The sequence below is a fragment of the Sinohyriopsis cumingii genome, chromosome 15 (assembly GCF_028554795.1).
Source record: "Sinohyriopsis cumingii isolate HCF-2022 chromosome 15, ASM2855479v2, whole genome shotgun sequence".
In the NCBI taxonomy this organism is placed as follows: domain Eukaryota; kingdom Metazoa; phylum Mollusca; class Bivalvia; order Unionida; family Unionidae; genus Sinohyriopsis; species Sinohyriopsis cumingii.
In genome coordinates this window covers 63,660,439-63,732,527 of record NC_142975.1, presented here as the reverse complement: position 1 = coordinate 63,732,527, position 72,089 = coordinate 63,660,439, and the positions used below count along the sequence as shown (strand labels likewise).

The 72,089-nt window shown below is 36.2% G+C and overlaps 2 protein-coding genes across 2 annotated transcripts; both read left to right on the top strand.

Moving 5' to 3' along the window:
- Positions 1-14,117: 14,117 nt before the first annotated feature.
- On the top strand, positions 14,118-43,356 carry LOC149781948 (cell surface hyaluronidase-like). The gene is made up of 15 exons (XM_089935042.1): positions 14,118-14,156; positions 26,589-26,805; positions 27,349-27,503; positions 29,793-29,955; positions 30,993-31,217; positions 32,201-32,388; positions 32,677-32,749; positions 33,346-33,476; positions 35,743-35,873; positions 36,279-36,348; positions 37,285-37,411; positions 38,413-38,476; positions 41,490-41,673; positions 42,247-42,462; positions 43,088-43,356. The coding sequence occupies exons 1-15, from the start codon at positions 14,118-14,120 to the stop codon at positions 43,289-43,291; spliced, it is 2,187 nt and encodes a 728-aa protein (XP_089791168.1). The 3' UTR covers positions 43,292-43,356.
- A 1,013-nt stretch (positions 43,357-44,369) lies between these two features.
- On the top strand, positions 44,370-50,287 carry LOC149781947 (semaphorin-5A-like). The gene is made up of 6 exons (XM_089934807.1): positions 44,370-44,603; positions 46,425-46,587; positions 48,587-48,643; positions 48,946-49,048; positions 49,562-49,669; positions 50,121-50,287. Exons 2-6 carry the CDS (start codon positions 46,504-46,506, stop codon positions 50,150-50,152), a joined length of 384 nt encoding a protein of 127 aa, XP_089790933.1. The 5' UTR covers positions 44,370-44,603; positions 46,425-46,503; the 3' UTR covers positions 50,153-50,287.
- The last annotated feature ends 21,802 nt before the right edge of the window (positions 50,288-72,089 follow it).

Genomic DNA, 72,089 nt, shown 5'->3' with positions numbered 1-72,089 from the left:
TTTGGAACATCTCGTGAGTGGATTAGGTCAGTTGAAACCTCACCCAGAGAAAATAGGAGCAATCAAAGATACACCTAGACCAGAAACTAAAAAACAAGTACGATCTTTCCTAGGTTTGATTGGGTTTTACAGGAAATTTGTCCCCAATTATGTGGCTATTGCCAGCCCATTAACAGCCTTGACTAGGAAAGAGCAACCGAATAAAGTTCCCTGAGTTATGTGCCAGGAAAAAAGCATTTAATGCTTTAAAACAGAAACTGGCAAGTACACCAATGTTAAAGTTGCCAGAATTGAACAAAACGTTTGTGCTGAGGACTGATGCGTCCGATACGGGTCTTGGGGCTGTTTGCTACAGGAGCAAGAGGGGATGAAATTGCCCATTGCTTATGCAAGTAGGAAATTGCTCCCTAGGGAGAAAAACTACTTCGTAATTGAGAAGGAGTGCCTAGCCTTAGTATAAGGGATAGGAAAATTCCATACGTACCTTTTCGGGAGGGAGTTTACTTTCCAAACGGACCATCAGCCGCTCTTATACTTGAACAAAGCAAAGGTCGCCAATGCAAGATTGGTGCGTTGGGCGTTGTCTTTGCAACCGCATAGTTTCCTGATCGAGGCGATTCTAGGATCGGAAAATGTGGGTGCTGATTTTTTAAGTAGGGTGTAGTTATCAGATCATTTTCGTTCACTATTCAAATTGGAAGTTTTAACAATTTTTTATGTTCACATTCCGTGATTTGTTCTAAAGGTGTTACCACTTTTTAGGATGGATGTTCTGTCACGGAATTAAATTCTTTTATTTATTGAATACATGTACTCCGGTTTCGTTTTTTGTTACAACGATACCCGAGGATGATTTATGTATATTGTGTCGTATTTCGAAATATTGAGTTCGGTTCATCCCATGCCGCATGTGCGAAGTGCTCTCGATGGGACGAACCAATGCATATAATGCACAGACTATGTTTGTGTATAAATACTTCACCGTACGTAATATTCTTTACAATACGGAATAGTCTTGTCAGCAGTCAGTCTGCTTCAAAAACGTGGCCAGAGTGTCTGTGTCTGGAGTGACCAGTGTGTCTCTGTCTGGAGAGACCGGAGTGTCTGTGTCTCTGTCTGTGACCAGAGTGTCTGTGTCTGGAGTGACCGGAGTGTTTGTGTCTGGAGTGACCGGAGTGCTTGTGTCTGGAGTGACCGGAGTGTTTGTGCCTGGAGTGACCGGAGTGTCTACTGTCCGGGGTGTCCGGAGTATCTAACGTCCGGGTGTCCGGAGGGTCTAATGTTCGGAGTGTTCCGAGTGTTTCGCAGTGTTCCGAGTGTCCAGAGTCTGCAGCAGCTGTGTAGCTGAACTGTAGCAGCCGTGGAGCTGAAACAAAGGGTGCTGATGACGGAGTGTGTCTCCGTACATGTAATTTGTTAGCCGTGGGCTAATTTTGGATTTCGTAAAACCAAGTGTATCTATCGGGACTGTAAAGATAAGTTGTATATCTGTCCCTCCTTTTTATCACCATAATTTCGCTACCTGAGTGAATGCATTTTACTACTTGAGTAAAATTTTACATCGTTTACTACCTAAGTAAACTATATCCATCGTTTCATTGCCAAATCGTTGTGAACCATTCACCCCTTGTCTTTGTATTTGCTAAATTATTTTTTTTGTTGTATTTCTCATCAAGTCTGTGCGTTCTTATGTTAATTAAATCCAATATTCGGATTATATATACACGCACATATTCATAATTAATTGCTCATGAAAGTCATTCATTATTAAACCTTGTAGTTATATCATCGTCAAAAGTGTTCTGTTGTGAATCCGAAAAGTCCACCCGATTATCTTGTTACACCATGATGCGCCCTTATTTCGCTGTTTTCTCTCGACGAAATGTCAGGACGTCCTTGGTTAGTGGACTTTATACCCTAGGATTAAAATATCAAAGATGGATCCATGTAAAAACCTAATAAAGAGGGGACGTAATGACTCAAATGGAAACGTAAGATATAATCTTACAGCATCTGTAGAGTTCTGATTGCTTTATCTAGTCGCGATGTTCTAGAAATAGGCTGGAAAATAGTTCTTTTTCTTCTAATTTTCTTACTGTTAGAACGGATCACTACTTTCGTACTGTTCAGCAGGCGTTGAAATCAAAATCCTCTAATCAGAAGTTCAGTTAGTACAAACTCTTTCATTCAGTCTATTAATCTGTGCCTGTTTTTCATACCTGGTACCCGTCGGGCGCACCTTATATTGCGGTTGCTATCGACGAAATTCGTCAGGACTTCGTTCGAGAGTTGACTATCCCCATGAGATAAAATATAAAAGAAGGTTCCATGTCAATACGGTATAAATATCTAATGTTTTCACGGCACGTGTCTTAATTGACTTTCATCCAGCAGTAGATTTCTCGAAATCGCCTCGACGAATTTTTTATATAAAAAAAGACTTTTAGAACGTGTACCTAGTTAGATAATATGAAGGAAACGTTGAAATCAAAATCCTCTTAGCAGGTGTTCAATTAGTACAAACTATCGGGGGTGGGGGTGGGGTAATACCAGATTCCCATAGGGCGTCCCTTATTATGCTGTTTCTTCTCGACGAAATTCGTCAGGACATTTTTCGTAGACGGATCTCTATCCCCTAGAGATAAAATGTCAAAGAAGGGTCTGTGTTATAATCTTACGGTATGTGTCGTACGACACCTCCGTCATCTAGCTGATTTCTCAAAATCGGCTCAACGAAATTTCTCAAGACTTCTTTCGTTACTACACTGATCTTCTAGAGATAACATCTCAAGAAGGGTCCTTGTCAAGTCTCTTTAAAGATGATACTTAACGACCAAACTGTATAAGTAAGATATCATCTTCTTGCGTCATGTGCTTTACCTGCCCTCCACTCCCCTTATAACCCCAATTTCTGGAAATCGGTTACAAGTATGCTAAGTTCCCCAGTTCCAAGGACTTCAAGAAAATATTCAAGTCAACTGAAGGCTTCTTAAACTCGTAAATACTCCACATAATTCTCCTCTAAGGACATGACGACCACACACGAGAAATCTCCAAGTTCAAACTTGTATGGTTTTTAGTGGTTTCCCTTTTACTTGAGTCATTAGTAAGCTTTTCGAACCCGAATACTAATACTTATCGCTATGCAACACAAGACACGACCCAAATGCCTAAAACAACTCATTAATCCTATATCAAATTACAAAACACATTACAAAACACGTATTCCTATCAATATCCTAAACGATTCCTACATATAGTCCGTGATCTGTCTATATTTAGCTTCATATAGCACTCTCCAATACGGTTAGAATTACACCACTGCATGCCCTAAAAAGCTTTCATCTGCATTAGCTAAGTGGTAACCAATTACACACTGAATTGGGAATAATGAATAAATAAATTTTAAAAAACCTGTGTAAATAAGGAATAAGTATTAAAATGTATGTGAAAATATTTGAATTGGGAATAAGTAACTGGTTACTTGTACCTTATTCAATCGGTAACTGGTTACTTATTCCTTATTGAATCGGGAATAAGGAATAAGGAATAAGTAACCAACCTGATTTCGCTTCATCAGCAAATACAAAGACAAGGGGTGAATGGTTCACAACGATTTGGCAATGAAACGATGGATAGAGTTTACTCAGGTAGTAAACGATGTAAAATTTTACTCAAGTAGTAAAATGCATTCACTCAGGTAGCGAGATTATGGTGATTAAAAAGAGGGACAGATATACAACTTTTCTTTACAGTCCCGAAAGATAAACTGGGTTTTACGAACCCGAAAATTAGCCCACGGCTAACAAATTACATATACGGAGACACACTCCGTCATCAGTACACTTTGTTTCAGCTCCACGGCTGCTACAGTTCAGCTTCACAGCTGCTACAGACTCTGGAAACTCGGAACACATCGAGACACTCGGAACACTCCGAAGATTAGACCCTCCAAACATTAGACACTCCGGAAAACTCGGACATTAGACACTCCGGAAACCCCGGACAGTAGATACTCCAGACACCCCTGACAGTAGACACTTAGGACACCCCGGACGGTAGACACTCTGGTCACTCCAGACACAAACACTTCGGTCACTCCAGACACAGACATTCTAGTCACTCCAGATACAGACACTCCGGTCACAGACAGACACAGACACTGCAGTCACTCCAGACACAGACACTCCGGTCACTCCAGACACAGACACTCTGGTCACTCCAGACACAGACACTCTGGTCACAGAGAGAGACACAGACACTCCGGTCACAGACACAGACAGCTGAAAACATATCCAATACCGTGTACTATACAGGACACGGACATAATAACGCAATGACGTTATACACGGTAAGTTATATAGATTACATTATTAGCACAATAATTACAAAATGACAGGTTCAAAAATAAACCAAATCTTGCTCAATAAGAATCCTACTATATTAAACAGTTTTTTGAAAAAAAAAATGTAGCTTGTCATTGCTAATATAAATCCCTTGCTAAGTAGAAAACGAGAATAGAAATATGTGCATTATACTGCGTAAACCAAAGCTTCATAGCAAAGATTGAAAGCTAAACGTGGTAATACAGTATTTATAGCTCATAAACTAGAAATTAATAAACTTACGTACCTCGACAGCTGAAGATGTGCACGTTTTTGAAGCAGAATGAATGATGACAAGATTATTTGGTTAATGTTAAGAAACTTACGTACGGTAAGGTATTTATACACAAACATAGTCTGTGCATTATATGCATTGGTTCGTCCCATCGAGAGCACTTCGCACGTGCGGTATGGGATGAACCGAACTTACTATTTTGATATACGACACAATATACATAAATCATCCTCTGGTATCGTTGTAACAAAAAACGAAACCGGAGTACATGTATTCAATAAATAAAAGAATTTAATTCCGTGACAGAACCTCCCCCGCTAAAAAAGTGGTAACACTTTTAGAAAAATCACGGAATGTGAACATAAACAATTGTTAAAACTTCCAATTTGAATAGTGAACGAAAATGATCTGATAACTACACCCTACTTTAAAACTCAGTACCCACATTTTCCGATCCTCGAATCGCCTCGATCCGAAAACTATGCGGTTGCAAAGACAACGCCCAACGCACCAATCTTGCATTGCGACCTTTGCTTTGTTCAAGTATAAGAGCGGCTGATGGTCCGTTTGTAAGGTAAGCTCCCCCCCCCCCGAAAAGGTACGTATGGAATTTTCCTATCCCCTATACTAAGGATAGGCACTCCTCAATTACGAAGTAGTTTCGCTCCCTAGGGAGCAATTTCCTACTTGCATAAGCAATGGGCATTTTCATTCCCTCTTGCTCCTGTATCAAAACAGCCCCAAAACCCGTATCGGACGCATCAGTGCTCAGCACAGAAGTTTTGTTTAGTTCTGGCAACTTTAAGATTGGTGCACTTACAGTTTCTGTTTTAAAGCATTAAATGATTTTTCATGACACACACCCCAGGGAACTTTATTTGGTTGCCCTTTCCTAGTCAAGTCTGTTAATGGGCTGGCAATAGCCGCAAAATTGGGGACACATTTCCTGTAAAACCCACTCAAACCTAGCAAAGATCGTACTTGTTTTTTTAGTTTCTATTCTTGGTGCATCTTTGATTGCTCCTATTTTCTCTGGGTGAGGTTTCAACTGACCTAATCCACTCACAAGATGTTCCAAACACTCTAGGCTAAAATACCCTATACTACATTTGGGTGGGCTTAGCTGTAATATTTGCAGTGTGAAGTCTATCGAACAGATCCCATAATACCTTAACATGTTCATCCCATGTATGTGTATAAACAAAGATATCATCTACAAAACTGTCGACGTTTTCCATACCAATTAATATCTTGCGCATGAGACGAACAAATGACGAAACGGCGTTGACTAAACCGAAAGGCAAACTTTAAATTGATAAAGACCTTTCGGATTCGCGAATGCCGTTAACTCCCGGGCATTACAGCGATTGGTATCTGCCAGTATCCTTTGGTAAGGTCTAATTTGGGAATGTATTTATGACCTGCCAAGTTCGAAAATAAACTTTCCATCTCTGGCATTGGTTCTGCGTCGAACACGGTGATTTTGTTCTATTGTCGAAAATCAATGCAAAAACGGTTCTTCCCGTCTTTCTTTCTGACTAACACGACAGGGGACGAGTACGGGGAACTGTAAGGTTCGATCACTTCCTTGTCTAACATTTTCCCCACTTCTTCGTTGATTGTCTCCCGCGCATTAAAGGGTCTTGGATATCATTTAGTCCTGATCGGCTCTGAGGTATTCAACTTGATCTCGTGTTGAATCAATCCAGTACAGCCCGGTTTGTAAGTAAACACGTCAGGGTATTGGGACAAAACCTCCAACATCTGTGTACGCTGACCCACTGATACATCCGGGGATACATTGATCTGGTCAATACCTTCTTTTCCTACGTCAATGGGGTATTTAAGGGGCATTTCTGTCCTGGTGACGATTCCGATTCGTCACACGACTTATCCTTTATTACCGCTACGCATTCTGCATTCAAGACCCCTTTATCTATTGTTTGTCTAGGTCTTTCTAGGTAGAGTTTAAGCATATTGACGTGAAATATCTTGGACTTACCCTCCACGTCAATGATATAGTCCATTTCGCCTTTCACCTGTTTGACTTTGTATGGCCATTTCCATTGGAATAGCAGCTTAATTTTATTCGTTAGCAGAAGCACGAACACTTGATTGCCTACATCAAACGTTTTACTCCGCGTTCCTCGGTTGTAGTACTTTGCGTACCTACGACCAAACTTCGCGAGTTTGTCTTGGGTCATTCGACATGTACTCTCTAATCGTTCGCGCAGGTCTACTGCGTAATGGTAAGTAGTCTTGACTTCTTCGTCCGCGACTTCGTCTGACTACAGTTCGCGTAAAATGCGCATAGGACCACGAACATTCCTACTGTACAATAGTTGAAACGCGGAGAAGCCTCAGCTTTTATGAGGAACCTCACAATACGCGAACAGAATTGCGTTCAGATACCTATCCCAATCCTTAGGTCTTTCCGCACACATGCTAATAATAAAAATGAGGACTTTGTATAGCGCCTAATCTTTACTAAGCGCTTTACAACATTAGACAACAACTACAAGACAAAAACATGTATAATGATAGATTACGAACACAAACACCATGAAATTAGAAAACATAAAAGAAATAAAAAGCATGCTGATTTTATTTAAGGTAGGAAACATTATTAGGTCTTTAAGTTTGTTCCGTCGCAACATTTGCTTCAGCGTCCCGTTTAATTTCTCCACCAACCCATTACACATAGGGTGGTAGGGTGTCGTGCGCAACTGTTTAAGGGACAACAACCTTCTAATTTCTGCCATGAGATCTGAGGTGAATTGCGCTCCACAATCCGTAAGAACCTCTTCGGGCACTCCGACCCTGCTGAACATGTCCTCGAGCGCTTCGGATACACGTTCGGTTTCAATCCATGGCAAAGCTATGGCTTCGGGGTATCTGGTAGTGCAATCTACCGGTTTATCTGATCTGTATGTAGAAATATAGGTCCCACAATGTCAACGGCCACTCTTCTAAACGGATTATCTATCAATGGCATTTGACCTAACGGTACTCTAGTTATCCTGCCCTTAGGGACAATTTTCTGGCAAACTTTGCACAAGCGACAGAATCGCGCTACGTGGCTAATGACACCAGGCCAATAAAATTCTCTTAATACCCTCTCTGTTGTTTTCTTCATGCCTAAATGACCCGCCATACTCGACTCCTGCGCGACCTCGAGTACATGCGACCTGGATTTATGGGGGACCACTAGTTGCAAGAACTTCCTATCAAGTTTAGAGTATTCCCTATACATTAAACCTTTTCGAGTAAGGAATTTAGAGGAACCCCTATTCTTACACTTACTCACGCCTAACTGCAACTGTAACTGCATTTGTTCTTTCTTGTAACTGCATTTGTCTTTCTTTCTCTTTTTCCCGCTTGTAATTGCGTTTGTTTTTCTCTTTCTTCTTTCTGAAGCTCCAGCTTCCTCATCTCAAATTCCATTTTGTACTTTAATTTTAATTCCTTCACTTTTATGTCAGAGTCTGATACAGACATACTGATTGAAACCAAAGCATTTTTATCCAAAAAATTCTTTTCTGCCAAATGCTGGACCAAAATATTTCTTATTTCTTGTTTCGTTAAGGAAGCCTTTACCTCAGAATTGTCGTATTTTCTGGAAAGTTGAATCAATTCATCTTTTTTAAAGATCTTATTGTTCCTGGGTAGGATTTAAAAAAAAGATTTCCACTTTTGTTGACGTTGTAGAAACTGCTTGTCAATATCACATAAGACTTCGAAAACATAGGGAATTCAAATTAAAAAGACAACAAAGTTTTCTAAAATATCTTAGCCAAAATTCAAGGTACCGGATGCACGTCGTCTGCACGAAATTCGTCAGGACTGTCTTCGTAGGTGGACTCTATCTCCTAGAGATAAAATATCCATGGAGGATTCATGTCAAGACTTAAAAAGAGGGGACTAATGGCTCACATGTATATAATCTTACGGCTTGGGATCTTTTCGACTTCCTTTATTTAGTCTCAAGTTTCTCGAAATCGGCTCGACCAATTTTCTTTAAATTTTCTCTGCTGTTAGAAAGTTATCTTATTTCAAAACAGTATCAGCGGCATCGAAATCAAGATTCTCTAAGTAAGGTTTACATGAGTGCAAACTATCGATACCGTTATTAACATTTTCGTGTTTTTCATGGCCGGTAGCCCCTAAGGCGTCCATTATTTTGCTGTTTCATCTGCACGAAATTCGTCAGGACTTTCTTCGCAGGTGGACTCTATCTCCTAGAGATAAAATATCCATGGAGGATTCATGTCAAGACTTATAAAGAGGGGACTAATGGCTCACATTTAGTCTCGAGTTTCTCGAAATCGGCTCGACGAATTTTCTTCAAATTTTCTCTGCTGTTAGAAATGGGTCATATTTCAAAACTTCATAAGTGGCATCGAAATCAAAATTATCTAAGTAAGGTTTCCATGAGTACAAACTATTGATACCGTTTATTAACATTTGCGTGTTTTTCATGGCCGGTAACCCCTAAGGATCCCCTTAATTTGCTGTTTTCGCCACTACTTCACAGCTGCACTCTTTATCCTGCTTCCATTTCCGCAAGGTATCTGTAGTATTTTACACCTTGAAAATATACAACTCACTCACCTAAACAGGGAACTATTTTACCTGCGCATCCTCAGGCCAGTGAAATTATCCTTTTAGGCCACATTTCACCTATAACCTTCCACAATGTCTACCATTATAACAACAACACAAGACGTCTCCAGACAACGGAACCGTCCGTTTTGAATTACTCTGTTGCACAATTTACATGTCATCCGTCACGAATAATGCACATGCACACACATAATCGTTACATATGATTAGGTTTTAATACGGCCTACTCATCTCCAAGGACATTTATGGTACTCTGACCTGCACTCACTTTAAAATTAAAACATCCATCCTGGAATCTCATCAACAATGCAGTCTGTGATGTTTTGCCCTAGCAATTGGCTAATTAGTCGGGATGAGGACACCGACTTCCCAAAATCAACCATGTGATCAAAATTCTATTAGTAGAGGTTCAGTTAGCGCAAAAGTTTGATACAATCTATGAACATTTTAGTGGGGTATTTTGTATACCCGGTACACATCGTTGTTTCCTATCGACGTTATTCGTCACGACTTCCTTCGTGGGTGGACTCTGTCGCACAGATATAAAATATCAAGGAAGGTCCATTGTCAGAACTCTCTAACGAGGAGACGTAGAGGCCCGCCCAACTGTATACGTAAGGTATAATATTCTGATCGCATGTGGTGTCCTCGACTTCTTTTATTTAACCACGAATTCGTTGAAATCTTCTCCACTAATTTTCTTCTAAGGTTTCCTACTGCTGTGATTGGTTACTCTTTACCGACTGTCAGACAGGGGTTGAAATCATAATTCTCAAGTATCGCAAAGTTTGTTTCCAATCGGTTCATAGATTATAACGGTTTTAATAACTGCTTTTATTCGTAAAGACCCTCTTTATATCTATATATCTATATATGTATGTATGTATGTATGTATGTGTATATATATATATATATATATATATATATATATATATATATATATATATATATATATATATATATATATATATATATATATATATCTATATATATATATATATATATATATATATATATATATATATATATATATATATATATATATATATATATATATATATATATATATATATATATATATATATATATATCTATATATAGATACATATATATATATCTATATATATATATATATATATATATATATATATATATATATATATATATATATATATATATATATATATATATATATATATATATATATCTGTGTGTGTATGTGTGTGTGTGAGTGTGTGTGTGTGTGTTAAAGTGTGTGTCAAAGACGGGTCCATGTCAAAGAGGGGACGTAAAATAAAACATTCTAACGGCATGTGCTGTACCGGCCACATTTCTCTAGCCGAGAATTTCTTGACAGCGGCGCGACAAATTATTTTTATGTTTTCCAACTGATGGAACAGATCCCGAGATAGATACTGTCCAAGAGGCATTGAAATCAAAATCCCCTAAGCAGTCGTCACATTACTACAAATTATTGATATATTAGATCAAGGTTGTCAAACACACGACCCGCAATCCGTATCCTGTGCCCCGCAAAATGATTGGTGTCACAAGGTGTCATGAGAGAGAGCCCTTGGGCCATCAAAAATCCCCTAATGCGGCCATCAGGGTGGTTAGAGTTTGAAATCCCTGTATTAGATGTACATTGAGCGTGTTTTTCAAACCAGGTACTCACAGGGTGCCCCTTAATTCGCTGATTCCTCTCGAACAAATTCGTCGTTGGTCGACGCTGACCCATAGACATTAAGTGTCAAAGAAGTGTCTATGTAAAAAAAATGGTCAAAAAAATCTTCTTACTGCATGCATTGTATCCAACCCGTTGGTCTAGCGGACAATTTCGTGAAATCGGTTCAATAAATATTCATCAGACTTTTCCTACAGTTGGAACACATACATGAAATAAATAGTTTATAAGGAGAAGTTCAGTTAGCAAACATATATTGATACAATTGTTGCGTGTTTCTTATACTTGCACCCGCAAGACGATCCTAATTTCACCAATTCCACTTCATGAAATTTATTAGGACTTCCTTGGTAGGTAGACTTCCTCCCTTAGAGATAAGTATAAATAAGGATCCATGTCAAATATGGTAAATAAGGGACGTAATGTCTCAACTGTATACATCGAATACAATCTTCCAACGGTATGTGTTGTATGCGATAAAATTCTCAACAAACTTTTCCTACTGTGGGAACTGATTCCAAACTAGATGAAATCAAAGTCCTCTAAGTCATTTTATAATAGATCAAGTTATAGCTCAATTTGATCCACATTTTGCGTGTTTTTCACAGATGGTACCTCCTAAGGCGCCCCTTCATTCGCAGTTTTATCTCCATGAAATTCGTCAGGACTTCTTTCGTAGGTGGACTCTATCTAAAAGAGATAAAATATCCATGGAGGGTTCTTGTCAAGACTGTATAAAGAGTGGATGTAATATGGCCCACATGTATATAATCTTACGGCATCTGATGTGCTGGACTTAATTTCTTTAGTTTCTCGAAATCTGCTTGACTAATTTTTTTACACTTTTTCTGCTGTTAGAAAGGGGTCTTATTTCGAAACAGTATAAGAGGCGTTGAAATCAACATCCTGTAAGTAAGGGTCCCATAAGTACAAAATATAGATACAATTTATACACATTTGCGTGTTTTCATACCCGGTACCCCCTAAGGCGCCCCTTATTTTCCAGGACTTCCTTTGTAGGTGGACTCTATTTCCTAGAGATAAAATATCAATGAAGGGTCCATGTCAGAACTCTATAATGGGGGTACCTAATTTCTCTATCTATATCTATATATCTCTATCTATATCTATATATATATATATATATATATATATATATATATATATATATATATATATATATATATATATATATATATATATATATATATATATATATATATATATATATATATATATATATATATATATATATATATATATATATATATATATATATATATATATATATATATATATATATATATATATATATATATATATATATATATATATATATATCTATATATATATATATAACAAAGCGCTCTAACACTTAAAATTAAATGTAAACGTTAATTAAACGAAAATTGCTTCGTGGATTGCCTCTACCACCTATATGTAACATGTCAAAGAAGGGTAAATGTCAGAATTCTTTAGGAGGGTACGTAATATCTACACTTTACATGTAAGATATGATATCCTTACGGCATGTGTGATACCGAACTTCTTTTTCTGTTCGAATTTTCTTTAAACTTTTCCTCATGTTGGAAACGATATCGGATTAGATATAGCTGAAGATGCCTTGAAATCAAATACCGTTTAGAAGGTGTTGAAATATTTAATATGTAATATTTAAACAATCGGTCCACATTGTGCGTGAGATTTCATACCCAATAACCATAGGAACCCGCTAATTTCGCTGATTCTTGTCGACGAAATTCGTCAGGACGTCCTTCTTAGGTCGCCTCTTTCCAACAGAGATAAAATCGTAAGGAAGGGTCCCTTTAAAAACTCTTCAAAGAGTGAAGGTAATGTCAAAACTGTATACGTGAAATATAATCTTCTTACGCCAGGCAGTGTACCCAAATCCGTTATACAGCCAAACGTTTCTCGGAATCGGCTCGACTAGTTTTCTTTAACATTTTCCCACTGTTGGAGCACCGTTGTTTATATTTGACTTAATTTATATCTTATTTAATTATTTGTCAGCTTTAAAATCTTTTAATTTTTTAATGTCATTATATGTCAAAATAATATTCTTTCCTTTACTAGGAAATAGTATTTTTTCCAGAAAATAGTTTGACCTTGACTCTTCATTTTCGTAAACATAAAGCTGACCTGGTTGTCGGTCTTACTTTAAAATTAGTAACAGTCACGCGAACAAGTTATTTTTTTATTTATTTTTATTGTGGGAATAATAAGGTTGAGATCGTGGCTGTTTTGGATATATGACCCGCGACTTGTAAATAGCTTTTAGTGAAGTAAACAACTTTTATTCTCGGAGTAATAAGGATACAGGGGCTACGTGATATTTTATATATAAACATGATCACGTGATCCTCTATTTTGCAATTAGACATTTCCAAAATTGCGCATTACTTAGATTTAATAGTGATGCTTAGAGATCGATCTCACAGTCTGGGCATAAAAACGCTTGATGTCAAGTCGTTTCCTTCTGTTGTAGCCAGTTTTTGAATTATATGTTAATTTTTCTTCAGATTATTTGGATTCTAAAAGATTAATTCGTTTCTCTGAAAATAGATGTTGTGCTCATACATAATTCTTGAAATAAGACATTTCGTAAAAATATTTTTGGGATTTCTTGCGTTTCTACAAGGAGCTATAGACAACAACATTGAACAGGATACAGCATACGTCATCGCCTTCCATCTTGGATTCTTCATCGGGACTCGAACTTGAAATCATTAGAACATTTTATTATTAGGACTTCTAAACTTTTATTCGTGGATTATTCTTGGAGTTTGTTTTTTGGCTTTGATTCTTAAAACCGTAAATTCTTATTCTTTTATTTTTACAGCATATTCCCGATCATCCAAGCAGTGCAAACTAGGGCTCAGGAAAGGAAGATAACAAACCTTTACGCAAATTAAAATTACTGGAAGCCATTACAGATATCTCCCACGAAGAATTTCAGAATGAGCAAAAATGTGACGCGTCTCTACGTGCAAACGCGAAGAAAGCATTATCGGGTACCGTGAGGAAGAGTAAGAACGGGGGTTCTTCTAAATTCCTTACTCGGAAAGGTTTAATGTATAGAGAATACTCTACACTTGATAGGAAGTTCTTGCAACTAGTGATCCCCCATAAATCCAGGTCGCATGTACTCGAGGTCGCGCAGGAGTCGAGTATGGCGGGTCCTTTAGGCATGAAGAAAACAACAGAGATGGTATTAAGAGAATTGTATTGGCCTGGTGTCAATAGCGACGTAGCGCGGTTCTGTCGCTTGTGCGAAGTTTGCCAGAAAACTGTCTCTAAGGGCAGGATAACTAGAGTACCGTTAGGTCAAATGCCATTGATAGATACTCCGTTTAAAAGAGTGGCCTTTGACAATGTGGGACCTATATTTCCACATACAGATCGGTAAAACCGATTGATCTTGACGCTGGTAGATTGCGCTAACAGATACCCCGAAGCCATAGCTTTGCCATGGATTGAAACCGAACGTGTATCCGAAGCGCTCGAGGACATGTTCAGCAGGGTCGGAGTGCCCGAAGAGGTTCTTACGGATTGTGGAGCGCAATTCACCTCAGATCTCATGGCAGAAATTAGAAGGTTGTTGTCCCTTAAACAGTTGCGCACGACACCCTACCACCCTATGTGCAATGGGTTGGTCGAGAAATTCAACGCGACGTTGAAGCAAATGTTGCGACGGAACAAACTTAAAGACCTAATAATGTTTCCTACCTTAAATAAACTCAGCATGTTTTTTTTCTTCTATGTTTTCTAATTTCATGGTGTTTGTGTTCGTAATCGTATCATTATATATGTTTTTTTATTTTGTAGGTGTTGTCTAATGTTGTAAAACGCTTAGTAAAGATTAGGCGCTATACAAAGTCCTTATTTTTATTATTAGTATGTGTGCGGAAAGACCTAAGGATTGGGATAGGTATCTGAACGCAATTCTGTTCGCGTATCGTGAGGTTCCTCATGAAAGGTTAGGCTTCTCCGCGTTTCAACTATTGTACTGTAGGACAGTTCGTGGTCCTATGCGCATTTTACGCGAACTGTGGTCAGACGAAGTCGCGGACGAAGAAGTCAAGACTACTTACCAATACGCAGTAGATCTGCGCGAACGATTAGAGCGTACATGTCGAATGACGCAAGGCAAACTCGCGAAATCTAGTTGTAGGTACGTGAAGTACTACAACAGAGGAACGCGAAGTAAAACGTTTGATGTTCGTGCTTCTCCCAACGAATACAAATTAGCTGCTATTCCAATGGAAAGGGCCATACGAAGTCAAACAGGTGAAAGGCGAAATGGGCTATATCATTGACGTGGAGGGTAAGTCCAAGATATTTCACGTCAATATGCTTAAACTCTATCTAGAAAGACCTAGACAAACAATGGATAAAGGGGTCTTGAATGTAGTATGCGTAGCGGTGATAAAGGATAAGTCGTGTGACGAATCGGAATCGTCTCCAGGACAGAAATGCCCCTTGAATACCCCAATTACGTAGGGAAAGAAGGTATTGACCAGATCAACGTATGCCCGGGTTTATCAGTGGGTCAGCGTGCACAAATATTGTAGGTTTTGTCCCAATACCCTGACGTGTTTACGGACAAACCGGGCTGTACTGGATTGATTCAACACGAGATCAAGTTGAATACCTCAGAGCCGATCAGGATTAAATGATATCCAATACCCTTTAATGTGCGAGAGACAATCAACGAAGAAGTGGGGAAAATGTTAGACAAGGAAGTGATCGAACCTTCCAGTTCCCCGTACTCGTCCCCTGTTGTGTTAGTCAGAAAGAAAGACGGGAAGAACCGTTTTTGCATTGATTTTCGGCAATTGAACAAAATCACCGTGTTCGACGCAGAACCAATGCCAGATATGGAAAGTTTATTTTCGAACTTGGCAGGTCATAAATGCATCCCCAAATTAGACTTTACCAAGGGATATTGGCAGATACCAATCGCTATAATGCCCGGGAGTTAACGGCATTCGCGAATCCGAAAAGTCTTTATCAATTTAAAGTTATGCCTTTCGCTTTAGCCAACGCCGGTGCGTCATGCGTTCGTCTCATGTGCAAACTATTAAACGGTATGGAAAACGTCGACAGTTTGTAAATGATATCTTTGTTTATATACATACATGGGATGAACATGTTAAAGTATTACGGGATCTGTTCGATAGACTTCACACTGCAAATATTACAGCTAAGCCCACCCAAATGTAGTATAGGGTATTTTAGCCTAGAGTGTTTGGAACATCTCGTGAGTGGATTAGGTCAGTTGAAACCTCACCCAGATAAAATAGGAGCAATCAAAGATGCACCTAGACCAGAAAATAAAAAACAAGTACGATCTTTCTTTGGTTTGATTGGGTTTTATAGGAAATGTGTCCCCAATTTTGCGGCTATTGCCAGCCCATTAACAGCCTTGACTAGGAAAGGGCAACTGAATAAATTCCTTGGGGTGTGTGCCAGGAAAAAAGCATTTAATGCTTTAAAACAGAAACTGTAAGTGCACCAATGTTAAAGTTGCCAGAATTGAACAAAACGTTTGTGCTGAGGACTGATGCGTCCGATACGGGTTTTGGGGCTGTTTTGATACAGGAGCAAGAGGGAATGAAATTGCCCATTGCTTATACAAGTAGGAAATTGCTCCCTAGGAGCGAAACTACTTAGTAATTAAAAAGGAGTGCCTAGCCTTAGTATAGGGGATAGGAAAATTATATACGTACCTTTTCGGGAGGGAGTTTACTTTCCAAACGGACCATCAGCCGCTCTTATACTTGAACAAAGCAAAGGTCGCAATGCAAGATTGGTGCGTTGGGCGTTGTCTTTGCAACCGCATAGTTTTCGGATCGAGGCGATTCGAGGATCGGAAAATGTGGGTGCTGAGTTTTAAAGTAGGGTGTAGTTATCAGATCATTTTCGTTCACTATTCAAATTGGAAGTTTTAACAATTGTTTATGTTCACATTCCGTGATTTTTCTAAAAGTGTTACCACTTTTTTTTGGGGGGAGGTTCTGTCACGGAATTAAATTCTTTTATTTATTGAATACATGTACTCCGGTTTCGTTTTTTGTTACAACGATACCAGAGGATGATTTGTGTATATTGTGTCGTGTTTCGAAATAGTAAGTTCGGTTCATCCCATGCCGCACGTGCGAAGTGCTCTCGATGGGACGAACCAATGCATATAATGCACAGACTATGTTTGTGTATAAATACTTTACCGTACGTAAGTTTCTTAACAATACCAAATAGTCTTGTCAGCAGTCAGTCTGCTTCAAAAACGTGCACATATCCAGCTTTCGAGGTATGTAAGTTTATTAATTTCTAGTTTATAAGCTATAAGTACTGTTTTACCACGTTTATCTTTTAATCTTTGCTATATAGCTTTGGTTTACGCAGCATAATACACATATTTCTATTCTCGTTTTCTACTTAGCAAGGGATTTATATTAGCAATGACAAGCTACATTTTTAAAAAAGACTGTTTAATATAGTAGGATTCTTATCGAGCAAGATTAGGTTTATTTTTGAACCTGTCATTTTGTAATTATTGTGCTGATAATGTAATCTATATAATTTACCGTGTATAACGTCATTGTGTTATTATACCCGTGTCCTGTATGATACACGGTATTGGATATATTTTCAGCTGTCTGTGTCTGTGACCGGAGTGTCTGTGTCTCTCTGTCACCAGAGTGTCTGTGTCTGGAGTGACTAGAGTGTCTGTGTCTCTGTATGTTACTGGAGTGTATGTGTCTGGAGTGACCGGAGTGTTTGTGTCTGGAGTGACCAGAGTGTCTACTGTCCGGGGTGTTCGGAGTGTCTACTGTCCGGGGTGTCCGGAGTGATCTACTGTCCGAGGTGTCCGGAGTGTTTACTGTCCGTGGTGTCCGGAGTGTCTACAGTGCGGTTTGTCCGGAGGGTCTACTGTCCGGGTTGTCTGGAGTGTCTAACGTTCGGGTGTCCGTAGGGTCTAATGTTCAGAGTGTTCCGAGTGTTTCGCAGTCTTCTGAGTGTCCAGAGTCTGTAGCAGCTGTGAAGCTGAACTGTAGCAGCCGTGGAGCTGAAAAAACGTGTACTGATGACGGAGTGTGTCTCCGTATATGTAATTTATTAGCCGTGGGCTAATTTTAGGGTTCGTAAAACCCAGTGTATCTTTCAGGACTGATAAGTTGTATATCTGTCCCTCTTTCTTGTCACCATAATTTCGCTACCTGAGTGAATGCATTTTACTACTTGAGTAAAATTTTACATCTTTTACTACCTGAGTAAACTATATCCAACGTTTCATTACCAAATCGTTGTGAAATATTCACCCCTTGTCTCTGTATTTGCAAAATTATTTTTTTTTGTTGTATTTTTCATCAAGTCTGTGCGTTCTTATGTTAATTCAATCCAATATTCGGATTGTATATACACACACATATTCATAATCAATTGCTCATGCAAGTCATCCATTTTTAAACCTTGTAGTTATATCTTCGCCAAAAGTGTTCTGTTGTGAATCCGAAAAGTCCACCCGGTTAGCTTGTTACACCATGATGCGCCCTTATTTCGCTTTTTTCTCTCGACGAAATGTCAGGACGTCCTTGGTTAGTGGACTTTATACCCTAGGATTAAAATATCAAAGATGGATCCATGTAAAAACCTAATAAAGAGGGGACGAATTGGCTCAAATGGAAACGTAAGATATAATCTTACAGCATCTGTAGAGTTCTGATTGCTTTATCTAGCCGCAATGTTCTAGAAATAGGCTGAAAAGTTTTTTTTTTCTCAAATTTTCCTACTGTTAGAACGGATCACTACTTTCGTACTGTTCAACAGGCGTTGAAATCAAAATCCTGTAATCAGAAGTTCAGTTAGTACAAACTCTTTCATTCAGTCTATTAATATGTGCGTGTTTTTCGTACCTGGTACCCGTCGAACGCACCTTATATCGCAGTTTGCTATCGACGAAATTCGTCAGGACTTCGTTCGAGAGTTGACTATCCCCAAGAGAGAAAATATAAAAGAAGGTTCCATGTCGAAACGGTTTAAAGATATAATGTTTTCACGGCACGTGTCTTAATCGACTTTCATCTAGCAGTAGATTTCTCGAAATCGCCTCGACGAATTTTTTTTATTAAAAAAATTTTTTAGAACGTGTATCTAGTTAGATAATTGGCAGTAAACTAAAACATCTGACGCAAATGTTTTTGTGTGTGGGACATGTTATTGTCCATATTTTGTTTCGGATAAATTGTGACCCACGTGTGAACCAAAATACATTTAACCCGCTAAGAGAGTAAACATTGCGTTCGCTGATGCGTGAAAATAGTATCGTTTAAACTTGCAATTTCAATAAATCATTGTTTATCTCACAAAGTAACCTAAAGGCTTCGGTGACTCCAGGTAGATCGCTTAGTTCCCAAGGATTATATGACAATCTTATAGGTCACAAACTCATAGACCCATTTTTCTACTGATAAATGTTAAGCCCTTGTCACCAGTAGTAATCCCAGGCATTGTGTTATTGAGAATTGTAAGGACAATATTTATTTTGAACTGGTATATAGCAAGAACTTAAACAAATGAAACGTAACTACTCAAGTTTTAAGAGCAAATGGACAATATATTTAGTCAACCATTTACTTTTGGTGCCTCGGGGTGAGAATAGACGTTACTGGATGGATAGTCGTCAAACAATGAGACATAGTGTGTCGATGACGTTAAAATACTAGATTTTAATATTTTGCCTTTTAAATTATTACTACCACTTGGTTTTGAGAAATCGCACCTGTTAACTAACTTTACGCAAATATTTAAGCCACTATTCGGGACACAGTTAATCTAGTTCACAATAAAACTGTCCCAAACCGTTTTATTGTCTGACTCACAAACGACTGCTTTAATATATACTACTTGATGAAGAAAGTGCATATTTGATGCAGAAATTGATATCAAACACCCAAGAGTATATGATCATAAACAGCTTCTCCTGTCGTGATAATCACAGCCTGAACTTGCGCGTGGAAGCGAATACATGGATATTTATCCCATTTCACGTGGTAACAGAGGAACTTGGATGAAGAAGGATGATATTTAGCTATTGGTTAGAAACAGCAAGCTGGAAACATCACAAACAAATTAAAAAATAGGAACGCCCCCAAGACCCTCACGTGGAAAATATGTACACAAAATACACGTTTGTGTTTGAAATATAGACCTTGTGATTAAATATAAATTTGAAAATAACCGACAGACGCTTTGCGCAAGAGTTTATATATGTGCTTTTGTGAACCTTTTTCTATTTATTACGTTAATGCCACAGTTTTATAGGACAATATTTTATCATTTGCAAAATAAAAAAGGAAGAAAAGTCAGTTGGTTCGCGGATGTTTAAGGTGTATGCCTGTTTTGTCCTTATCTCTAGCAGACGTAACTAATGTGAAAAGAATCCGTTTAGAGTTGTAATGCTTTCCTTATCTAGGTGATTTCTAAGATAGTGATATGACTAATTTTATGTTAGGACGAAAACGCGTATTCTTACTCAAATGAATTTCACTTGGACAGTAAATGGAAGAGTATGCTTGTAACACATTTGTTATCTTGCTACTATTCATAATATATTCTATATACATCATATATTGCAGAATGAATCCATATCGGCTGAGTTATTTCACGTATATTTCAAATGGTGATGCTAGTGTAACAAATTATATGATTTCCTCAATCGGTCTATTTAAATAATGTTTTGATTGTATGAATGAATATGTGAATTTCCCGATCATATATGAGTTCACTTTTCCAATTTGTCAACATTATAGCTCCTGTATACTCTTAGTAATGTATACCGATCAAATCATTACCATATTCAGCTAAAAGGAAAATTAGAAGAACGACTGAATGAATGAATTCTAAAGTGAGACAGTCTAATTTCCTAATTAAGCATACTCGTTGTTTCTGTATCTGCTTGCACTGATGAAGCTGTCCAATTTGTCTCTGATATGTACCGAAAGCCATCGTGTTTTATGTTAGAGCAGTATTATAAAGCACAATATTTTCAGGATGGTTTCTATTTTCTGTAGACACACGGAATTATTATATGCTCATTTTCTCCCCCATTAACTTTACATTGTCAGAATCGTGCAGTATTACCCGATATTGAACCCGCGCGACAATACACATATAGCATTCATATGCATAAAGGAACTGCTTTCTATTGTAAACAAACAATGGATGCATACGCCAGCACTTCTGATTTGTGTATAAATCATGTACACTCGCGTAAGGGGCTCTTTACGTTGTGGTTGTTTAAATTTGTTTCTGAATGAACTAAAACAGATGTTTCGTGGACTGCCACATACCAGCTGCTTTGGCACATTCCGCGTTGATACAATGTTTCGGATTTAGGCTAGCTACAGTATACAACAGACGCAAGAATTGGTCCTTACAAATAACATACAAGTGACAAGTCATATACTCTCTTCTTTAGCTGGTGATAAGAATGGCAAAATAAAATTTACTTACAGTTTTGTATCCTGAATTTCCTCAAAATGTATTTTCTTAATTCTGCAAATCCAAATTACATGAGCCATGTCATAGGTTCTCAATCTTGATTACGTATTTCGAAATTGTACTGTAATTTCGATGATAATTGCAATTACATCCTCCTTACTGCACTCAAAATGAAAAAAACATTAAATTCCATAGCGTCCTTTTGATAATTGCAAATGAAAGACTTCAAATATTTTCCACATTATGATTTCAAACATTCAATGACAGAAACAGAAACACATTTGCAGATGTCAACAGGCTTCTCCTTAGCGTCCTCAATCTCATGTATTTCATGTGGAATTGTCGCATACAAATCCAGTCCATAATCACGAAATTTCCTAGAATCGAGAATAATACCAAAGTCTATTCACTCGAGATCAAATCGAAAAGTTCTTGCAATGCACATTCATGCACAATATGACTCCAAATTTCAATTTTAACTAGACGCACCATTTTCTTTCCAAAGTTATGTCGAGCGTGCGGCTAAGTTCAAATTTATCTGGGCGGAGTTATGTGCGCAGTAATAATGATAATTTGTGCAATGATGAATATGAGCTTGTGTATTTAGCTTGGAATACGGCATACATTCATTTACGTTGTTTCTTGTAGAATAAAAAATGAGCATATAATAAAAAGGTTAATGCATTTGTATGTGAAAATATGAACTCGTTTTGTCAGAAGGTCGTACATTATTCCATCCAAATAGCTCGTTCATATTTTCCCATACAAATGCAGGAACCTATAAATATTGCACAAGTGATAGTTTCGTCATGAGTGGTCCATAATTTAATTACACAGAAATTTCCGCATAATGATATCCTTGATAATCAATGAACATGTTATGAGACAACAGTCATATAGAAGACAAATATCATTTCATTTTACAGATATTAGAAATATATTAGTACCAGTGATTTTAGCCGAGCCCATATATGTGACGACATCTTTAATCCCTTGGATAAAACCTATTTTATTGGGTTGTTGTTTAAAAGGGACCAATTATATTTTTAACTATAATATTAACATCATTGAAAACGATACATTTATAACACCATGTTTTGTCTACCCATATGTAGTACGAGAGATATCAGACAGTATTCTTATCTCATCTTGCTTCATATTATATAGTATGACTGAATGGTGTTTGCTCTTATTTTCATATATAAGTATTATACTGTGTTCAGTGTGTGATATGACGTTAGGCATGGTCCTTTTCTGATTTTTCAAAAATAGCATTTATACGATCAAGTATGAGAAAGTCAAGAAACCGTTTTGAGCATATTAGGGTTCATGTCACTGCAATCAAATCAAAACATGCTGCAGTAACATTACTGTCAGAGCTTCTACTTCTAACCAAGTTACTGAGTTTAACTTTCTCTGACTTTTGCCACACAACAATTTAGGAGGGTACCGACATAATGCAATGAATTGCAAACGAATAATTTCTGTGTTATACACAACATTAGAAGGAGGAAGAATCAACTTCAGTCGAACAACAACATAAGACGATGACGCAAGAAACGAAAACGATGACTCTCAGCAGTCAATAATGTGTAATTAGTGTAACAGTGGATCTCTTACATCAGTTTCGGACCGAACATAAAGAAATAAGAGCGTTATATCGAACCTACCTGTGAAAACCAAAGAACAAGAGACATATACTTTCTACAATATCTATAACATCAAAAGCAACAACAGCAAGAACAGCAGCAAGGACAATGATGCCAAGATTGTTTGACTCGTACTAAGACATTCAAAGAAATCACTTCGAGCTATTAATAGAAAATCTTTTGACGTTGTTAAACTGGCAATTTCATGACAACCAAAATTGCTCATAAAATTGATGTTATCCTTGTATTGCCCAATCAAACCAAACAAAGAAAGTACGTGTGCGTCTGAAGAAAATCTAACATTATTTTTATACAAATAGTATGCTTGTATATAAACTCTTTTCGGGGGAAGTGATTTATAACCGAAACATGCTATTGACTTCCAAAGGAGGCCCTATTGTCATCCGCAATGTTCCGTTCCCACGGTGAAACATCTTTTCATGACTAGTTTTAATTTTCCATTTGGGTTATAATGGTACAGTAACCTGTAATAATGTTTTTCCAAACTATTTTCATAACATGTAATCCATAAGGCGTCTATGCCGCTCTTTTTAGCTACTCCTGGAGTGCTCTCTCTCTCTCTCTCTCTCTCTCTCTCTGAATGCAACAAGAAGAAAAGTCCTGAAATATCAGAGTGAATTTTTGAGGCCAGTTTTCATGATATCAACAAAATTTACTATCTTCTCACAAACCACACTAGCGGCACAAAACCATAAAATATCGTACACACCCTAATCGGTATAAGACACTAATAAAATCGCTATTGTACGCCCCTGAAACCCTCCTCACTGATTGCTAGAACAACAAATGTTTATCAGGGAAATGTATGAAGCATCAGCCAGACGAAACTTGACCTAGTAGTCGTATGTCACGTATCTAGGCTAACTTATTTAGCCCATAACGCTTTCTTGTTAAGTATAATTAAACTAAATTGAACGAATCGCCCGAGGTGATTACGTCTGATACACGTGTGCATCAGAACGGTACATCAGTACCCGGACCCAATATTTGTATGACATTGTTATTAGCTGAGTATGAAAGAAAGCGAAACATGATGTCATCAGACACGTGGCAAAGCACACAAATAGCGATCGGAAACTTCAGTATAAATACAAGCACCTTAACCTTATCTAGCAAAATACTACCGAACGCTGATGATGGCATTATGTCGTATCTCGTTCCATATATTGGCGTTGTTCCTGCTATTAGTAGCACATGAACAAACGGCCGCTGTAGCCACTTGTCCACATGAAGATGCATCTCTTAAATTATGGTCAGATCCGACAACGTGGTCTTCAGGAAAGGTAATGTTGTCTTTTCTATTTTTCTTTTTGTTATTTGATTGCATTTTTAACATCGTTTAATCCAAATGCCTTTAAACGGTGTAAATAAAGTCTTAAAACATCAAAATATGTGTTTTATTGGACAATTAATTATCAGAAACATTTTATTCCTATGATCATTTACAATTCCAAACATGTCTGCGTTCACAGTATTACATTTAATCGACTATGGTGGTTGTATTGTTGTTTCAATTTGGTTATATATGCAGCGAGCATAGGTGTTATCTAACAAAATGCGGTAGCTATCGACCCCGAAGGGGAGGCAGATTTAGAATCCATTTTGTTTGCTTTGGTTGGTTATTGGTTTACATATTTTAAATATGAAGAAGAGAATTTATAATTTTTGTGCAAAGAGCAGGGATACCACTACCACCACCACCACTAGTATGTCTTCAACACCATTATTCTTCAATGACCGTACCACTTTTATTGGCTACAAACAGTTATGTTCGCTATAATGCATACATACATTCAATAAAGGCAGTTTGGTAAGGAGATTTCAGATAGGTATTCAAACGTAATAAGTGGCGAACCCGTTTACATCTATAAGAGATGGCAAGATTGATAAAATCGACGGGAAATGGAAAACAAAAATAAAACAAAATCAGAAACCTTACTCACAAGAGGCTTCAGATATTAAGAAATAGATGTGAACATCATTGCAACATCTGAACATAGATGGTATACGTTATTACGAAAAGAACACGATATTATGAATGAGATGATGATGACGACGACGACGATGAGAATAATGATGATGGTTGTAGCAATGTGTGAAAACTATCAGAAATCTACCTGAAAACAAGATCAATAGAAACAAGTTTTTTTTTCACATTTTCACATTTACCAGTCTGCAATTAATTTTAAAATAAGACAGATAGATTGAAGGATCTGACTAACTATTCGCAAACCGAATGATTATTAACATTTACGTACTTTGCCAATTTCTTTATACCATATAACAATTGTATTCAAGTTATTTTTATGTGCTAACTTTGTAGTAAGATACCTGACTCGATATAACGTTTGATAGCGGGATCCTATTTTGTAGTCTGAAGTCACATCTGTGTATAAATCTGTATTAGACGTATGAAATATTTCGGTTGTGTCTTTTCTCGCATGCTAAGGGAAATCTGTAACACTTAGGGTGGCTGCCCTACATTATTAATACTAGGCGTTAGTTTTCATTGCAGCTAAAGGTAATTATTAGGTGTTGCCAGGAGATATTTTCTTAGCGTATTGCAAAATGGAAATTGTATATGCTTAGCACCCATCAGAGCTGCCGAGCAAGTGAGACTAAGCCTGTTATTTAATCACTTGATATTGTGACCTCGCCATTGTGAAATATTTCAATGTTCATGCAGACTTTCCTTTCTGAAGAGATCGTGACTATTTAGTCTTGAACACTAATAACAAGAGAGGTAAGTAGTAATACCCTTCGAACAAGTGGACTTCTATGTTAAATTTGGGTGGGGTTGTACCCTACGGACAATGGGAATTTAACATTCTTGCCACCGTGACGTCATCATTCCTATTGTCCCTATACAAACCCACTATTTTTGATGCCAGACAGTCCCAACATTTTTGACCCTAGACAGTCCCAATCCATTGTCCCTATACATCCAATGTTAAAATTCCTCATGTTAAATTCCCATTGTAGGTAGGGTACAACCACGTAAATTTAACATAGAAGTCCCTTTGTCCGTAGGGTATCACCTATTACTACTTATGTAGAAAATAAAGAAACAAGAATGCCATGAGCAAATGAAATTTACAAAACGGATCGATATATTTCTATCCTTCGTGAGCCTGGGGTATATCAAGCGAACATCGGACATATTGTGATAATTTTCCATTGTTGACCGGTGTAATCATCTCATCAATGTATAATATCGTTTTTAATTATCTAGGTATTATGGATCTGCTACTGATGTCATCCAATATATATATATATATATATATATATATATATATATATATATATATATATATATATATATATATATATATATATATATATCTGTCTCCTATAGCATATATGCTTTCCAACATATTATTATTATTATTATTATTATTATTATTATTATTATTATTATTATTATTATTATCATTATTATTATTATTATTATTATTATTATTATTCAGCCAGCTGTTGGCGCCAATGTGACAATCGATACGGGCATACTCCTAGATGAATCAACCCTTACCCTGACAGGCATTGTAGTGATCTCTAGTGGGAAGCTCGTATTCAGTCCTAACGTGGATATCACGCTAACAGTAAACTTTATAGAGATATCAGGAGAGGTCATCATTGGAAGTGAATCTTGTCTTCATCAAGGAAACGTTCATGTAACACTTGCCGGTAAGAACTGAATTTCCCAACATGTCATCGATTCATTTAATTGTTCTGCGTGTTATTCATATCTAAGATATTACTGCATATTACGTCTAAATAATAAATACTAGATTAGATGCAAAAGAGTTGAAGAAGCATGGCGAAATAAATTGATGAGATAGACAAAATAGAATAGTGTGATCTAATCTTTGACGCAAACGTATAGAAACTTTCAAATGCTAATTATGTACGTAATAGGTTCAAGCGTCAAAGTCTCATCGTATATTACTTTTACGACTAACAGACTAATGGCTGTTTATGAAAATAAGTTAATGGCAATATATCTACCATAGTTTTTGTATGATAGGTTGCATTTCACGTAACTGCGTATTAGTGTGATGTTAGAAGAGATGTTGGGGGAGAATAAACAGGAAATAATGCAAGTGCAAGAGATGAGTAGATGAACTTATATCGGACAGGATATAGAGGACCGATAACAACAATGACGAATAACAATGACGAATATCGATTCATTTACCCATTTACCCATTTTTCTGTGTTTTTTGACAGGAAAGCGCGGTGATTTCCCAGAAATCGGAAAGTCAATTTTAGTGAAGAGCGGTGGTACACTGGAGGTTCATGGCAAGAGAAAGTTGTCCTGGACTAAACTGGATGGAACTCTACAGAAGCTCTCCAAATCAAACGGAATTCTTTATGATCATAGCGTATGTGTACAATTGAAAATATCCAGTAGATGTTTCTTCAATGTCTTGTAGCATTCTTGTCCATTCGCGATTTAAGCGTTCTTCCGAATGGCAACCTTGTAACCAAACTGTCTTCAACACCGTCTGAGAGAGGGTGATCTTATTTGGTTTTTCATTACTGCAAAATTAGTATATTATGATTCTATTCCGTATACAGCCCTGATATGAAGTAGATTAGATTAGTCTGACCTTGTTATGGGTAATTTGGAAACGCAATTTTATTCTACACCCTGTTTAACCAATTGAGGTCGGACGATCATATTTGGTCTTTTGTTTCGCAAAGATTGTGCATGACAAAGACCTTTTCTCAATGATAGATACAAGCCAGTGTTGGGGTCAAAGTCAAACCACTAATAGACCTATATCTGCTATTGGCTCTACCAGAATATTGTTTTTATCGTAACTTATCTTTGGGTGCATGTACAGATGCATTTCTGGTCAGTTTTGATAGAATAATCGGAAAACGGGAAAGAAATTATTCTTCCCAGTGCCGAATATAACTGACATCAGAGTCTTATTTACCTATATTCTTTCACAATCAAAGCGTTTAGTATCATGCTAATTATTAGAATTATTTATTGTCTTCCTCCAAGGAATATTCCTAACTGGTAAATTAGTTTTTTCTGAAGTGCATTTAACGTGCATATGTTTATTCCTTGACTGATGCTCAACAATCTATAAATCAAAGTAGAATATAAATATATTTAACAGTTTACTTATTTAGCCATCTCTACGTTTCCATCCATCTAGCTTGATCTTTACGATTAATTTTGTTATGTGTTTGTATTTCATCCCATCTATTTTTCACTGATTCGACAAAGAAATCTAGCTGTTCTGCTAAGCTTATTTGTCTTATCTCAGTTTTGTTATCTCAGTCCGGTCGTCTCGGTCATGGTGTTCATGCAATAGGAAATTCTTTTACAATGAAGATACCTTTGCTGTTTTCTGTTGTGCCTTACGGAGTTGTTATAAAATCTAACAACATCAACACCTACAACAACCGAAAACAACGAATACATATCATAACGAAATTCACTAATAAAGCAATTGAAGGTATCTGCAACTCTAATAACACAAAACCAAACCATTTTGAGACACGCACACACACATACACACACGACGTTGAGCTTTTTGATATAGTTCGAGGCACACAGGCTATACACATCGCTGGCTACAGAAATCCATACTCTCTGCAAAGCCGGCACAAAATCATCAATGTATTATGTCATGCTGGTTTTCTCAACTTTGTCCAACAACAACACTCCACACCAGATGACTCAGACACAGTAAAGCAATTTCGAATGACAACATCTGCACCTACCAACCAGACTGATAATTCATCAGGTCCCACGCTATTCCACAAGTAGATTTCCTTGTAGTATGTCATTGCAATAGCGATTGCTACATCTTTGCTATTTCCATGAAAGAAAATATAAATTTCCCAGAAAGTCATGAATTTGAAATCTCCTCAGCTACTACACACTTGATTAAAACTGTATCCAGTAGGCCTCTTGTAATGCAAAGTATGGTGCCATTTTCTGCCATAGTACGTGTTCCAAATTGGCACTGTTGAAAGTTACATATTATCCATTTAAAATATTAATTATGTATAGTTATTCTAGTATGGCATACATCGATTCAATGTATTAATACAGTAATAATCTCAAATGTTTTTATGTTTCTATTTTCTCATGCGTAGAATATATGTACTTTTTGTCGACAGGTCTTCTAATTGATCTCATTAACATATTCATATTAATGTGCGGTATTGATATAGCTATAGCACGTTTCTCCAAACCGCTTGTTGTGTAATACTTCCAACACATAACAATTATGACTTTTTTCTTGATGTTGTTGCTGTTACGAGGAACGGCATATACAACTAGACTACACTTAGAAAATTATTCATATTTTCATAAATAGTATAAAACTTGATGACCTTTACATAACGTGAGAGGCTATACTATTAGCTCATTGATAATATGCGTGTTGCATTTGCTAGCTATATTGCAAGCATGCCGGGTACCATTAATTTAATTGAAAAAAGATGAGTGAGGAACACTATCTATGTCGGTGTTTGAACTAAGACAAGAAAATCCAGTCACGGGGTTACATTAGTTATCTCTCCGCGTGGCATAGCCTCGTGGGAGACAGAAATATAACCCTTTGACTGGGATTTCCTTGTCTCTGTTCAAACACCAACATAAATTCTATAAATATATATTAATCCATCCTTACATTCTCATTCAGGTGGATGGACCCAACGATCCTGACAGTTGGATGGACGCCCTTGTAGCATACGTCTTCGAAATCAATACCCTAAATCAGCCTGTGAAAAAGAAATTTGAAGTGTTTGGGTTTTACTCTTCGAATGAACTTAAAAAGCGGGATACTTTACGAAAAATGATTACAGGTACGCTTGAGCAATATCTGTCGACGTCAAGCTTTGCAAACAATTTTTTTCTTCTAATTTTAGGTTATAAAGAATTTAAATTAAATATGTAAAATCAAAAGGAGTATCCTTATTTGATTAAGTATAGAATTGTGCTTATTCATTTCATCCTTGGGTACATGAAATCCTTGTTTTAATACAGAATAGATAGAGCCTCCGATTATCTTGAGTGAAACTAAATCTGAACGATGACGTTATTATTATATGTGTGTGTTTCTCTTTTCACAGAATTAGCAAACAACGAGGTGCTTTTGTTCTCGCTGAGAAAGAATTTGATCTTGACCAATGATTTAACCGAAATCTACAACGCATTTGAAACTTTAGTTTTTGGAAGTGTGACAGGCACAAGCAAGCTGAGGACAGTCAGCAACAACATGAATGCATACGCAGCCTTGGTGTATAAAAGTAAAATTTCACATTTTAAAATAAACGTAATTTGTAATAAATCGAGCCATCCTCCATGCAGAAATGAAATGTTTGTAGCCAAATTCAATTTCATTAGTGAATTATTATTAGTTTCACGACTCCCAGGCATTCTTAAATTTGATACAAATCCCAATACTACAAAAAATTCCAAACAAGTCCTTTGAATTTGCATTCATATAACGTGTTCAGGAACATTTCCAAATACCAAACAGCAACTTAAATTATGAATTGGAAAAATACGCGCACTTTTTTATAATTCATTGCTCCTAAGGAATGAGCAAAGTTTATCAGTGATTGTTTTACTTAATACAATAGAGAAATGTATTAAATGGTTTATATGTGTCATTTATCTTCTCTATACATGATCCTAATAATATTATCTCCTTGCAAATGACCATTTTGATTCATTCTGCTTTGCTGTTTGCATGTCTGTGTATGTATGTATGTATGTATGTATGTATGTATGTATGTATTTGTGTGTGTGTGTGTGTGTGTGTGTGTGTGTGCAAGCGTGCGTGCGTGCGTGCATGTATGTATGCGTGCCAGACCATAAACATTTTATACTATTGCAGCTTCCACTGGTGTAGTGGTGAAAGAGACAATCACTCCTCCATCCAGCTCAGGAAGTCTTGCCTCCGCTGAATTGACTCTTTGGGACAAAGGGCTGAAGTTTCTTGTGGAGAGCTTGACTGACACTGACGAATCCTGGAAAGCCAAACAGAATTTTTTCATCTTTACTACTTTTGCCGCCTATCCCATAATAACTCTCATCGATTATGTGACCACATGGAATATTGGTAATAATCAATTTGTTTGTTAGGACATGCATACATGGACTCAAAACCACTCTAAAATTTAAATAAACCAGACATCAACAGCAAGCTCCTTAGCAGCATAGAGCTGTAATAAACCATTAGTTATCAATAGTTTTACCTAGCTCAGCTCAGTAAGTATTAGGACGTAGAAATAATCATAGAAGTTCTAATAGAAGGACATCATGCTTAGTTCAAAGGTAAGATGTGCCATAAGATTTAAGGTAAATGGATGCTAAGTGAATATAAAGAAAGAATTTGTAGAATTCCTCTTTGCATATTGATATGATGGCATACACAATCTATTAGCCTGTCTGGAGGAATAATAATAATAATAATAATGAATGAGCGTGTACTTTAGATCTCATCCCATCTTATTAAAGGGGACAAGGTCGTTATTTCCTCCACTGATTATGATTGGAACCAGGCGGAAGAGGGGACAATAATAGAATGTTCTTCATGTAGCAACAAGCAAGTCAGGATAGACTGTAAGTAAACCTTTACGCTTTTGATAATTATAAACAATATCATCGTGCACTGTACATAATTGTAAATAGTTGCAATAGAAATCTAACTAGCAATTGACAAGGTAGAGATACACGTTGTTTTGTGTTGTGTTTTTTTGTGTTCTATAATACACCTTTAAAGGTAATAAACGTACGAAAATACATTGGACACGATGTTTATCTCTGACTGAAGTATTACTCACACCTTTATAGACGGTGTTAGTGTCTATCACTGTTTAAAAATATTATTTAAGGAAAACAACTGCGCGCCAATGCCGAACAGCTTTAATAAGAAAAAAGTGATACACTTTCAGTGCATGTCAACACTTTCGTCTTCATAGTTTTGCATTTTGTAGTAAGCAGGGTGGATACTAGGTCTGTACAAAAATAGGAGACAGTGGTGGTGCTCGTGCGGAATCTTCTACATACATTATTAAATGGTTGATTTCTTCGCATTACCAGTACCACCCCGTTACACTCACTGGGGCGGGGTAGAAGATGGAGTAGTAGACATGAGAGCAGAGGTGGCGCTGTTGAGCAGAAACATTATTTTTGAGGGCAAAATGGAGGCTAGTTGTTACGTCAATGATGCCAATAGTCCAGGAAAGTGCAGCAACTTCAACTATGACACGTTTGGGGGACACATCAAGGTACAAGCCGAATTTATATCATATACAATTTCAGCATATGTACATAATACTTGTCAATAAATGTGATACATTCAGCTTATTGCCAGGAATTAACGCTAGATTCATTTTGACCATAAAATGTGGCCTTGTACATATTTACCATAAACATATATGTCATTAACAATATATTCTTCCTTGACATTACGTCATTAATGCATCCATAATCATGCATTTTCCTCGTAGAAGGTGGAATTCTGCTGCTATATATAGTTTAGACATATACATGCATGTACTTTGGTTTCATTTCAGTTTTTATACGGTTTTAAGAATGGGAGAGTAGAAGGAACTGAACTGTATCACATGGGACAACAGACCGATTTGGGTATGCGTGCTTAAAGCCGTGTTTGTTCACAATAAATACATGATTAAGGAAAATATTATCATTATCTCTCTGATCAATCTATCATACTGCTTTTGTAATAGCATGTTTTAAGGAACTAAGAAATTATTCTTAACTTTACACCGGCTATGATTATATCCGTACATTTAACGAAGTTTTCAAGAATGCGTTTCTTGTCTTTTTTCCCAATAGCCATATAGGATTACTTGTGATGTCTATGGCTTTTGTCGAAAATTTAAAACAAAAAGACAAAATACAAATAATAGCAATGCATTAAAGTTCAGAAAATCATACATGAATCTTCTGCATGTAATTTCCACAAGATATGTCAGAGAGGATTCCTTAAAACATCATCATTAAATTTACCAATTGCATTTGTAATATTCTGAGTTGCGCTTTTCTTTATTCTGTCTTTCTTCTAGCTTTAGTTAACTCGATGCTTTTATTGATTATACTAGTGATGAGACGTTTGTTTTGTATGAGCATTGAGACGGTCAAGCCATAAAATTACTGACATAAATTGGATCAAGACATGTGACTGATATACATTTAAATATTTTAATTCGCGTTCCTTCCAGGTTCATATCCCGTTCACTTCCATATGTGCAAAGACACGAGAAATTACACCAACAGACCTTACGTCAAGGAGAACAGTATACACCATACCTTTGCTAGATGTGTAACTATCCATGGAACTCACGGTGTATTGGTAAGAGATCTCATTTTGTCAAATAAAAGTGAAACTTCTTTATATGTCATATTTATTACTTCCAAAATATTAGATGGGTATTTCCCTCACACCGTAATCGTTTAGACTCTACAATTTCTAGACGTCACAATTCTCATGCTAACCCCTTGAATACCAAAACTTGCGAATATGTTATTTACAAGACCTTTTGGGATAACAGGAACATTATTTTAGCTATTATCTGTAATTACTTAGAATCATATTGTTTCTCAGCTTTGTTTAAATGGTCGTCGAAATCATGCTTCTTAGCAACAATGTCACTTTAAAATTGAAAATTAGACTGAATAACTGGATCAAAATTTCAACAACGCAAATTTTAAAGTCATGTCCAATCGTTTGATTTCGGAAATTGTAAGTTACGCCTAAAAATCAGTTAGATATATTGCTCAGTTCTAGCTGTTCTTGTGACTTAGATCTGACTTTCCGCCTAAGCAGATTCAAATGTCACTAAATTTAGTCTTAAAGTTTAGTCTGTTTGTGGAGTTCAGAATGTTTGGTTCATTTGAGATCAAACTTATATTTCTTCTGATCAAACTTACATTTCTTCTGATTAAACTTAAATTTATTCTGATCAGACTTAAATGTCTTCTGATCAGACTTATATTTCGTCAAAATAAGTCTTAAATTTTGTCCAGACTCAAAATTTAGTAAATGTCTAAAATTTAAGCCAGTTTTAAACTTCGGCGTAAATGCGTAAATATTTGTTTAAACCTCTATTTATGTTCTGTAGGTGAAATCTGTGACAGGTTCAGGATTCTAAAATTCAGGTTTAGACTCGGTTATGTGTTGATTGATCTTATCCAGTCCAGGACTTGTATTGGTAAAAGCATCATGTTTGTACAGAACGCTCATTGCATGTAGAAATGAACCCGTTTCAGTCTAAAACAAAATTCCACTCGTAAAAGACTGTTCCGTTGTTTTTAGCGGACCCGCCCTCCATGCAAATGACAGAAAACTTTCCAACACAAACCTTCACTTTTTGAGTATATGGTGACAGTATCAGGACATTTGTATTGTATATATATCACGATACCAATTTTATACGCGAATATTAAGTAGTTAGGTCTCATTGATGGAAATAAAAACTAATTTGTGCATTTGAATTTTTGAAAGATAGTCAGATTACTGTGCAACTTGCAAAGTCTCCATTTTGATTATGCAAACAATAACCTAGATTTTAGTTTTTATGCGAACTGATCCATCGGTAGTACTTTGGAATTATTAAATAAATTATCACATCGCAAATAGTTCATCTTATAGCTATCTATTAATTAATAAAGGAACTGAGTAGGCAGATCAAACCTTTGCTTCCAGAGACGATCACATTAAAATGTGTACTATATACAGTATAAATAAAATTTATTTACAACTAAATGGCTAAAAGCAAAACTCCTGTTTTAACTATAATTTGTGGCGTTTCCCTTGGGTCTTCTGGATATTCAATGATTTGGTACCCTGGTAACAAACCCGACTCCTGCGAAACATCTCATATTGCTAATTAATTTGTGTCACACAAACGGAAATGGTTCCGTTGAAACAAATCGAACAACTGCTGGGTTTTTGCATTGATAGCATGCCTGAATTGAATTGCGCGTCAGTTCGTGTGATATGATGTAAAGTTTGTTATCTTAAAATAGAACTGAATTAGGAGTTGATTTATAGACGATCGATAATATAAAGCGAAATGGACCGAATGTTACCTTATGTGTTGGTGATTTCAAAGTATTCAAAGCGTCAAAAACTTCGTTAAAGAAGAGAACATTTATACCCATTGAACAAAAGATCAAATGACCCATTATCATACATACTATCAAATGGCAGAGATGAAATCCCAGCAAATTGCCGGTAAATTCTCACATTTTCATGGGGGAAAAATCCATTGTGAATTCCGCTTCACACGGCATGATTTCTAACGTCCCTAAAATGTTCGTTATATTAGTTTTATGTACCATGGCCGCTCTTTATGACATCTACATTGGTATTTTAACTTTTGTTATATAAACGTATTTATTCATAATATGCTATACATCTTATTTCAATCGCTAAAGCCTCTCAAAATAAAATGCTTCCTCTGTGAAGAAATACTTTGGTTAATTTACACGCTGGGCATTTTCCTCCTGTCGTTAATGTCATTTTTAAAATGATCTCTATCAAGTCATGTCACGTTATTCTGCTGCTGACCCTGTCTGTATATAAATATTAATGAGTTATATTAATTATATTATAGGTCAAGGACAATGTTTGCTATCGTTCTCTTGGGCACTCTTACTTTCTGGAGGACGGTGGGGAAAAGTATAATACATTGGATGGGAATTTGGCTCTTGGAACCTTGAAGGCAAAGCTCATCCCATCTGATAGGTAAGTTTATTAGGCTATATTATAATAAACTTGTTATGTCGTAATGAATAACACAAAGTGCATCCTCAGAGTTAAACGTGTAGCTTTAGTTTGGAATCTTCTACTGTGTTACTGAAAAAGGTAGCTTTTGTTTTTAATTTTAAATACATACGCATTGTGAACAAATGTACCAAAATGTTTCAAACATTAATAAAAAAAATTGTGCTAAGTTATCTTATATTCATAAAACTATTGCAACAATTCAGTGAGTTTGTGGTTATCTTTTGCAAATTTTGCATTTGAATTATACAATGATTTGTTAGGATTCTTTTTTCTTTAATTATTTTTCTTTCAGACAAGACATTGAAAATAAAGATACATTTTCTTACATAAATGAACAAATTTCAATTTCTGATCTTTTTGTAGTGACCCTACATCCTACTGGATGACCAATCCTCTGAATTACCTAAAAAACAATGCTGGTGCTGGTGGCGAGGTATGTTGTTTTGTCCACGTGTTTAGCACGAATTTCATTCTTTTGAATACAGTTTGTAAAATCAGGAGCAACTCATTTTATGAAAAGAAAGTTCATCCTACAACGCACACAACTGATTAGTTAACTTACAAAATGGTTAAAATCATACAAACGTAGCTTTACAAAAATGTTCAAGTTGCTTCCTGCAAGAAGGCCGGTTTTTATTCCTAACCTAAACCAAGATGATTCGATTATTTTGGGTGTTTTAAGTCTTATTGGTCTAATGAATTTTGTGAATACACGTTTTATTTCACCACAATTTTGATAAGCATGATTTTCATCAATTCAGGGGAAAGGAATTTGGTACATTTATCCAGAGTCACCTCTAGGTCCATCGGCTACGGAAAACTTTATGGCACCAGGGGAAGCTCGCCGCACAGCTATTTCCTTATTCGAAAACAACGTAGTACACGGATATGAATCTGTAAGTACTTTACAAAAACAAAACCTGGATTGTATTATGTTATTTAATAACGAATTCATTTAGTTTAATACCTGAAAAAGACATAAGCATTGAAACATTCAGAATTGCATGCACTTACTCTTTGACAAATACAATGATGGGAGCACCATATTTGTATGTTTTAATTAAAGTAATTAGTTTTTTGGAAAATATGGACGGGAATTGATATAATCGGTAAAGAAGGAAACTGATAAGAATGCATTTTCGGTAACATATGCTTTCTTTATCAGAATCCATTACTCATGAGTCGAGTATGTGACATTTGTTGACAACCCTGGAGAATGTTACATTACTTTGGTAAAGGATTTATCACATGCAGAAGGTAGCACTGTTTAGTGAATTTACTGCTGCTCCGTGTGTTTTGACACATTATAATTTAGTTTTGAACTGTATTCTAACAGTACAAGCATGCTAAATGTTTTATATCTATTTAGGGTTTATTCATCGACAACAAATTAACACCTGATGGACAAATAGACTGCTGCAATGACTATCATCCACTGGAAGATCCAACCAACAGCAGATCACCAGCTAAGAAAGTGAAATTGATTGGTTTAACAGGTAAAGGGGTCAATGACATACAAACGTAAATTCTAAATAGGGAAAGTAGAATAGAGGAAGTGAAACATATATAAATGAGCTGAAATGTTTGTAGTATTACATATATATATATATATATATATATATATATATATATATATATATATATATATATATATATATATATATATAAGAAACTGACCACGAACAGTAGAAAACTAGTATCTAGCTGGCCTATGCGCTTTCGACTCTTAATGAGTCTTTTTCAAAGGCAAATACAAAACATGGACAAAATAATCAAATAAAACAGACAAACCGTTGTCTTTGTAAACTTTACATGACTATGACTTGTTGCGGATGCTGAAATATATTTTATATTGACCTAGAAACCGATGAGCCATAGCGTCATCTGTTATGTAAATTATACCCCGGATATTTCATTGATATCGTTTTATCTATAGATTATTGGGTGACTAATAAGGAAATTTAGAGAATTATGGAAAAGCGAACATGCCGGCTGGATAAAGGTAACTTTAGTTGTGAATGGCTGTCTTTTTCTAGTCTTCTTGGTTTAACTTGGTTTAAATGTTCTAAGGCGGGGTATCCAGTTAGATTCCTTTTCTTTCCTGGTTTCGGAACTCCATTTGGGGTTGTGAGCCATGAAAAAGGAAAGAAAAGGATCCTGTATGTGTTCAAAGTCTTTCAGAATACTAATTATGTGGATGGTATTTTCTTTTCAAAACAATGTTTACACTTACCTATGTCAATGCAGCCTTCATTTCATTTGCTTTTGGATGAAATATACTTGCTGAGATTGCTCCACCTATTACGCTAACGATATCAGAGATAATTGTATTAAAACATATTTTGAGTATTTTCGGAACCTGTGATACGATAGAAATATGAAACCCTTACAAAGAAAGATAATTTGTGTGACTAAACAAATTCAGAAGAATTATTTTACTTGTATCATGCATGACTGGGCAATGACGTGAAAGATGTTTACGGTTGTCTTTTTCTAGCTTACAACAACTGGAACCAGAATGCATGGATTCGTGGTGGCTGGTTTGAAATGTCTAATTCATCGTAAGTGTTCGTCTTCCATTTTGTGTTGCGAAATCATGTGTATATATTATCGTTCCTATATTTTCGCATGTAACAAATATGCCCTTATAATAACTTTTCCCATCTTGATTGTGGGTGCCTTCGAAAGTTGCTCCTGCAAAAACTAAATAAAAGAGTAACCTGCATGCCAGGAGAAATAGATAGATATTGCCTTACATCTCAGGCATGGAAATTAATCTTTGATAAAGAAATCTGACCAGGCGCTCACCGTTATCGATCACAGCCATCTCACATATGTCTGCTTGGATTCGTATCTCGGGTTCGGCCAATGTGTGTATGTGAGAAAGCTTGCCAGTAGCTTCTCGATGGTTCTTTCAGGGGGTTTCCCGGGTTCTTCCTCCCTTATTAATATTGGGCGCCATGTATAGCCTATCTTGCGCTGAAAAATGGCGTTAAACCTTACAACAGCAAAAACCAACAAAAACAAGAATAACAACGAGAACTCCACTCATTTGCACTGAACCACACGTGCAATGTTTTCAGATAGATTTAAATTGCTTATAAAATGGACAAAATGTAATTTACTGTGGCAGATTATGTCAACCCAATCCTACCGCTTTCTCAAGTCACTTATACTTATATTTTCAGACTATGAATGTAAGGTGAAGCTACGAACAAAAGCGTTGGGTGTGAGTGCGTTCGACCGAAGATTTAGTTTAATCTTCTAAACTTCGATTCTGGAGGAAGTTGGCATATAACAAGAAGAACATATTATGTTCCTACGTTAATACCGGAAATAGTTCATCCTTTATACCAAACAAATAGCCTCACGATAACATATCATTATTTTGGTACCACACGATGGAATAAATCCGGCATTAACGTAGGAAAATAAATCTCTATCTCTCTCTCTCTCGTTCATCGTGTTCGTGTAAATCGTTTTACCTTTAATGTATATTTATTTCTTCCTGTTTGTGGTATATCAAGACGAAAAAGAGATTTTATCATTTCACAAATATATCTCTCTGAACATTTTATTTCCAGGCTTCTGGGCGGTCTTAGAGGTTTGACATATACCAGGTGAGACACATACTTTTCTAAAGCTCTTCATTTCTAATTACATTTTTTTGAGAAGCATACAATTATTCGATAATTCACAGGTGATTTATGTGCATGGTTAATAATGACAGAAAGTGTGAGTTCTAAACTGTGAAATGAAAAGCAAATAATTTCCATGACGTATAGCTACATTACAGCATGTGTGACATAAAGACAAAACATTAAGATATTCTTAGGGTTAAAGTCCAGCTGTTTTGAATCACAATGAATAGGGCAACGACCCAGAAAAAAAAGAAGAAATACGGTATGCTGCAATGCTTGTTATTTACTGGAGACTTTGCAAACACCAAATTAATTTTCGTCATATCCTAGACATATCATAAACAACAGGTTATCGATTATATCATGTCAGGAACCATTCACTACGGAAATATTAAAACATCACAATCGCTTCTTGTTTTGGTTTAGATCAAGTCCGAAAGAACAGTTCATAAAAGACAGTGTTTTCATCGGCGAATCCGGCAATATTGGTGAACCAGCTATATTTACTTTCAATGGAAAGACAGTCAAATACCACCGATCAGTACCAACGGATAGGGCTTTGTAAGTGCTTTTAGTTTGTTTGCATCATATTTTTGCTCTGAATAATTGTCAGGAGAAATAATATTTAAGTTCTAAATTGTTAATCACGTATAACTCTCAAAAATCGACATTGATGCAAACGTCGCGCTGTGCGGCACGTTTCGTTGTGAAATCCTTGTACTGTATTGCTGCGTCGATCATTGTGCTATTCAATTATTCAAACTGGTTATACAATGCTCCCCTCTCGTGTTTAGACATACATTATCAGTTATGGCATTGTATTCTGACGATTGTTTCATGGTGCGGCTGAGTATTATTATATAAGAATAGAAAAGTAAGCTTATTAACAGTGTGAAATTGCATTTTCAAAAGTTGTCAATAGAAATGCTGTTAAATTAAGAGAAATTATTCATCTTGAAATAATATACAAAATTCAAGCAACTTGCTGAGATTCATGGCTTCGATACGCTATAACAGGGACAGTACTATAGTATTGTCTTTACAATGAGGGTCCATTGGTTTTTGTGATTATATATGGAAAGATGGAACATGCCAACTACTATGTATCTTAACATAATCAGGTAAATACAATTTGTTATAAATCTATTTACTTTCATGAACCTCGATATTTTGGCAAGAAACATTGCATGGATATTCAAATTTAAATTCACATAAGGTAACCCAATAGGTGACAAGATATGTCAATGAGCAGAAAAGTAAAGGAGATCATTCTACTCCAGATTGTACCACAGCAATCACGAATATTCTTTATATTCCGTATACTCTTTAATTTATATTGCTACGATTGAATTGTCCTTCATTTCCTAGCATATATTATCGATGATAATATTGCTTAATGTGCGATTTCTAATCTAAACCTAAACCAAAGCTATCATGCAGTGTTTTCATAAGTTCATATATAATGCTACACAAAAAACAGCGACACAGCTCCGGTGGCATAGTGGTTAGAGCATCTGCCTTGGATGCGTAAGGTCGTGGGTTCAAACCCCGGCCGAGTCATACCAAAGACTTATAAAATTATACTCACAGCTGCTTCGTTAGGAGTTCAGCATTAAGAGGTCAGTGTTAGGACATTTCGGCTGGTGTCATGATAATGTGACTGGGTGTGGTATCATGCTACATGTTTGCGGCATAACGCCCCAGTTCTAGACATCACTATAAACTGCAACACTGCAGACATCGTATCGATATGACTGAATTTTTTGAAAGCTACCTTAAACATCCCAAACACACACACACACACACACACATACACCCGCGCACACACACTACAAAATCAGCGGCACATAAAAGAAAGTAGGAAAATCAGGTGTAGACTACAGTGATTGAGTATTAATTAGTTTTGTTATTTTGAAACTTACTTCTCTTGCAGGACCAGTCCAAGGCAAGGATTTATCTACTCTGACGGACCAGTATTTGCGGAAAACATCTGGTTTAAGGGATACAAGAAAACACCTTACTACAACATGGGAGCTATAGGATTTCTGAGGCTAAATAGGTTTAGCAGTTCTACTGTTAATTCCATGAAGGCTGCCAAATTTGCATTTGTTGATGGGGTAAGTATTGTACATGACCGCCTCATTTAGTGCGAGTGACCGTTTCCTGTGTAATTGATATAACAGTTAATAATAACTACTAGTCGTCCGCTATCAATACATCGGTTTGATGAGAAGGTTTTGAGGGGACCATTAACGTATAGAAAGTCACAGTTATTCGGTTTCAGAAGTTTTGGACTGGATTAAACAGTGGATTAAAAACTAAGTCAGTCAAATTAATTATTAATCGAATCGGGACGAGATGAAATATCGGGACTAAGCTCTGCAGATCTAATTGCTAATATAAGGAGCCCTGTGTGACTTTAAAATATTTTAAGTTTTGTATATGGTTCATTTATTTTAGGATTTAGATATGCTTGGTCCCCTATGACTCCTTAAGACATTTTGCAAGAGCACGTGTGGGAGAAAAAGGATAAGTTGAAACCCAAGCAACATCTCTTTTTCTCTATTTCAGTCTTGAAATCGGAAATAGATCCAGCACATGAGAAACGTGCACCCACCTAATATCTGTTTGATAAGGTTTACGCAACAATAAGTAGAACTGTATTTGCTTTTGTATTTCTTCCAACTCAGGATTCTACAGGAAACTGGATCATAAATGGAGACCAGGAGGATGTTGGATTCGGAAATGAAGACGGCGACAAGGCTGCAACATTCCAAGATACGGACGGCTCTGTTTCTGGCGCTGCTAATAATCAGATTGTAAAACCATTTGATTACTATGTTACAAACCAATGCAGGAAGAGAGTAAACTGGGAAATGGCGATATGTCCACATGATTATGGAAAGGTAACGAATAAAACCATCGCAAAGTAAATTTTTGAACAAATGCATATTATGGTATAATACAATAATATTAATTAAATCAGATATCGTTTTATTTATTCAATACTGTCCTGCGAGGTATATTATATCCAGTTGATATTTCTGCCAAGAGAGAATCATTCGTTGCATATTTGAATTTTGCGACTCTATGTCCAATAATGTTTTATTTATTTGTATGTTATCAATTGGTAATGTATATAATAAACAATACATCATCACAAGTATAGTCTGTCATGGGTCTTGATGCTAACAAATGATAATGGAGCGAAATGCATGACATGGCGATTATTTTGTCAAATAGAAAGCAAGATAATGGATTTGTTTTCAGAATACAAATGTATTTCTTATAACTTTTTTAAATCGTAACCTCCTAACAATTATAACCTCGAGTGAAAAGGTTTGACGCTACTCATAGACCTTCAAAAGTGCACCATTTTCATTCCTTAAAACAAAACTAAATATGAAACTTTCATATGACGTCAATGTTTGGTAGAAATGTTGTGGCTTGTATATTATACATGCATCTATTTAGAACGTCTGTATCATCTCAAGCGGTTCCCCAGTCAAAGAGGTCACATTCTGATTTTAGATCCGTCCGAGGGTACCAGACAGAATTGAGGCTATAACAGATCCCATCATGACGCGGGTAGATACGGGGGCTGAGGAGCAGTTAACAGGAGTTGATTCAGCTGATTTTATGGTAATCTTGGGTGGATCCAAGAGATATATTCTTCACTGGAGCAGCCGAATTCCGAACCCTCTCAAAATATACAGTGATGGAATTGAAAAGTAAGATGCACATATACAATCAAACATGCGCACCCATATATGGCTGGTAGTAGGGGCTCCACTGATGACTTTGCGACACTCTCTCTATTTTACCCTGTTCTCCACTCCTTGTTGGGTCTTCGCAAAATCCATGCCTATCCACTCTTTGATGTTAAGACATCGATATTATCATCAGCGTTGCGCAGGATGGTGAGTGTTCTAATTCTAACGCTGATGCTGCCCTCGTTGTCTTCCTAGGCATCGGACATTATCCTTTCCAGATACACTTTATGTTGAAGAGAGTGGGTAAGAGGATGCACGCCTATTTCACTTTTACTTTGGTTGCTAGTTTCGAGAACTGCGCTAGTCGCCTTAAAATACATGTTTTCTATGGTGTTGATTCCTTTTGCGTCTATGTTGTATATCCTCCTGCTGGCCCACAAGGCCGCATGACATACCTTGTCGAAAGCTTCTTGACGTTAATGAGGACATGATAGAGGTTCTGGTGATGTTTCAGATATTTTTCGCAGAGGATTCTGAGGATAAAGGTCTGTTTTATAGTGCTACGTCCTGCTTTGAAACCAGCCTGTTTTCCAGCAATTATATGTTCTGCTTTTGGCTTGGTCTATTGAGGAATGTCTTAAGCATAACCATCTTTTGGTGGCTAATTAGGCTGATTGTTAGGTAGTTCTGGAAAAGATACAGAGGTAAACCATAGATGAATACATGACCTTATTCTGGTCAATACTAAAATGATACATTATTCTGCTAATACAATATTATATAACACTAAAGGGAAAACAAATACAGGCTTTTACAAAATGAGTTGCACATTAGAATTACAGTTTTAATAATTTAGAAAGAGAACATGTAAACTAAACATTAGACAATAAATTAGCACGGTAAATGTAAACAATTAAATGAAATAAAAGAAATGAAAAGCACTCGATGCACGATATTTCATTTAAATACCCCGAAATAACGATATATAAATAAATTGTTACAAATATGAACTGAAACTCTTATTCAGTTCTGAATGGGTGGAGTATGACCTCGTTCCTGCCTGGTTGAGCACAAATATGACATATATATTATTATTTCAGACGCTTTAGTAGAAAGAGGATTTAATATCACGTTAAAATCATAATATAATTTTATTTCAGAGATAAGTGGGTAACATTTGGAGTTTGTCTTCCTCGAGGAGTATCATTTGACCTTTACTCCTACTTTCCACACTGGGCCCCGACTTTGAGTAGTTGGATAGCAGCACGCAGTATTGCCGATTTGGAAAGCACAATTAATGATGGCAAGAAATATTACTACGATAGGACAAATGGGTATGTAGCCTATATTTGTTGTACTGTCTATAACAATAACGCAGTTTACAAAATAAAGGAAAGCTCTGCTCACATTAGTTTTGCTCAATATATGTAACATGTTGGACACGATAAAGCTAAAGCTATTTGGTTCATGCTGACAACAGCTATAATTGATAATTGTAAAGATGATTAAAACTATTAATCGTCCTACGTCGTGGAAGCTAACCCCCTCTGTTGCAAACAATTATATTTTCCCTCCGTTCATCCCTCGGTTCATTTATCCGTCTACTCACACTTCTTGTAATCAGCGTAGCCTTGCAACCATTATACATAGCACGTTGCAATTTGTTGGTAAAATTGATTATTACAAGTAGACCTGCCTTCTAAAGCTATTATAGATTTTGTCAAGGCTCGAAATAGTTATAACCCTTTTGCGACCAATATTAAAAATGCACCACAGAAAAGCTTTATGACCTGTATAACTCGGGAACCATTTAATGTTCTTGTTATTCTGTCTTTTTTTTATATTAACGTTCATACAAACCTCGATGTGCCATTAGCAGGGCTTGTCTCGTCAACTTCATTGTAAACTGAGTTATCGTTCTTGAAAATTACATTTATATCATAACACATGAATTCTTTAAAACCTGCATAGCTTTGCAACCTTTCAAATATGTTTGTGTCATTTATCAGGTGAATCGACTATTACATCTAAATGTGCATTTTGTCTTCTGAGATCCAGTTGATAAAGTTATTTTATCAATATAAAATACCTACTATACCAGCTCCGTCTAATAATCATAGCGTAGGACCCCTTCTTCAAAATTCGGATACAATTTATTGAATATGCTGTACCAAGGCCTAGACATTGCATTTGTGAAAGAGGAATGTCTCTTGAAATTAACTTTTTATCTTCACGTGGGATATTGCTTGTAGCTACTTTAGCTCAAGAACCATTCAACATGTTCTTACGTAATTGTGCATGAGAATCTCTCCGTCTACCTTTTTTATGTGCTGCAAACGTTTAGTATCCTTGAAAACAGTCCGATGTGCTGACCTTGGGTTTTGAAAAATATATAAACTAATATCACCACAATTGCTGGACTTATAGCATCAGAGTGATGAGACACAAGGGTAGTCTACCTCTTTTTGGAGTTCTACTTGAATTACAAAGCACATCTTTACGCATTAAATTTAACAAGCAGTGCTATACTGATGAGATTCTTAAATAAGCTTATTTCAAAGGTTCCATAATAACAGACGAGATTTGACCTCTGAATGCATGTCCTCCTAACTTTGATTTACGCAGTATAACTTAGCTAAGAAATTATGGCTTTTGGGCAAAAACTATCCTGTACCGTTATTTTGATAAAACTTTGAAAGTGTTGAATTTCTAACATTTCGCATTATTATTCACCTCTCGTCTTCTAAGTCAGGTCCCTTCGTACTACAACAATTGCTGCTAGATCCGGTTGCATACGACTTGGCATAAATATCAACGCTAAACTCCGAGAAATACTTTCTTTTTCTTGTCATGAAAATTTCTTCATCCAGTTTTAGACATCCATTGGGACGGCAAAATGGAACATTTGTGGTTATTTCGGCTTGATATTTTAAGGGATGGTCTTTCACTTGTTTGATATCATACGTTTTTCGATATATTCTCCCACTGTCTCATGGGAAAGCATACCATGTGATCTCATGCAAAATATGAAAACGTATGACTGGTCTTTTGTCTAAGGTATACTAAGGGTAAACATTAAAAGGATGCAACATTATTAACTTTGTTTCCTACCCTATTATATGCGCACTTGAATATATGTCTTACTCAATTAACAGTGTTCTCTACTTCAAATTCATCAACCAATATGATCGCCAACCGGGAGAAACCACTGCCTGCCCACAGGACCGTTGTCCCATGGTAAAGATAACTATGAGTGGAACCAACATCAATCACACTGATGCCGATTGTAGGGCCCGCCTGAACATTCAGAAACGCACGGTAATGTATCCACTACAACAAAGATCTGAAGGAAAACCATTTTATGTCAAATGCCCATAAAAGTGAATTTTATTTTTATTTTGTGGCACAATCAGTCAGTGTTTGCTATTCTAAGCTGTTTCAACCGGTAGTGGGCTTTTAAGTTGTGCCTGTTGAAAGGTAAACTCCTCATGTACAAGAATAGATTTGACAGGTGATATTTCAATACCTTTCAACTTGCAAAAGTACATCCCAAAATATTTGTGAGCTTAATATTTTGCCTAAATCTGAACGGATTTTGCTTAAAGTTTTAACAAGCGAGACAGAAGAAATATTGTATATAAATAAATATTTCTTCTCTCTTGCTAGTGAAGTTTTAAGCAAACTTCGTTTAGGTTAAGGTAAATGTTAAAGAACATGTATAAATAAATCGTTCTTCTTTCTTGCTAGTGCAGTTTTAAGCAGAATTCGTTTAGATTAAGGAACATGTATAAATAAATCGTATCACAACATTGTTAACTATTGTATTGAAATCATCGTCTCAATCGCCCATCTGGCCAATTTTTTGTTTGTTTGTTGGGAAACATTACAGATCATTAATATATTGCAAGGTATTTCTCTGTGAACAATTTGAATAAAATAAAGAGGTTCAAAATGTGGCTTGATACATTATTTATCACATTATAAGTATCTTTTTACTACATTTAACAACATAGTAATTGTATTCGATAATTCGATATTCTGTTATCGTGACTGAGGAAATAGCGTCAGTATACCAACCAAACTTTTTCGTTATGTATTTTATATTAGTAATATTTGTTTCGTTTTAGTTGACTTCGGGTCACTGAGGAGAATTGCGTTTATAATGTTCTGATTTATTCCCATCAAACAAAGTTGTTTTAAGATCAATTTATTTCCTTTAGTTACCATTTTGCATTATCATTTGTTTACTTTTGCTAATAGTAACTTTTGAGTTGCTGACGTCTATAAGAAGCCATTAAGCACTCAGACATAAAATGTGAACATGACAGCATATTGATGATAAAGTTTAAACACTGTTATTAGAGATAAATACAACTTTAAGTTTCTCTTAAATTTTCATATTATAACTTACAAATTAAACTATTTGTTAAGTTGTACTAGACATTCTGCTTTTGCTTCTTTATGTTACGTAGTTTTAGACCATTGAGAGGGAACCCGTGGTTGAGCACTCTAAAGAGCTCTCCTTTACCAGTGGTGGTTTTGAGTCTCAGGCTCGGCTAACGTGTGAATGTGAGAAAGCTGGCCAGTAGCATTCAGTAGGTCGGTGGATTTTACAGAGACTTTCTTGGGTTCGTCCTTTACTGGCCGCTATGCGTATAGCCTATCAGGTGCTGAAAAATGGCTTCAAACTCAAAACAAAACCAACGACAAGACTAATATTAAATGCCGCTCAATAGGAATAGAATATGAATAATTGTTCACTTCTCCACTTGTTAGTAACTGCGCGATTCTATTAAGACTTAAATATCGCAATTCATTCCGACGTCACATATGCCGCAATACTCTCGTATACCAATGGTAATCTACCTCAAAAAAGTTAACATGTTCATTATCAAGGCAGAGCACAGAATCAGTATCCAAGTAAACGACCTATTTATAGCCCATTCTCTACGATCAGAGTCTACAATCATTAACGTGAATTTCGAAATTTGATATGTTCTTTATCAGTGATCATTAAAATCGATACTCATGGATTAAAGTTAAGCAAATAGTACAGACGTACATAACAATTCACATCAATTTCGTACATTTTACTTTATTCATCCATTTTTCATCCCTAGGAAGGAATTAGGTTTTAATGCTCCACTTTCACAAACTGAGTATCCAAATGACAAGAGCAAACCCAGTTTCATTGCAGTTCAAGTTTAAGCAGAAAGGAAGAAAGTGTGGTTTGCTTACTTCACCATTTTTAAAATCTTCACGAATTGTTGACAAATAAAAATAAAAATATTCAACGTGTATGACTTTCTTTGTCTAGGTTACCTTGGCTACTGACAGGCAATCTCTTTCTACAGTTACTAAGATCGCTCCACAGGTAAGCCTTTTTCCTACATGAAGTTTCTATTTATCTATAGCCAGAAGAGCGAGACAGCAGAGACGAATTAATATTTGCGTAGAAGTTAAATATAGAATTATTTCCACTTTTACACAAAGACAATTTCAAAGAATCTGTGATGATATTGAAAATGTGCAATAGCGTTTGAGTGCGTTAGAATATGTTATCTTTTACACTGCGTTGTAATGTGACGCTGATTAATAATAATACAATACATCATATTAACAAGCATAAACTAGTAATTTAAGCTGAATTACTGATTATGAATTCATATTGTTTAGGGTGTTGGTGCCAAGTCAACACGTCCATTTGCAGACAGAGGAACAATAGATGGAGCCTGGGGTGATTTTGGACCCTGGAGTAGCTGCTCGGTTACATGTGGAGGTTGGTATTGATAGCATAAAAAACGAGAGAGAAAGCCATAAAATCTTGGCACTACATCATCTAGTACAACAATCTGCAATGTAGAGAAATCCCGTTATGTTTTCCTATAGGCTTAGAAAAGATAATGAACTGTAATATTGCATCAGATTACTTCATTATAACTAACATTTCCAAAAAATGAAAAATGAAGTCTGAACTCTTCTAAGAGGACACACCCAAGACGTGAACACTTTTATCGGAAATGTTTACATAATTTTAATTTTAAATAAATTTCTACTTTAAACTACTGAAGTGCAACGTTTCCAAAATTAACATAAATAAAGTGTTGATTATCCTAATCAATATTTGTCTCTATAACTGTCAGCCTCCCACTATTTTCCATTAAACGATTTTGTTTTACTTTATGAACTAATTTTTTTTAAAATTTACATTTCCTACAGTGTATGCTTCAAATAAATATATATTGCTGCTATGAATTAGCTCTTTTAGAGAAAAAACGCATTCATTCTGCAGGTGGTATACAAACGAGGTACCGATACTGTAACAACCCGATACCCCACGGCGGGGCTTACTGTTTGGGTTCTGCCGAAGAACAGCAGAGTTGTAACACACATTCCTGTGGTAAGTGGTAAAATAAAAGGTAGCTTCATTTGCCTTGTACATACTACTAATAAATTGTAATCCCAATTATTAAAGGCCTGTTATTATTATTATTATTATCATTATTATTATTATTAATTATTATTATTATTATTATTATTATTATTATTATTATTATTATTATTAAACATTTACTATTTAGTAAAGATGCATGCAAACTGTGAGCACATTTTGTTTTCTTTCACTAACTAGAAAACAAAACGTTCGCACAGAATTATATTAGAGAACAGAATATATCAGCCATCCTTAATTATCCAAAAAGGAATATTAAACAATTCGAAGAAAACAAACAATTCGTCTTTCAGAATGAGAATCATAAATATAACTAAACATTTGAACTGCTGGAATATGCATGTTTAATGTTTGATCCGTTTTCTTGCAAAGCGGATTAAAAATGTTTGTTACATTTCAGCTGTTGATGGCGTATTTAGTGCTTGGTCTTAATTCTCGTCCTGTGTCTCAGTTAATGCATGCAAAGGCAAGAAAACAAGAACTAGAACCTGCAGCTACCCAGCTAATGGTGGGGGAGACTATTGTCAGTTTGCTATAGAAGAGGTTGCACCGTGTGATGCATGTGCTAGTGGCTAAAAGTTTTGGTTGATATATATATATATATATATATATATATATATATATATATATATATATATATATATATATATATATATATATATATATATCACACATGATATCTCATTTGAAAACAAAGCTTGTGCTGAAATATTATATTTACCCTTTATACTGTATTTACATTATATATTGTATTCAAGATATTTTATTCCATCTGTCATGTACATTCCATTCAATCACAAGTTCTGTAAACCATTCACAGCAAATATATCCTGTGCAGGATTTCCGTTTATCTATATATATAATCTTTAATAAACTATTATGTTAAATACTGAGTGTGTATGTTCTAAATATGGCAGATTGTTTCGATCATCTCATGATCTAGAATTAAAAGCTGCCAAGTAACTCACAATTCCTTCTGACATCTTTGCTTAAGCAAATGCTCTTAATACAACAACATCGTACAGTGTAAGGTTTAAGGTTACAAATGATCTTTCAATAATTAAAGGACATTTCATAATACTAAATTATTCCGAAAGCATCACACGCTTACGTTTAGACAAACTATAGTGCATTCCTACTAAGGAGGTTAAATAATTCTCGAACCAATGTGATGATAGTATTTCTCCATATGCAGATTCACTCCATACTATCTAGGGTTTTCTTGTAGAATCGAGGAATAGCGCATATGTGTAAGTATGCATGCAGGAACAGCACACAGGATAAGAATAAAAGTAAATTACAAGCTCTTTATAATATGCACCAAAGACGAATACATAATCCAACTTGTTAATACTTGTCAAAACATTGATGCTTTAAATGAATTACAGTAGGCAATCATGTATAAATATTTTGAACAATAACTTTTATCTACAGCTGCTAGAACTGATACAGAGTATAAGGTTTTTAATTAATAAATCTCAAACTTTACTTTGACTAAATCAGTTATCAGTTTTAACTATGCTTTTCACGTCGAGTATGTTTCAGGCAATGCAAACCACCATTACAAGTGACTGCAGATGACTACAATTAACAGAATTAATTTCAGCTTGGCAGATCAAAATATAAAAAAGTTATAACGTTTCACATTGTACACGTAACACAAGTTTTTAAAGAAAAAATAGTATAGTTCAAATATCGCATGATGACAGAAACATGATTAGAAAGTAATAGTACTTTATTCTGGGAACATTCTTATCTGCTTGGTTTACATTAATAATGAACGAAAAACAGAAACATGGCTTCTGCAAATTATCTTTCAACTATAAGCAATACGAATACTACCAATATGGGACTAGTGGTAAACCAATGGATGACGCTAATAAAAGATGTTGCTAAAAAGCAAATTGACATTTAAATATGTATGATATTAGTGGATAAAATTTAAAACGATATTACGACGCCGACGGAAGAAGTAATCAATAAAATAATAGCTAATGAACACGGTAATACTGAAAGAACGAACAAAACCTCTGCCGTGCAAATCAGATGCCGAAAGGAAATAAACAATGTGCATGCATAGGAATGGCACCGAATGAGATTTGGAACTTTATATACTAAATGCAAGGATTGAAAACATTAACAAAAAGAGCGGGTGGAGATAAAACATTTGAAAAAATTACAGACATTAGAGAAGGGATCAAGCGTGATTTGGATAATTTTGGGACTTAAAGAAGAATACTTTAAAAACCACAATCAGGGCATGAACGGTTAAATACAGATTTATTTAAATAATGTAATCCAATAAGAGGACTGTTTCATTAGAGGGTTAATAAATGACTTAATTTTGATTTAGTTATGTATTCCAACAACGAGATTAGTGCTTACAGTAATACTCTGTCAGACATGAATAAAAGGAAAAGATTTGAAAGGGACAACAACAAAAAAATACGATGACACCAAAAGCTAACTGAATGCGAAGGACAGTATTATTAGAACTATGAAAACAACTTACAATGCACTATTAAAGATTTTAGGACGATAGTTAAATTTATAAAGCCATAACTTCGGCCACATTATGTAGCGCGACATCGGCATAGATTGATCAATATAAACTATATGGGAAAAACCATTTTTGTCAACAAATGGTTAATATTCTCGTTCTAGTGTAAGGTAGTTTTAGCGAACTAGACAAAATGATGAGGAAACGATAAATAACTTCAGTTGTTTAAGCTTAGAACAGACACAGATGCATTCAAGCTGAAAAGGATGAAAAGGCCTTGCACATTAATCAGCATGTAGAGGTTGCTGCCAGATCACAACAACAAACAGAAAATTTTAAGTTTCGGTCATATTTCCACGACCCATTGAACCCAGTAATAAAATAACACATTGATGTGTTTTCCAAGTTCCGGAACAGCATTATTCTACATGATATTTTACGTATGTGCATAGCAATATATTTAAAGAAATTAAAACAGGTAATACATGATTTTGGAATGATGGGCATTGGCTAGTATTTGTTGCTGTATAAATGTCTGTCATTGAACAAGAGGGGTAGGATTAGATTGAGATGGGTTATATATCATGTTACTTTAGCCACGTGTGTCAGATGCATATGAGTTGCAAATGAAAGGGGCGGTGGCTGAGATGATTGCTCATTAAATCCAGAGGTCAAAATATCAAAACATAATGTAGATTGCACTTGCAATTGGTTTACGTACATTTTTATAACATAGTGCAAGACTTCACACTTGTATGTTAGCATTTGCTAAGGGATCATTAGTAGGTTAAGCAATTAAAGTAAGAAATTCTAAACATGAAACAATCATAGAGGGCAATAGTACGATTTGAAGGGTCACTTTATGATTGATAAAATGAGTAATGTGTGTAAAGAGTTCGAATTACAGTGAAATGATGGCAGTTTGTGCCACATTGTGTGCAGTCGAGGCATCAGTGTATACCTATGGGGTTTTGGGACTTCAAGTTTGGGTCTCATACCCAGTAACTTGTTCCTTCGCATTGTGAGTGGAAAAGTATAATGTGCACACACACACACACACACACACACACACACACTTCCTATTCCTGATACAAGGGTTAACGGTCAAGATACTGGATAGTTTCATGTATACAGATTACCTAGGCTGGACAATTTTCAGAGAAAGCTTGCATCTTTGTTCAATCTCGTCAAATTCTCCATTTTCAAGAATTTAGCTTTCAAATACTTAACAATTTGATAATAAACTTCGTTTATCAACTCGTCTGGAAAAAAAAACAACAACGAGGCCGAAGGATTGATTGCGAGTGGTTCCCTGATAGTTTTCTCCATAATATCAAACATCAGCCCTGACTGTCGCACCTGCTTTCTGTCCCCTCCTACCACCATAACTTTATGGGTCTATATCATGCGCTGCATGCCTAAACATAATACACATACATGTGCTGTAGGAGGATCACGATGGTACAAGTTTGGGCCAATAATCGATTTTCAAATGTGTGAAATCACGTTCTTTAAGAATGAAAGAGATGTAACCATCTGTGAAGACTGAGTTAATCCATGTTCGAACGTGGCCAGAATACAAAAACAAATTCAGATATTTATGATAATATATTTTGGACCATAATTCTTTAGACACCTTTCAGCTAATATATTATCCACTTTCTCAGCCAATATTTCAGCTACCCGTTCATGTAATATTTCATTCTTTCTCTCAAGTATATTTTCGTTAGTCCGTACATTTATATTCGGCCCGTATTTGCTATATTTTCTTTACTGAATCTCTATACGTCAGAAGATTAGTATAGACAACTAACTAGTTCATCAATAATTAGCATGTCATACATCTTTTATTTTGTATTGATTTCTGTGCAGTTGTACTGAAGTCATGTAACTAATTTTTTTAAAACTCGATTGTTTCCTTTTGGTGATGTGGTTAAGTTATTTGTATTGTGTTCACTAGATACTGTGATTGCATGAAATATGTGTTAGAGTTCCATACTTCGATATGACAATTTAGCAAGACTCGTAAAAAGGTATATGTTCACCAAGTTTTATGATCTCAGATATACGCAGTGCAAGGAATATATGAGGTTATCACCTAAAGTAAAGTATTAACCAGAAGAGGTCGTCAAATGGGAAATATATGTCACAATGACCTTCATTTTGCTGTTAGGGTGTTCCAAATAATGTTAGAAACATTTATTTTGCTTCATTATTCTAACATGAACAGAAATTGAAACTTCAACGGTACCCAGATGTAACCAAAGTTAGTAGAACATGAAATATGCGTCACAGTGACTTACTTTAGTAACGAGGATGAAGTACATGTCAAGATGTATTTTCTAACAAACGTTCATAAAAGTAGCTATAACAGCATGTATACCTGGTCCCAAAAACCTGACCAAACACGAAAACCTAAGAAAGAATGTAGAAATAAGGATAGATGGAACTCAACCCCCTTCCAAATATTACCATGGACAGAGGAAGCAGGAAGGATTGACATGCAGTTATGATATATATATAAATCACTTCATGCGACAGAAACGTCAACCTGTTGTTTTTGCTAACCTTTACTTTCCTATCTCAGTCAAATCGTTTCAGTCTTGGTGTCCACGCACTAGGGACTACTATGTCAAGGAACGCAATAATTGTTGTCTTCTGCTTGGCCTTATGGAGTTCTTTTCCGATCAAACAAACGGTAACACTTCAGGAAATTTACTACAATAGATTTTGGAGGAAAGAAACTAAATACTTTGCATTTTGGGATTTACAGATAAGGATAAAGAACACTTAAGCATAAAGTGGGGGAAAATATCATTAAAGCAATATTGAGAACGGAAATATAATATATAGAGTTTAATGAGACAGATGGAGACGAGGAGAGGGGAGGTCATAAGAAACACAAAAAATAAAAAACGAAAGATCTACGCTAACCCTGTTTCCATATAGATATATTACAGCTATCTATAAATGATTTATGAACAAAAGCCCAAGTGATTTTTTGGACTGTCGTTAATTTCATATAACATCCGTATATTAAACATCAAACTACCTCAATGCTATCAACCGTTTCATGTTCTTTCTTGCCCACGGGTACATATTGTGTACTTCAGATGAAACGGTCACGCCACAGCCGTCATTTTCATAGTTGTACTAATGCACCGCACGTAAAATTTTGTGCGTGGACTATATTGCAAAAGTGAAGAGTTCCCTCACATTAAATAAATATATTAGGTGAGATAAATAATCGACGTTGAGGTTCGCACCAAGACAATGAAATTCCAGTCGAGGGGTTATATTAAATGTCTGGAATGTTCTTATATCGGTATCTCGGTTCAAACCCAAGAATAGAATATATATATATATATATATATATATATATATATATATATATATATATATATATATATATATATATATATATATATATATATATATATATATATATATATATATATATATATATATATATACATATATATATATGAAATTATGGAGATGAATGGGTTTAATCTCAAAACAAATATAAAAAATGTGTCCTCCGCACAGGTGCGCTATCCCCCCCATCACACAAAAAAACCATGCTCCTTATTAGCATGCAAATAAAATTGGGAAACTAGATACCTGCATAGGTAAGATACTTGCTGAAGGGATAACATGGTAAACCCGTATCAAAGAGGTCGTTGAATTATGTAATCGTGATATGAACCTCAATAGGAAAAACAAAAATTCGCTTTTAATTCTATACAGATAAATAATCAGAGCTGAAGTTGATTGCAAATATCAAGTCTACGGCTCAGTTAGCATCGCAGATTTCCAAACAGCTTGACACAAAGGGCTTCGGGCATGTATTAGATTAATTAAACGTTCTTCCACGAAGAAAAGCCTTGCAATAACGAAGGAATTCATGCTGCGACTGAGGCGTAAGAAAAGATGTGCAAATGGTTCGCATACCCTATAACACATGGAGTAAACAACCATAAATTACACGTTGTTAAAGAAATGCAAAGAAACACGAACGATCAAAACCTAGCGAAAAGATCATGGCCGACCTAAAAGAACCGGATATACCATACATTAACCCAGCCAAAATAAAATACTTCCGAGAGCCACCATAAATCTGCCCCACACCCAACGTAGACTTTAATCTCGGGCAATTAGAATATTCTAAACACGACCAATAGTGTACAGATCATCCTTATTTACACTAACCATAAGTAAAGAGATTTCAGAAAGATTTCATAGATGGATCCTAAGTCATAACCCATATAAGGCATCAACGGAAGTGGTCAACAGACAATTTAAGGCAGTGTTTGGAAGGAGACAATCGGACATTCTCATCATTTACACAATCACATTTATCGCGCTAATATCAGCAATAAACATATAAATACGTAATAAATCAAGTGGTAATTATGCACGACGATTACAGAATCCAACAATCTGAATCTTATCCTTCAAATCATTAAATTCTCGACAAAGTATGAACACCCACACAAGAAACATGCTAAATCAAATACAATAAGAAAACAAGATAGTAGACATGGTATGCAGCTCATCCCAGGTCAATACCCCGGGATGAAGAGGCGAAAAAGAACCGGAAGGAACCTATCACAAAATATTGCCTACAAAGTCGCTGAAATATACTGTATTGTTCGGCAAATAATTTAACTCGAAGTGGCAAGACTAGTGTTACACGTCCGAAAATGATAGAAACGTTTCCCTTTATAAAATATAAAGCAAAGTAATTAGACCAATATACTATATACGTCATAAATGCATTGGTATCTACTAAAAATTGCAAAAAACCAGTGTCAGAATAATTGGGAGATTATAGGCCGATTTCTCCTAAACTAGGTTATATGTGCTTAAAGTTTACAGATGTAATAAACAAAATTGGTTTATATCCTTTGAGTAAACCATAACTGCTGTAAGAAATATTACACAATGAAAACAATAGCAAAAAAGAATAGATTTCTAATAATACACTAAAACACAATACCAGGCGAGGAGGCAACAAAATAATATTTAGGGAATGGTTGCCCAAAGACATGACATTACTTGACAAGAATCTTAAATTCATAAAATTGGAAATCCAAATAAAATTTTCAAGAAATATCTCTTTAAAGAAGTATGCATGAGCACAAAATATTTCCAGAGAAACGAATTAATCTTTCAGAATCCGAAAATTTAAAATAAAACTCAAACATTACAAAAAGAAATACTGGTCACAACAAAAGAAAACAACTCGACATCACGTGTTTAAAAGCCCAAAAACTCTGAGATCTCTCTCTCTAAACATACTATTAATACTAAGTATTTCGGAATTTAGGAAATGCCTAATTGTGAAATAGAGGATCACGTGATCATGTTTACATATATAAAAATCACGTAGCCCATGTATGTCCTTGATAAGAACAAATCATTGTACTCCGAGAATAAAAGTGGTTCTTTCCGGGGTTTTCCCTGGTTCTTCCTCCACCATTAATACTGGCCGCCATGTATAGCCTATCGTGGGCTGAAAAATGGCGTTAAACCGTACAACAACAACATCTATCTATCTAACTATCTGTATATTTATAGATATATCTATGTATGTATCTATCTATCTATGCATGTATCTATCTATCTATCTATCTATCTATCTATCTATCTATCTGTATATATATATATATATATATATATATATATATATATATATATATATATATATATATATATATATATATATACATATATATTGTTATGTATAGTTAATTTAATTTTTGTCTCCTTTACTTTTCAATTTTTTTTCATTCCATGACATGTTATTGTAATATAACATTGCTAGACTTGACCTTGTCCAAAATTTAGTTGAGTTCTGTTTGGCCGGATTGTCTTTTTCTTTGATTTATTTCGTTCATGTAAAGAAGTAATAATATTGTCTTTATTCTCTTTGTATGAGCTGATTGACCGAATTATTATTCAAGTAAACAAGAAGTGGCAAACATGTTGATCTGTGTCAGGATTTTGGAGATCCTCAAAGTGGATTCAAAAGTGTATTATGTTTTAAATAAACAAGGCTCATTAAATCATGCTAGAAAGTTATTTTCCATTAGATAATGATTGTGTTTAGAAAATGCTAATTTGTGACCTGAGTTCAAACACAGAAATATGTTATCTTATGACTGTCATAATTCTACCAATTGTGCTTTAACATCTAGTAATGTAAATCGTATTGTCTTGTAACCAGTTTGGGCTGAAGTTTATTTTCTTCAAATTATTGAATTTAATTGATAATTGTCTCTGGAATTGCGAAAGTACTCTGACAAAAGTCTTGTATAAAGACATTCATTGGAAATTTTAATGAATTTAAACTTGGAATAGTATTTCTTTGATTTAACAAGAGACTTTAAACACTTCAGTACGATGCAGGCCATAACAGAACGTCATCGATTTCAACATTAAATCTATACGGGACTTCACGCAAGTTTTATTCAAGATGTTTTTATTACTAGGACTTTTGTCTCTAATTATTGTATTATTTGTGAATTTAATTCGCAAAATTGTAAGTTCTTTTTTCTCATTTTTCACTTTTTATTCTAGGGAAATAAATGTTTTGTTAAAGTTTGCAAAGTGTGTTGTATTCACGCGTTTCTTTTATTTATTTTAAGAGCATATACTTATGTTTAAATTTATATTAACAACTTTTGCATTATTAGTAACATTATTAAATCACAAAACCACCTCTATGTAAATTGTATGTCTATAAAGCTAAATAATTACATAGCTGATATTTGTCAACAAGAAAGAGAGTTTTGATACTTGTTTATTTTTACCTACGTTATCACCAATAAAAGCTATTTGCGACGGCAGATACGCCATTTTCATCTTCAACACATTTCGCTTAAGGAGTCGGGTATTCCTTGAAATTGTCACAAAGTTGCAATGCAAGTTGAAAATGACACCAGTAATGTACTCATCACGCTAACGAAACAAACGTTACTTTTTGATTGAACTTTGATCGTCAGTTGCTCATGTATTTCTTTGTATCGGAATGTATTGCCGTGTGAATAATTGGTATTGATCAGCAACGCGCATACATACATAAACCACGTAAGTTAGATATATCATGGTTATCTTCGAACTTGAAGGACAATCAAGAATGCAGGTGAATAGATACATCAAATTACGTTTCCAATTTCCAAACTGTCTCCAATTGTATCTATCAATATGTCGCATAGTACATTTAACACACACTCTCGCACACAAGAAGCAGGTACTAGCTTGATTATGAGACATTTCTATTTGTTCTTAATATATTAAAGTTTGAACTTTCCTGTGTGGGTTGTTATATATCAAAATGCAGTGTGGTGTAGTCAATAATAACATACACCCATTTGTACTTTTGTTTTTTTGTGTCCAAAAGTGATATGACCAATGATATAGTCAATGTGCTCTCTGTTGAATACATCTGGATATCTTGGTTTGTAGAAAGATTGATATGCTTTTTTATGTATTTCCTGTACATAGTTATTCTACTTGAGCAGGGCCACATTTTTCACAGCATTGTCTAACAAATTACAAGGCTTGTAATTGTTCATCATGCTCAAGAGAACAGTAGTCACCAATTCCCAATTTCAGGAATAAGCAACTGATCTAAGGATCATAGGTGATTTGTATAACATTCCTCGCCAGCTTTTGGCCCAGGATTTAAACACCTACATGTAAAAATATACTTTACAAAGGCTAAACTACACTGCATCATATTGGTCATTGGTCTAATTATTATTTTTTATGTTAATTAATGATTCCTAGTTTATCATCCCAAATAATGTCGTACCATATTTGAACTTTACACAAGTGTTGTCCTCTGCGACGCTGAGGTGTTTCGAAGGAATATCCTATGACTACACCTGATCGTCATGCACAAGACAATATTAACGCCTATGTATATAAAAACTGATTGCCGTTAGTTTTACGGAGCACAAGCACTCTTAGGCCATTTAGGTCCATAGAAAAGGCTACACGTATCATAACAACATTTGATGAAAGGTTCCTTATCGACCAGCGATAGAAAAAACCAACAGTTAAAAACAAAATGATGAGATGGTGAGGTTGATATATAAAGCTTCCCGATCAACGATGAATGTAAATGGTGTGTGTTAATGAAGTTTTAGATGAAAAAGTAATGATTATGAACGACGGTATATGCATTACATTAAAATACTCAAGGTGATATCATAAATGTCATAAATTATAATAAATGTTTACTTCTTCCAGGAATGTTAAAATACAAGCGATGTATATTGTATCACAAAATTCCTTCATGTCGTGCACCTTGTAGTAGTGAGCTAAACAATCTATCGTAAAGTGCTTAACAGCGCAAGATTCATTGCAATAAATGCACTTTGGTGGGTCTTCGCCTTTTAGCATGTAGGAGTGGGTTATATAAGTATGACCAATTATTATTATTGCAATGACTACCTCGTCCACACGGACGGTTCTGTAGGACGGAGCCCATTCTCATAAGGTTGGCTTGATCGCATGACGTTTGTTATTGATTGCATCATTCAAAAAAGTGTTGATACTAGGTTTAAAATCAGTGTATGGTTATAGGAAAAAGGCCGTTCTAGCACCGCGATCTGCTTTTTCATTACCTTAATACCATTATGGCTGAGTGACCAACATTATTATATATTGTGAGTGGTACACAGCTCAGTCTTTTCTATGAAAACATTGGTTTCTAATGGGTTTTATAATCTTTTATTGTGTAGAGACTGAAGTAATGATGGTGAACTGGAGAAAATTATTTGCTTTCGATATATTGCAGGTATATTGCTTTGATTTGGGCTGAAGAAATCGATGTACCATTTGGCAAGCAAACTTGCATTGTCTTTTCCACTAACGAAGGCTTCAGTAGCCATATACACCTCCTTTGATCGGTCAGTGTACATTGTTGTGTAGTTATTGAATTCAGTGAGGAGATCGTAATTAGAGGTATGACAGATGGGAGGGTCAGTCTCATATTATTTCTCCATCGTGAAGTGTGAAAAGTACCTTTGGTTGCTTACGTTGCCAGGGAGGTTTTTAGGAGATGGATGTTTTATGAATGTCAGAAAAATCCATTTTTATTCTGCCACGGTTGGATGGTATTCTAATGCCAAACGAAGGTATGGCATTTTTTTTATTTTCGTATAATATTTTGTATTTTGGTTTTGAACAGCCGAAAAAGCAGAGTTAAGAGAGTTCGATCATAATTTGAGACCATATTGTGCGGAAAGCATTTCTATATGACGTGATAAAGGTGGCTCGCTAGCTATGGCGAGAAGGCTTTTAAACGGGGATGTTCGAAATGCTCCAAGAGCGAGTCTTACTCCTTGATGATGAATTCGGTCAATCATCGTCAAGTATGACTTTCTAGCTGGGCCATAAACAACGCCACCAGAGTCCATTTTGGAGAGAAGAAACGTTCAATCAATTGAAGATGACTCTTTGATCAGAAACCAGTTCAGTGTGAGCTACTACTTTAAGCTAATCTAGAGATTTAAAGCATTTAGCTTTCAAGTTCTTTATTTGTGGCATGCAAGTCAGTTTCTTGTCGAAGATAAAACCTAGAAACTTTGTTTCCTCAACAACTGGTATAGGTGTTTCCTCAAGCGTGAGCATATGCTCGTCATTGTATCTTTGTAACTTTCATAAATGCATGCGTAATATTTTTGACTTTGAGAATTTGAAACCGTTGGCATTGACCATATTTGTGATCTTGTTTATATTTTGTTCTAGCTGTCTTTCAATTGTATGCATGTTCTTTGTTCAATAGCATATTATGAACACTTAGTCATGCTATGAATCTTCATGTTGAAATGCGTTACAGATGAACTACTGCTCAGGAGCACACCCATCTTTTACACACACATATCAGAGAGGAAGGAACCCACTGGTAACTTGAATTTAATGTTTGAGAAAACGTTTGATATAACAGAGGACCTTTTAGATCCAGATCGTACAGGTTATTCAGTATCCCGTACTTCTATATCGTGTCATTGGTCTTTTCTAAATCAAAGAAATGTATCTTGTTGATTAACGCGTCACGAATAAATGTTTCCAGTCTAGTAAAATGATCATTGGTGCTACGGCGATATACAAACCCACTTTGAAAGGAGATATTACACTGTTAATTTCCAAGTACCAAACAAGCCAAGAAATACGCATATGTTCCTTTGATGTACACCTACGGCTCGACAGTGCAACGGGGAGATTGTTGGTAGGATCTGTGATATCTTTACCTGGTTTGGGAATTTGTATTACTGTTGCTTCTTTCCAAATGTTTTGTACATAACCAGTAATCCAAAAAGCATTGAAGATTTCCGTAACAGCTGTTAGTGATGGTTCTGGTAGGTGTTTCAAAAACTAAATGTTTGAAACAGTGGCAATGCATTTCGTCAGCGCAGCGGATATATCACGGGCCTTGTTCAAGGCATCCGTTTGCTCCAATAATGAAAACGGTTGATTATAGCTTTCTTAGTTATTAGATGTGAATTTCAACCATGCTTTTTATTTTTGACTGTTTAGTCTTCGGAAGGCTTCTGAATAATTAGACGATGAGGACGCCTTAGTGAAACTATCTGCAATTATATTTGCGATGTCAAGTTTGGAGTTGAAATTGTTACTGTTTAATTTAATATTTCAGAAAGAATTGTTCTTTTCCATTCCGTTCATTGTGTGGATTGTGTCCCTTACTTTCTTTATAGATGAACGAGAATTTAAATTAGAAACGTACTTTTTCAACGACAATCTTTTGTTTACGCCGACAGTGCGGCGAGCCTTAGCGCGGAGAATATGTTGCTGCTTTAAATTATCGGGCGTCGGATGATCATTAAATTTTCTCAGTGCTTCTCGGTGGTGTCTGATGGATGCTTCACATGTTTTAGTAATGCTTTTAGGTTCTTTAAATGTTTGGTGAGGACTTTGGGAATACATTCTTCTGCACTCTCGATCAAAACAGATGTAAAATGTTTAATAGGTTCATTCACGTTGAAAACATTGCCCCTATTAAGCATAGTTTTACAAAGGGTTTAAAACTTGGCTCAGTCAACTCTCTCTAAATTCCATTGTAGAAACGCTTCATCGATTGTATAGTTATTATTCTTAAGAGAGATTAGAAAGTGGTCACTACTGTGAAGGTCATCAGTGGTTATCATATCATAGTCCAAATGCAGCGAAGGAGAACATATTGTCAAATCGATACAAGTGTATGTACTCGTTCCTAGATGTAAATACATCGGGGATTAGGGGTTATATAGACAGAAATCGTGTCCGGAAATGGGGTCTTTGACTGTTTTGTATATGTCACTTGTGTGATTTGATCCACATAAAATGTTATGGGCATTAAAATCCCCGAGGAGAACAAGTGACACCGGCTGTTGTTGAACAAGTTTGTCTAATTCGTTTGGTGGTAGGTTGATGTTTGATGGTATATAAATGGAACAAAAGGCAATCACTTGATGTCGAGTGACGCATACTGCAATGGCTTGCACATTTGTGTTTAAGAAGATGACGCTATGAGGACGGAAACTCCTCATGAGGTCTAGTCAACATATTTTTGACTAGGTATTAAAAAGATAAGTGTGATGTTGTCCGTATCATTTTGAAACGTTTCCTGCATATATAAAACTCCAGGAACATGTTCATTTATAAGAAGAAAAATATAATTGTAGTTGGTTTGTAGTCCTTGACAATTCCATTGGGTTAAAATGTTTGGTTGCATGTCTGGAGCCACCTTGATTACATGGAGCAGATTCCACTGCATCCATGTCAGCGATGTTGCCAAAGCTGTTGTACAGCTGTATGGGGTTATCGAACCAATTATGCTGCCTATTTGCTTGTAGTCACCTTGTACTGGATAGGGCATGTTAGAATGGTACTTTACCCTCTCTTCGAGCATCTGTCTTCATAGTTTGGTATGTGTATCTCAACATTGATTTTTAAAAATCCAGCTGTGACAACTTTAGGTATTATTCGTTTGTTGAAGGTGAGTATAATGGTACTGGTCACTTGCAAATTATTGTTTCGTTTAATACGAATTCTACAGACGGTAATGACACCTTCAGTTTTCATCCCTTTGTTGATTTTTGTGTCGCTGACTCCAGCCAAGTCAAGACAAGGAAAGACGCTTATTGATGTATTTAATGATGAGCAGACGAAGCAGGTTACTGGAACATCGTAAAATGTCTTAATTTGGTGGATATTCTCAGTATGCGCTTCCGATCACACTCTACAAGAAAGCCACCTGACGCTAGATTTTTCCAAACTTCTGAATTTGCTGACTAATTCAAGTACAGTCATTTCGACTATAAATGGTAATAGTGGGGCAAGTTTTGCTTTCTTATTTGGATTGTATGACCATGAAGCGTGGGAAAGGTTCCACGCCACATAGTTCATCCTTCGAGTTTGGAATGGTTTTGGTTCTCTTGAGTTGATTTCTGTTCTTTGGATTTTCCATTGTTTTGTCTTTCGGTTGTTTCATCACCTGATTCCAACATGAGAGCACTTTTAAGTACAAGGGATACACAGGTGGTATAATCAATAGGTAACATTACCTCCCGATTGACTCTTTAATCAACCGCCTTCCAGGAAGTTGTCTGAGAGTAGAAGAAAAAGAAACACAAAAGGGTAGACTGTAGTAGCAACGGTGGTATCATGAGAGATACAAGGACCAGCCGATTTATCGAGACCGGGCCATCCCGACCACCCGTCTAGAAGTTGTGGACAAAGTAGTGTATTGCATTGGAACCCCTCTGCTAAGCTACAAGGATCCTTACCTCCCCCGACACGGGACGCAACCCATGGAAAACAGGATGCCTCTACTTTGACACCTCTTACGACACGCAGCTAGGACACGTCGGGTCAATTCTACCAACCTGGACTCGCAAGGGGATGGACTAAATGTACACGTTATATTGGGGTTCACCTCTACAGAGTCATATATAACTATCTCAGCTGCTGCAGCGGCGCTTCTTCTAGAAGATGACAACTTTCATGTTTCTTTTTCCGATTTATTACCGTGTTCGCAAGAATCTTGCTGGCAGTACAACTTTCATCATCTGCTTTATCGGAATACGTCTCAGAAACAAACAGAAGAGTTAGACTTTTAAACAACATTAACAACACGAACAATTCATTAACGACAAGAAGCGATATAAAGAAAGCAACACGACAAGAAAAACTAATCAAATAAAATTAAAAGCCCTTATTATAATGTCTTTGTTATTCTAACCATACTTGGCAAATAAATCATGAAAGAATATATATATATTTGTTAGTATATTGTCATGGAAAATAAATAATAGTGACATTTTAAATCACATCGTAAAGATTTATTTTATTGTCGTCTTTCAATATTTAAATTTCTTTACTGGAATATGCTTTCTTCAATGTGTTTTGCTTGTGGTACCTTTTTTCTGGAATGGGGTTTGCGTATAACGATGCTTCTGAACCCACTTTCTCTCTTCCTCTTTTTCATATGACACTGTGAAGACACATATTATTGATAACAAGTATGTTTAGTTCTATTTGTCGTTACTTCTTTATTCCAACCTCCTTTCCTTCACGTTGCGTGCACCCCTGAGCATTATGTCCACTTTCCCGACATACTCTGCGAGTATCTTGATCTTTATCTCGGATCCGAATTCTTGTTCACTGTGTGATAATATCTGACGGGAAGTTCAGTTTGAAACTGAATGAGTGCATTCTTTATGGGTAGAGCCGATTTGTTAAATATGTTTACTGTGATACCGACGCAAGTTCAAAACAGTTTCTCATTGTTTTGGGTTAAACTAGCTCTGCGTCAGGAAAGACAACTTATTAAAGGACAGAGAACATAAAATCTAAGAAAACGTCTGGTTCCCACAGGTTTTAATTAATAGGGGCCATTTACAGCAGCAAGATATAAGAATACAAAGTTATGCAAAACTAAGAGTCGCGAGGGTTATTGTGTCATTCACATAGTGCACCAGCATGTTTGGACCTAATTCTAAGTTGTGAACAAAGGACGGAAACATAGCGCGGCGAGAGATCAACGCCATCTTCAAGGTTTGATCAAGAAATTATATCCCAAAAGTACTATGCGAGGAAGAGCTGAAGGAAAGATGTTAAGATAATTGTTTATGGGGATAATGAACAAGAACCATAATAATATGAAAGAAATAAAGTAAGAAAGAAAGAAAGAAAGAAAGAAAGAAAGAAAGAAAGAAAGAAAGAAAGAAAGAATGATGATGATGGAGAGAGCGAGAATTAGAGAGTATATTCTAGTCAAATACATTTGGATCAGCATGGAACAATCACATCTTTCCAAAACGTAATGAGGCACCAAGGTATGAAGACGTTAAATATCACCGCATACGCTAAGTCTTGGCAGAAGTTCACACCGACGATACCGAACAAACCATGCATTATTCTGATGCAACTAAGATCGAGAAGTTCAAGAGAATCACGACATAATGTCGTTACATTGCGCCTCAAGATTGTTTTAACACTGAAACTACATACTATGCGACTTTCACATAGTTGAGGACGACTGCAAACTCATTCTTCAAACACCTTGACTTTCGAGAAGAAATGTTGAAATGTTGCCAATTCGATATGGACATTTTACGATGTTGTTATGGAACAAATAACTGTCATTTCTAAATCACGGATGGGTTGATCACTTGAAGTAAGATTCCACCTTAGCCAAAGCGTATTGCGTAGTCACAGAATAAAGTTTATGCCTGATAACGAACTAGCGATTATACCACCTCAGTTTTATTTGTTGGCTGTGGCCATTCTGCAAATTATTTCCGCTTGCAACATTTACTGAATGAAGTACAAGACTAGTACATGCCACATGCTATGTACATTGCAGCAAATAACTTCGGATGTTAGAAAAACCGCAGATCGTTTACGAATTGCAGCGATATTTATTTCATAGATGTCCTACTTGTTTTCGCCAACGATACCTGAATGATCCTTTCACATAGGCCACTATTCAAGATTTGTTCGACACAACTTACCAACGATTCAAGTGTTCAGAAGTCAAATATACCAAGAGAGAAAAACGTGGGAACACGAACACGATCGATGTTTCACAACAGATCCAGAATTGTGTTGCATTGTTGAAATTAGGATGTGATGAATTTAATAATTCATAATCCACACAATAGTTTGTGCAAGGCCAATGAATCTCAAGGTGAACTAACCAAACGCACATATATGCGTTTTCGTTGCATCATTGGTGTGTAAATATGCTCGATTCCGACCGGTCATGCTAAACTTTTGTCAGAACAAATCGTCGAAGAACACGCTTATCAATACGACAGTTTGATCAATGTGCATTCCTTTCACCGACTAACTTTTATCATCCCGTCTTACCTCATCACTGCCACAGGTAACATATGTTTTCTTTATGCTATACGTGTGCAAATAAAGTCTAGTCAAGACTATCGTTGTCACCACGATGACCAAGATGGGGTACTGACATGAATATCTGTGAATGTCGAATTCATTCATGGTCTCGATCGAGAATAAAACTTGTTAAATGTATAGGATATTAGGCATATTTGTACCATAAAATGATGCTAGGAAGACGACGACTTGAATCTAGAACTTAACACAGGCATAATCAATGATATTTTAAAACTGAAGGAAAGAGCTAGCATTTATTTTCCTTGTACAACACTTAAAATGATAAAAATTAGTTTGAACAAGTTTCGGTATTAGGACATATGAGGTATCACATTGACATATGTCAATCAAAACAAAGGAAGACGGTAGCTTGCACAAGCCATGCTTGTAAGAAGATAACCGGGTGGGATATTTCGGATTAACAACAGAACACGTTTTGACGACACATATATATATGGTTTAATGTGGTGATTGATATGAGCAGTAGATTATGAAGATGTGTGCGTATTTATAATCCAAATATTGGATCTATTTAACATAAAAACGCACAGTTTCAAAGATGGAAAAAAAATACAAATAAATTAGTTCAGTAACACTAAAACACAGGATAAATGATTTCACAAATGATTAATGGAAAGATGAATATAGTTCACTCAAATAGTAAACGATGTAAGTTTTTTACACATAGTAAAAATGTATTCGCTCAGGTAGCGAAATTATGTCAGGATAAATGATTCACAAATGATTCAATAATGGAAAGATGAATATAGTTCACTCAAATAGTAAACGATGTACGCTTTTTACACATAGTAAAAATGTATTCGCTCAGGTAGCGAAATTATGTCACTAAACACAAGAACGGATATACCATCTATCCTTCCAGTCCTGAGTGATACACTGGGTCTTACTAACCCAAAATTAGCCTATAGCTAATAAAATACATGTATGGAGATACACTCCGTTACCCGTGGACCATATCCGCTCCACAGCTCTTACGAATCAATTTCACAACTGCTATAGACTCCGGACCCTCGGAATACTATGATCACTCGGAACATTAGACCCTCCGGACACTTGAAATATTAGACCCTCCGGACACCCTGGTCCTTTGACGGCTCTACAGCTGGGTCACCTTAGTCACTCTTGACATTAGACACTCCGGACGCTAGACATTAGACACTCTGGCACCTTAAACGCTCCGGACAAACGGACGTTTCTACACTCGGACAACACCGGACACCCCGGATATTCCTACCCTCAAACACCGGACACCCCGGATATTCCTACCCTCAAAAACAGCTGAAAATATACCCGATACAGTGTACTAAACTTGATACAGACATAACGTAAGGACGTTATACATGGTAAGTTATACAGATTATATTATTATGGCAATTACAAAAACAGAGGTTCGATAGGTAACCTAGCCCTGCTCGATAAGACAATAGTAAAGAATTCTTTTTAAAAAAATGTAGCTTTACATTACCAATATAAATCCTGTACTACGTCGCAACAAGAATAAAAGAAATGCACGCATTGTGCTGTGTAAAGAAAACTATATAACAAACATGCAAAGGTAAATATGGTAATACACTAGTTATCACTTAAAACCGAAAAATTACCTACCCCTACAGTTGGAGTTGTGCGAATCCTTTAAGCAGGCCGCTTGCTGACAAAACCATTAGTATTGTAAAGACCCTTTACATGCAGTAACGTATTTATACCTTTAGAATTTTCGTTTTGCCGTATCGAAAGCACCTTGCACGTGTGGCATAGGACGAATCGTACTCACGATTACGAAATACAATAGACTATATATATAATCACCCTCGGGTATCGGTGTACAGCGAAAAAAACGAAACCCGAGTACATGTATTTAATGAACAACATTTACACCATTCCGTGACAATACCACCCACCCACCCCCCAAAAAAGTGGTACCACTTTTAGAACAATCACGGAATGTGAACAATGAATCATTATTAAAACTTCCAATTTTCATACCGAACGAAATGATCTGCTAATTACACCCTACTTAAAAAATCAGCTCCCACATTTTCTGACCCTCGAATTGCATCGATTCGGAAACTGTATGGTTACAAAGACAACGCCCAACGCATCATTCTTGCATTGGTGACCTTTGCTTTATTCAAGTATAAAAGCGGCTGACGGTCCGTTTGCAAGGTAAACTCCCTCCCAAAAAGATAAGTATGGAATTTTCCTATTCCCCATACTAAACCTAGACACTCCTTTTCAATCACGGAGTACTTATTCTCTCTAGGGAGCAGTTTCCTACTTGCATAAGCAATGGGCAATTTCATCCCCCCTTGCTCCTGTAGCAAAACAGCCCCAAGACCCGTATCGGACGCATCAGTCCTCAGTACAAAAGGTTTATCTATTTCCGGCAACTTTAAAATTGGTGCACTTACCAGTTTGTGTTTTAGAGTGTTAAACGCTTTTTCCTGGCATACACCCCATGAAACTTTATTCGGTTGCCCCTTCCTAGTCAAATCCGTTAATGGGCTGGCAATAGCCGAAAAGTTGGGGACGAATTTCCTATAGAACCCGATTAGACCTAGGAAAGATCTTACTTGTTTTTTTGTCTCTGGTCTAGGGGCATCCCTGATTGCTCCTATTTTATCTGGATGAGGTTGCAACCGGCCTAGTCCACTTACCAGATGTCCCAAACATTCCAGACTGGAATACCCTATGCTACACTTAGTAGGCCTAACTGAAAGGTTTGCAATGTGAAGTCTATCGAACAGATCCCGTAATACCTTAACATGTTCATCCCATGTATGCGTGTAAACAAAGATGTCGTCTACGAAGACGTCGACGTTTTCCTTTCCGTTTAACAGTTTGCGCATGAGACGGACGCACGACACACCGGCATTGACTAAACCGAAAGGCATAACTTTAAATTGAAAAAGTCCTTTGAGAGTCGCGAATGCCGTTAACTCGCGGGCATTATCGGCGATGGGTATCTGCCAATATCTCTTGCTTAGATCTAATTTGGAAATGTATTTATGACCTGCCAATTTTGAAAATACACTTTCCATATCTGGCATTGGTTCTGCGTCAAATACGGTGATCTTGTTTAATTGCCGAAAGTCGATGCAAAACCGGTTGGTCCCGTCTTTCTTTCTGACTAACACCACGGGGGATGAGTATGGGGAATTTGAAGGTTCGATCACTCCCTGGTCTAACATTTTCATCACTTCTTCGCTGATTGTCTCCCGTGCATTAAAGGGTATCGGATATCCTTTTATCCTGATAGGCTCAGTGGTATTCAATTTGATCTCGTGTCGAATTAGACCGGTACGGCCTGGTCTGTCCGTGAACACATCTGGGTATTTGGACAAAACCTCCATAATCTGTGTACGTTGACTCTCCGATAAATCAGGGCATACATTTACCTGGTCAATACTTTCTTTACCAACGTCCATGGGGTATTCAAGGGGCATTTCTGTGCTGGAGACGAATTCAGCTTCGTCACCAGACCTATCCTCTATCACCGCTACGCATACTACCTTCAAAATCCCTTTATGAATCGTTTGTCCAGGTCTCGCTACGTAGAGTTTAAGCATATTGGCATGAAATGTCTTGGACTTCCCCTCCACATCAATAATATAATCCATTTCGCCTTTCACCTGTCTGACTTCATATGGCCCTTTCCATTGGACTAGCAGTTTGTTGTTATTCGTTGGGAAAAGCACCAACACTTGATCGCCTACATCAAACTTTTTACTCCGAGTTCCTCGGTTGTAGTACTTGGCGTACCTCGGACTAGATTTCGCGAGTTCGTCTTGCGCCATTCGACAAGCACTTTCTAATCTTTCGCGCAAATCAACTACGTAATGGTATGTGGTCTTAACTTCTTCGTCCGCGACCTCGTCTGACCACAGTTCACGAAGTATGCGCATAGGACCCCGAACTGTCCTACCGTACAATAGTTCAAACGGGGAGAAACCCAAGCTTTCCTGAGGAACCTCACGAACAGAAGGGCGTTCAGATATCTATCCCAATCCTTCGGTCTTTCCGCACACATCCTACGCAACATTTGCTTCAATGTTCCGTTGAATTTCTCGACCAATCCATTGCACATAGGATGGTAAGGTGTTGTGCGTAACTGTTTAAGGGACAACAACCTACTAATTTCTGCCATGAGATCTGAGGTGAATTGCGCTCCACAATCCGTAAGAACCTCTTCGGGCACTCCGACCCTGCTGAACATGTCTACGAGCGCTTCGGCTACACGTTCGGTTTCAATTGATGGCAAAGCTATGGCTTCAGGATATCTGGTAGCGTAATCTACCAGTGTCAAGATGGATCTGTTTTTCCGATCTGTATGCGGAAATATTGGTCCTACAATGTCGATGGCTACTCGTTTGAACGGAGTATCTATCAAGGGCATCTGACCTAACGGTACTCTAGTTACCCTGCCCT

What these genes read in the sequence shown, in the direction of transcription:
- LOC149781948 (XM_089935042.1), top strand. Translation starts at nt 14,118, where the DNA reads ATGGCGGGTCCTTTAGGCATGAAGAAAACAACAGAGATG. An exon ending in TGTGACCACATGGAATATTG is followed by an intron (nt 31,218 to 32,200) that starts GTAATAATCAAT and finishes TCGCATTACCAG; the next exon opens with TACCACCCCGTTACACTCAC. An exon ending in GAAATTGATTGGTTTAACAG is followed by an intron (nt 37,412 to 38,412) that starts GTAAAGGGGTCA and finishes GTCTTTTTCTAG; the next exon opens with CTTACAACAACTGGAACCAG.
- LOC149781947 (XM_089934807.1), top strand. Translation starts at nt 46,504, where the DNA reads ATGGTAAAGATAACTATGAGTGGAACCAACATCAATCACACTGATGCC. An exon ending in TTACTAAGATCGCTCCACAG is followed by an intron (nt 48,644 to 48,945) that starts GTAAGCCTTTTT and finishes CATATTGTTTAG; the next exon opens with GGTGTTGGTGCCAAGTCAAC. An exon ending in CTGCTCGGTTACATGTGGAG is followed by an intron (nt 49,049 to 49,561) that starts GTTGGTATTGAT and finishes TTCATTCTGCAG; the next exon opens with GTGGTATACAAACGAGGTAC.